Genomic DNA, 72,089 nt, shown 5'->3' on the forward strand with positions numbered 1-72,089 from the left:
GAGTTTAATTATGCGTTGTCTCCAGTCAGGTTTGATGTTGCCTGCTGTGGATTTTTTTTTTAAGGGTGTGTGTGTTTGTGCGCATGCATGTGTTTGGGATTCGTGGGTGTTTTATTTGTGTTTGTGTGTGAGATTATGGGGGCCATGCCTACCTTTGCTTCTCCTTCTCTCTTCTCTGGACTCAGCAGACGTGCAGCTGTGTCTTCATACTCTAGTTGGGCTGTTCGGGAACTGCTTTCGTCGTCTGCCTCTCCAGCTGATATGTTGGGCTGCAACCTCACTTCTACTGATCTTTCATCTGCCGGAGGGGTGCTTGATGTCCTGCCATTTTTGTCATCTTCTGCTCCAGCTGTTGTGTTGGGCAGCAGCTTCTCTTGCTTTAGCTCTCTCCCCTGTCGGGAGGGTGCCCAGCGCCTAGCCTGAGTTGTTCAGGCCAATCGGGTCCCGAAGTGCTGTGCAGGAGCCATGCCTCGCTTCCGCCGTCCGCCACCTCAGCCAATATGTTGGCAGTGTTCCACCTGCTGCCCGGTTTCTTCTTCACCAGTGGGGTCTGCCTCACCTTTGTGTCGGAAGGGGTCCTCCCGCTGCCAGGTCTGTTCCTCACCGCTATGAAGCCCAACGGCCTGCCCGGTGTGTCCATGTCTGTTGTAATCCAAGGCCTCTCTGATCACGTGCTCCAGTGAATCCTTGCTGCGCTCTGACCATGCACCGCCTCTCCCGGTGTGCCGGCAACTGTCCCTCCCGCTGCCAAGTCTCTTCCTCACTGGTGGATGTTCGCTGTCCAGCCTTGGAGTTAGGGTTCATTTGTGGCCCCGAACTTGGCGCAGCCTTCTTCCTGTGGCCTTCTCTTCCACGTGTGAGCCTGGATCAAGCAGTCAGCTCATTGTCTTGGATGTTGAACCCTGGGCCCCTTTGCTTAGGCCAACCACTCCGAGGCCCCTGTCTGGCTGAGATGAGTGGTTTATGGCCTTGGGAATGGGGCCAGTTTGATCCTTTTTGCCGGTGGGTTGGAGCTAGCTTTATCTGCGTCCGACCTGGGTGGTCATCTTGAACTGGAGACCCTGGAAAAGAGAGTTAAGAAAAGACAGAGAAAAGCAGAAACTAGAAACTGTGACAGATGTGAATAATCCCCCAAATTCTATAAAAGTTGATAAAAACTGCTTGCGCAAATTTGGGTGCATGCCCAATTTGCATGCGTAATTTAAATGAATAAAAAGCTAATTAGCACTCACAACTGGCTTGTTAACAAGCAATTATTGACACTAACTATGTATAATTGGAATGTACACGTGTAAATTTTGGCGTGGGATCTGCGTCTACATTTTACACACAAGTTCAAAAAGGGGGTGCAGAAATGGGAGGTCATGGGTGGAATGGGGACTTTCCTAAAATTAATGCACATAGTTATAGAATAAGGGGGAAACACGCCTAATTTAGGCGTGAAGATTTGCACCATGTTTTAGTTGGTGCAAATGGCCATGTCTAAAGTTAGGCACGATTTCCGGGCATAAATGCTATTCTATAAACCGCACCTAACTTTTAAGAACAGCTTATAAAATAGCGCTTTTTCCAGCACCGATTCCTGGACATAAGTGCTATTCTATAAACTGCACTTAACTTTAAGCATGGCTTATAAAATAATGCTTTTATATATATAGAATTCACCCCAAAACATCCAGACAACAAAGGTAGAATAAAGAATTTTATTTTTAATTTAACAAATAAAAACTGTCAGTTTTACAGTACAAATTTACATCTGTTTTCTTTAAACTTTGCAATTTGAATAATATTATTGTATGGGGAGTTCTTTGGGGGAAAGTTCTAGTTGCATTACTGGGGTGTTACCAAACTGGAGATTTGGGGTTTATTCTCGGAGCTTTCAAGTTACCCAGTTCCAACAGGAAGATTTTAGGCTTTTCTGGCTTTCTGACAGTGATATACTGAAGCATTTATGAGCCTGTAGCATGGATTTCAATGGATAGAATCAGGGACTCTAGCTCCCACACTGCTTTGGGGTGTAAGTTCAAAGCCAGGACTGGCCATGCGTCACTCCTGGAACTAGGTAACTTGGTATGACTGATTGCAGTCTATCTTGTATGGAACCCAGATTTCACTCCCATATAGAAGAATTTGTGAACTAATACTCTCATTTATAATGGTAGTTTTCTGGGTAGATGAAACTAGATGGGATTTTTTTTTCATATAAGTCCTTTGGGACTTTTAGTGCCTTTTATAGGTTTATGCCGCGCTGGCTAACACACAGCCAATTAAGTTGATATTCAGAACTTAACCAGCCATGGGCTGCCACACAAATATAAGACTGTGTTTTATGAGGTCCATTTATGCAGTTACCCTGACTGGTTCAGTACTAAATATTGCCACTTAACTGGCCAAGTGTCGACTCCGCCCCCTGAACGCCCCCAAAATAGCTGACTTTCATTTAGGCGCTAACTGCTAATTTTCAATGGCAAGCAATAAAAAAGAAAGTGGCATGTCTTGAAGTTTCCAACCTAGCCATAGATGGAAAAGGCAGTACAAGTTATGCAAGGCCTTCAAGGTCAACATAAGTAGTTTAAGAGGGGCATAATCGAATGCGAACGCCCATCTCCATGGACGTCTATCTCCGAGAACGGGTATGTGAAGGGGCGGGACAGACCGTATTTTCGAAAAAGATGGGCGTCCATCTTTTTTTTTTGATAATACGGTTTGTGCCGGGCAAATGCATCGGATTTGTGAGGATTTGAGCTGGGCGATATCGTTTTTCAGCGATAATGGAAACCGAAGGCGCCCAGCTCAAAAACGAACAAATCCCTCGTGGGAGGGGCCAGGATTCGTAGTGCACTGGTCCCCCTCATATGCCAGGACACCAACCGGGCACCCTAGGGGGCACTTGTAACAATTTAAAAAAAAATTAAAATACCTCCCAAGTCCATAGCTCCCTTCCCTTGTGTGCTGAGCCCCCCAAATCCCCCCCCCCAAACCCACTGCCCTCAACTCTACACCATTACCATAGCACTTATAGCTGAAGGGGGGCACTTAGATGTGGGTACAGTGGGTTTTGGGGGCAGTTTGGAGCGCTCCCATTTACTAGCACAAGTGTAACAGGTAGGGGGGGATGGGTCTGGGTCCACCTGCCTGAAGTCCACTGCACCCACTAACTGCTCCAGGGACCTACATACTGCTGTGATGGAGCTGGGTATGACATTTGAGGCTGGCATACAGGCTAGAAAAAAAGTTTTTAAAGGTCTTTTTTTTTTTTGGTGGGAGTGGGTTAGTGACCACTGGGGGAGTCAGGGGAGGTCATCCCCAATTCCCTCCGATGGTCATCTGGTTATTTAGGTCACTTTTTTGGGACGTTCATGAAAAAAAAGGGTCCAAAAAAAGTGACCTAAATTCGCGCTAAAAACGCCCATTTTTTTCGATTATCGGCCGAAGGTGCCCATCTCTCCTCGGCCGATAACCACGCCCCAGTCCCGCCTTCACCACACCTCCGACACGCCCCATCAACTCTGGCCGTTTCCGCGACAGACTGCAGTTGAAGGCGCCCAAAATCGGCTTTCGATTATACCGATTTGGGCGCCTTTGCAAGATGGGCGACTATCTCCCGATTTGGGTTGAAATATGGGCGCCCATCGCTTTCGAAAATAAGCTGGTAAATCTCACCCTGTATACCACAGGGAGCCAAAGCAACGGACATAAAATTCAGAACTAGCATCTCAGGGGAATATGTTACTGTCTAATTGATACTGTATGCAATTTTCCTGCAGAGACATGTGGGAGAGCCGTGCAGGATGCTTGGAGGCTCCTGGGTGGCATCAAGGAACTTCCTTCCTTCTAGGATCCACTTTGTACCCATAGAGAGGCAGTTTCCTCCCAGTGCCACTGCAAGTTGATCCACAGCTCACACTGTGTCTGTACCACAATCACACTAGAATAGAAGATGAGGAATGAGGGTTTTGACATCTTTCAGTTTCAGACACTGAAAGCTATGGGGTAGTAGGGTTGGTATCAACAGGCTATAACTAACTGGGTCTGTTGGGCAGGTTACATAGTAACATAGTAGATGACGGCAGAAAAAGACCTGCATGGTCCATCCAGTCTGCCCAACAAGACAACTCCTGTGTGCTACTTTTGTGTATACCCTACTTTGATTTGTACCTGTGCTCGTCAGGGCACAGACCGTATAAGTCTGCCCAGCACTAGCCCCGCCTCCCAACCACCAGCCCCCGCTTCCCAACCACCGGCTCTGGCACAGACCATATAAGTCTGCCCAGCGCTATCCCTGCCTCCCAACCTCCAGTCCCGCCTCCCACCACTGGCTCTGGCACAGACCGTATAAGTCTGCCCCGTGCTATCCCTGCCTCCCAACCTCCAGCCCCGCCTCCCACTACCGGCTCTGCTATCCAATCTCGGTTAAGCTCCTGAGGATCCTTTTCTTCTGAACAGGATTCCTTTATGTTTATCCCATGCATGTTTGAATTCCGTTACCGTTTTCATCTCCACCACCTCCCACGAGATGGCATTCCAAGCATCCACCACTCTCTCCGTGAAGAAATACTTCCTGACATTTTTCTTGAGTCTGCCCCCCTTCAATCTCATTTCATGTCCTCTCGTTCTACCGCCTTCGTATCTCTGGAAAAGGTTCATTTGCGGATTAATACCTTTCAAATATTTGAACGTCTGTATCATATCACCCCTGTTTCTCCTTTCCTCCAGGGTATACATGTTCAGGTCAGCAAGTCTCTCCTCATACGTCGTTACGCAAATCCCATACCATTCTCGTAGCTTTTCTTTGCACCGCTTCGATTCTTTTTACATCCTTAGCAAGATACGGCCTCCAAAACTGAACACAATACTCCAGATGGGGCCTCACCAACGACTTATACAGGGGCATCAACACTCCCTTTCTTCTGCTGGTCACACCTCTCTCTATACAGCCCAACAACCTTCTAGATACAGCCACCGCCTTGTCACACTGTTTCGTCGCCTTCAAATCCTCAGATACTATCACCCCAAGATCCCTCTCCCCGTCCGTACCTATCAGACTCTTGCCACCTAACACATACGTCTCCCATGGATTTCTATTCCCTAAGTGCATCACTTTGCATTTCTTGGCATTGAATTTTGAACTGCCACGTTCTAAGATACTGTTTAACCAACCATATAGCAGAGTGGTGGATGCAGTTCTGGCTGCCTTCTTGGACAGAATGGATGGACCATGCAGGTCTTTATTTGCCGTCATTTACTATGTTATATATTTTGTTATCAATGATCATCTATATAAAGGTCTCAAGTAATCTGACAGTTCAACAGCTATGGAATTGATCACTATTTTCTCTATTACTAGTTTTTTTTATATGTGTATTTTGGCTTCTGTTTGGCTGACAAAAGGGCACAAATTCAGGAGCTGATCTTTTTTTTTATTTTTTATTTTAGGCGCTTTTTTCCAAAGAGAGATTATTGCCTATAATCAAAATGCAAATGCACTGAAACATATCCACTGAAACAAACAGATTTTAGTCCAAAGATATAACAAAGCAAAGGGAGGGAGGACGAAAGAGCTAAGACCGAAACAATACATTTCAACAAACAACAAATATGAAAAGGCAGTTGTTAACCTACTGTAAAAAGAAAATATAATGTTAAAGCCTAGGTCCAAGCAACGACTTGATGCAGTGCATAGATTTGAACTCAGTTCCTAAACCCAGGACCTTTGATCTACATGTCAAAAAACCATATTTTCCTCTTCTGCATGGAGGTAGTTTTAAGCTGGAGCCATTAAAAGAAGAATATGAATTTTAAAACTAGGGTCTGGTTCCAGTGAAAAGTAATCATAAATTACAGTAATTGCTGATTCCACCAAAAATTGCTTTAATATGCTTCTCCTAGTTATGGCAGTTGCAGAACAAGCTTCTTCTAGCAGCTGCTGGTTGGGAGGAAATGAAGCTTGCCGGAGGAATTTCCAAACAATCCATTTATTTCTCAAAATGTTCTGAGAGCGACTCAGGTAAGGGAAGTTAACAGCTCTCATATTCCTCACACAGTGAGCCTAGGGTGCCTCTTCCTTTTTACTAAGGCCAAATTCACAGTTTGCAGACCAGGAGATTATAATGCCAATCCTTCCACACTTTTCTATAGAATTTCAACAGATGCTACCACTGTGAAAGTTTTGATTGTCCAAATAAGAAGTTGGATTTTTTTTTAAACACACTAGTATTTTATTTATTTATAGCATTTATATCCCACAATTTCCCACCCACAGGCAGGCTCAATGTGGCTTACAACAGTCTGTAAAAACATACATCAAGTCAGCAAACAAATGATCAATTTCTTAGAAGTGTAAGAGAGAAAGGGTAAAAGCAAAGAAGGGAAAAAGCGAAAGAGTAGTGGTGATCAATATGACGCTTTGACAGACACAGTTCAGAAGTAAGAGATGCTAGGCGGGATTTGAGTGTAAGGAATACTTGTCTTATATCTGTAGACGGGAGCACAGGCAGCTGGGAGCATTCTGCAACTGGTGAAAGGCTGTGGGAAGGAGTGCAGGCACCTGGGAAAGCAATTTCATTGATCAGAGGCCGTGGGAGGCATCTAGGAGTGCACTTCGATTAGCCAAAGAATATGGGAGGGAGCATGGGAAACTGAGACAACTAATGTTCAGATGCTGAAGGAGGGAGCACAGACAGCTAGGAGCAAGAAGGCTTTATGACAGGAGATGACATGAGCCTATCTAGCCCATTCTGTGGGCAGAGCTTGCCACCATACTGAGTGACCCCCAAACATTCGCAGACGCTATTGAAAATAATAGCAAACCTGAGAGGTTAATATTGTTTTAGTAAACCTCCTTGGTTTTGCATTCTTTCTGTTAGGAGGGGATTGGGGGGGGGGGCATGTAAGGGGAGTTAGGAGGGCTGGGGAGTTTTTGAGGGGTCTGTGAAAAGGAGGCAGGGGGTTTATATTCAAAATGGTTTTTGTCAGTGCTCCAGAGCTTGCCTTGTTGTTTACAATGCTGTATTGTGGATTTCAGTGCTGTGCTATATGCCTTTATTTTTGCTTAAGGTGACAAAATATTTCTACTTAAAAACAATAGCAAACGCTCATGACTGCTTATGTATGGATTTTTAAAAAAACATTTGACAGCTTCCCATATGCTCTTCTAGCACAAACTACTTCTGAGTTGCCGCAGGAAAGTAAGGGCGAGTTTTCGTTGAGCTGCCCGATCCTTTCCATAGCAGTGACTCAAGAAGTCAGGAGCAGTGAATATTGTGCCCATCAGTGTTGGATCCACGGAAGAAACTGGCCTGTGCTAAATTATGCAAAATTATGGAATTGTGCCAGAGCACAATCATCCGCCCACCTGCTGTTGTAGGAAGATATAAGATGCTCGCCTACTGCCCGCAAGGAGGTTAAATAGACAACATTCAGAGTTTTTATTAAACCTTCATGGCTGCCTGGTACAAAACCTACAAAGTGGTATCATTTTGCTTTTTCCTCTTCCTGTGTACCCTGGTAGTCCTCCACTTCTGACTGTTGCCTTATAGCATTACAACTCTAACTGATGAAAGGTAATTCCATTCTGACGGTTCTTCTGTGTATATCCATATGCTCAACAAGCCGACATGTTTCTATAACTGAGACTGAATAAAAATGCACTGAAAACTATGCGAGCATGTGAGGGAAGAGCGGTAAGGAAAGATTTAAGGATGCAACTGACAATTTGTTTAGGATTCACCAATTTGGTGGCTGCGCGGGGAAGACAGCTTCAACTTTTTGATGTCATGTGGTCTCCTGCCATAAAACCTACTTGACCCAGGAGGTGGTTTCATTGGTCATAGTCTGTGGGTGGAGCACAGGGAGTTGGGTGCACTGAGGGGATATGGAAGGTAGTACAGGCAACCAAGAACACTCTCTCATTGATCAGGAACTGTGGGAGCGAGCATAAAAAAGGTGGAGTGCTATTCCTGTGATGAGGGGATGAGGGAGAGAGCACAGGCAATTGAAGGAGCTTCAATTGTTTGAAAAGGCCCCTTTTTTTCTCAAACATTGATGTAATGAAAATCAGACCTCTAATATTCAAAATGTTTAGTTTTGCTAAACTTAGGCTTTCTCCTGGCTTCAAAGTTCAAGGAAAGGTCTCCCTTCTGTAGTTTAAAGCCATGATTTTATTGCTCTTCCAATTTGACCTAAAGATAGGACAGTGGGTTTATTTGAATTTGTTTTGACTTAACTCACACCTTTTTATTGGTAGCTTAAGGCAAACTACATTCATGTAAAGTAGGTCCAGGGTTTCATGCTCCAGAGGATTTACAATCTAGGATTATATACCTAGGATGAAGTGACTTGCTCTGTGACACAAACGTTTGCTAAAGTGAGTCTCCTCATTCTAAACAGTGAAAATATCAAGAAACAAAATATGTGACATCCAGAAAGAAATGCAGCAAAGCATAAGATTCAAAAATGAAGTAAAGGGTTGGCTTATTATGCATAGAAAGAACATCACTAGTGGTTATGCAGATACTTAAAGCTCATTGTACTTGTAGCTAATTGGTGTCCTGATTGGCAGGGAGGTCAAAGTTTGGAGAGACTCGGAGAATTGAAGGTTTCCGTTAATGTACTGAACCAGTACTCTACTAAGCTTTAGTTGCATCTTGGTATGCAACTTGTCCATGGTACACGTGGAGGGGCATAATTGAACGGGGCACGCAAGTTTTCATGAGGCCATCCTCGCAGGACGGCCCCGTAAAGGGGCGGGGCAGCCCGTATTATCGAAACAAGATGGGCATCCATCTTTTGTTTCGATAATACGGTCGGGGACGCCCAAATCATGAAATTTAGGTCGACCTTAGAGATGGCCGTCCTTAGGTCGTTTTTGAGATGGTCGTCCCTGGTTTTCGGCGATAATGGAAACCGAGGACGCCCATCTCAAAAACGACCAAGCCATTTGGTCATGGGAGGAGCCAGCATTCGTAGTGCACTGGTCCCCCTCATATGCCAGGACACCAACCAGGCACCCTAGGGGGCACTGCAGTGGACTTCAGAAAAAGGTCCCAGGTGCATAGCTCCCTTACCTTGGGTGCTGAGCCCCCCAAACCCACAACTGTACACCACTACCATAGCCTTAGGGATGAAGGGGGGCACCTACATGTGGGTACAGTGGGTTTCTGGTGGGTTTTGGAGGGCTCACACTTACCACCACAAGTGTAACAGGTAGGGGGGGATGGGCCTGGGTCCGCCTGCCTGAAGTACACTGCACCCACTACAACTGCACCAGGTACCTGCATACTGCTGCGATGGACCTGAATATGGCATTTGAGGCTGGCAAAAAGTATTTTTAAAGATTTTTTTTGAGGGTGGGAGGGGGTTAGTGACCACTGGGAGAGTAAGGGGAGGTCATCCTCGATTCCCTCAGGTGGTCATCTGGTCAGTTCGGGCACCTTTTTGATGCTTGGTCGTGAAAAATTGGACCAAGTAAATTCGCCCAAGTGTTCTTCATGGATGCCCTTCTTTTTTCAATTATCGGCCAAGGATGCCCATCTCCTAAGCATGCCCCAGTCCCGCCTTTGCTACACTGCCGACACGCCCCCGTGAACTTTGGTCATCCCTGTGATGGAAAGCAGTTGAGGGTGCCCAAAATTGGCTTTCGATTATGCCGATTTGGGCGACCTTGTGAGAAGGACGCCCATCTCCCAATTTGTGTCAAAAGATGGGCGCCCTTCTCTTTTGAAAATTCACCTGCTACCCTGCTCCCTTCACCACCACTACTGACAAGAGATGGTAGGTTGGGAGCAATTTTTGCTCTCCTTCATATTTGCACCTTATGCAGCCACACCATTCACGCAGCCCTTGATGTGGTACTGCTCTGAACCATCATGCTATGGGCAGTGAAGGGGCATGCTTCTCCTAGTCAGTTCCTGCATAATTGTACCTGCAGAAGCTATGGTACATACTTATGGCACTTGCAGCGGAGACTGAGAGCTACTTCAATGAAACCTCATAAACTCATAAGCTGGCTGAGATCCTGAAAGTTAATTGTATTGCTCTATGTTCTGCTTTGGTGAGATTCTAATGGTTGGAAGTCTGAGCTGGGAGTTTATGCCAACCTTAATCTTGGGTCCAGAAAAGAACTGCTGGAATTGTGGAAGACATCTGGACACCTTTCTGCAGGATCTTTGTTATTCCCCCTCCCCCAGATCAGTGACATAGCCAGACCCAGTATGGGTTCAGAATTAACTTAGATGGGCCCTGCCACATCCCCTCCCTCAGAGATATTAAAAGGAATTATAGGTTTTTTTCTCTCCTCCTCTGTGGCATTCCAGCATCTGCCCACCCGTTGCTGAACCCCGTACCTTACAGGCGCCCCTGGCACCTGAAGTGATTGATTATTACTGCCTGCGCTAGCCCCACAGGCTTCCATCGGCTGGGACCCACCAGACAGGAAACAGGAAATAGAAAATGACATAGCAAGGGTGGGACCCGGCTGATGGAAGCCTGCAGGCCGGCACAGACAGTGATAATGAATCACTGCAGGCATGGGAGCCAACTTTTCAAAATTATTGGGGGTGCTAAGCCCAGTGGAAATAACCCCTCCCTGGACATATACAAGGAATTTTCTCAATATTGGGGGTGCTGAAGCACCCACACAGCCAGCTCCTATGACTTCAGGCACCGGGGATGCCTGTAAGGTACACCAGGAAGGGACGGGGTTCAGCAATGGGCAGGTAGATACTGGGATGCCGCAGAGAAGGAGAGATGTTGATGTGGGGTGGCGCCACTAGGTGAGCCTGAGTCAAGAGCGGGTGGGCCTGTGCCCACTCAGGTACCCCAGTGTTGTGGTGGTGTGTGGGACTGAGGACTATGACTGGGGTGGGGGAGGGTGTGGAGTTGCTAAACAGAAAGTGTGACCTTTTATTGCTGTGACTGCTTTTTCTAACGTGAAATATAGCTGCCATAGCGGTTTTTTACTCTCTCCATTTTCCCTTCCTGTAATATCACAGAGCCTACTTGGTCTCTGCCTACCGCCTCAGCTCTCAGCTCCCCCAGTCAACATTCTTTGTCCCAGCTCCACGAGAAATCTATTCCGTTTATCCACCAAACGGTAAAGAAATAGTTTCTTGTGTTACTCTAATGGGCTCATTTTCAAAACAGAAAAACCTCTAAAAAGTGGCATAAACCAGCATTTGGATGTTTTCATCACAAAAATGTCCAAATCAGTATTTTTGAAACATATTTCTAGACGTTTTTCTATTAAGTCCATCAGAAGTGCATCCAAATCTCAAGGGGGTGTGTCAGGGGTGTATTCAGGCCGGGATTTGGGCATTCCTAAGACTTATTCAGCCATAATGGAACAAAACAAAACCATCCAGGACTAAAACTAAGACATTTTGAGCTAGGTCTGTTTTTATTACGAATAAGGCACAAAAAGGTGCCCCAAATAACCACTGGACGGAATCAAGGATGACCTCCTCTTACTCCCCAGTGGTCACTAACCCCCTCCCACCCCCAAAAATTGTGATTAAGAACATTACTTGCCAGCCTCTATGCCAGTGTCAGATGTCATACTCAGGTCCATTACAGCAGCATGGAGGTCCCTGGAGTAGTTTAGTAGTAGGTGCAGTGCACTTCAGACAGGTGGACCTAGGCTCCTACCTCCCCCTACCTGTTACACTTGTGGAGGAAACTGTGAGCCCTCCAAAACTCACCAGAAACCCACTGTACCCACATATAGGTGCCCCTTTCACCCATAAGGGCTATGGTAGTGGTATACAGTTGGGGGTAGTGGGTTTTGGGGGCTCAGCACACAAGGTAAGGGAGCAATGGTCAGACATGTACCTGGGAGCAGTTTATGAAGTCCACTGCAGTGCTCCCTAGGGTGCCCTATTGCTGTCCTGGGATGTCAGGGGGACCAGTCTACTAAAAATGCTGGCTCCTCCTACATCTCAATGGCTCGATTTTGTGCGTTTTGCTCGTGGACGTTATCTTTTTCTTTTCGAAAATAGACCAAAAAACAAACCGTCCAAATCACAAATCCTTGTTCAAAACAGTATTTTCGAAAAACAAAAAAAATAGATGTTTTTCTTTTTTTGAAAATGATCTTCTTTCCTATTGAGATCTCGGATGTTTTTTGAAAAACGTCCAAAGTAGGACTTAGAAGTCATATCGAAAATGCCCCTCCACGTCTACCCCTTTCCTACCTCACATTCTGATGCCATGTTCTAGTATTTCTTTTCCTCCGAAAAACCACTTGACTCTTGTGCATTATTTATATCTGTGGTCTCTCTCTCTCAAGATCTGTCCGTCTTTCATCAAGTATTCTACAATGCAATTGAGCAAATTCCCAGTCAATGCAGACCTGCCTGGAAGGTGAGTTATGGCATTTATCAATGAGTTCCTGTGCATGCACCCTTTTTTCCTCCCACACACAGACAAGTCTGCCAAAGTTTCCCTTTTGTAAATTCTCCAGATCCTTTGATTTAGAAAAGAGAAGAAAACAGTCTGCATTTTAATGTGTACTTTATTGATATTTTTTTCACAGACCTCTTGTCCATTTATCATGAACGTACAAAGAGGCAGCAAAAGCAGCACTACATTGTGAAAGCATATGGGCTGCAGGGTTGGGCTACCACATAGTTTGCTTCCAGGCCCCATGACGGCTTAGCAGAAATAAAACCTAAAAGTATAGCATGTGCTATCATAGCTTGTTTCTGTCATTCTATGATAAGCATAGGACCAGCCTCTGTCTTTTTTTATTAAGAAAAACCTTAAACGGGAGGGAGACCAGCATGATGGTGTGGAAGAGAGGACAGGAGAAGCTTGGTGGGGGGGGGGGGAGGGTTGATAACTGTTGTGGAAGCCAGTGATTAACAGATTACCAGCAGTTATATTGGTGGCTTAAAAGTGGAGTGGAGGAGTAGCCTAGTGGTTAGTGCAGCAGACCTTGATCCTGGGGTACTGGGTTCAATTCCCACTGCAGCTCCTTGGGACTGTGGGCAAGTCACTTAACCCTCCATTGCCCCAGGTACAAAATAAGTACCTGTATATATGTAAACTGCTTTGAATGTAGTTGCAAAATACCACAGAAAGGCAGTATATCAAGTCCCATTTCCATTTCCCTTATCAGCTTCCAGCCTCAATTAATAAAAACTAACCAAGCCAATCAAATATTGTCCAGTTGGTGTTTGGCAAGCCTTGCAAAACAGGAACTGAAAGGAAAATGGAGAAATAAACAGAACGACAAATAAAGCTGGATTGACAGCTGTTTAATACCCAGTCCCAGTGTAATCACAGCTTTACAAGGGCAAACTTCTTGCATGCTGTCATATTTTTATTCTAACATTACTCACAGCTACTGATTGAGGGCTAGTGCTAAGCAAAAAATCAGTTGGGTTTTTTTTTTTTTTAATTTAAGGATGCTCATGAATACACAAATTTATACCACAACACATTGCTGGGTACATAAATAATATGGCATTGTTCATAATGATCAAATAGCCAAAAGAAGCACCAGGAGCCTTCAAAATCGGAACGCAGTTCCTTTAATCGTATTGACTTGAACATTACTACTACTACTAACTAGCATTTCTAAAGCGCTACTAGGGTTACGCAGCGCTGTACAATTTAAACATAGAAGGACAGTCCCTGCTCAAAGAGCTTACAATCTAAAAGACAAGTGAACAATCTAGAGGACGAGTGAACAGATAATCTGATAGGGTGGATAGATTGGGGGACGAGTGAGCAGTTAATCTGATAGGGTGGATAGATTGGGCCATTTCATATTTCTAGAGCGGTTAGGTGCCGAAGGCAGCATTGAAAAGGTGAGTTTTAAGCAGAGATTTGAAGATGGGTAGGGAGGGGGCATGGCGTATGGGTGAGGGAAGATTGTTCCAGGCATAGGGTGAGGCAAGGCAGAATGAGCGGAGCCTGGAGTTGGCAGTAGTGGAGAAGGGTACTGAGAGAAGGGCTTTGTCCTGTGAGCGGAGGTTGCGGGCGGGAACATAGGGGGAGATGAGGGTGGAGAGGTAGTGAGGAGCCGCAGACTGAGTGCATTTGTAGGTAAGGAGGAGGAGCTTGAATTGTATGCGATATCTGATCGGAAGCCAATGAAGTGATTTGAGGAGAGGGGTGATATGAGTATATCGGTTTTGGCGGAATATAAGACGTGCAGCAGCATGCTGAATGGATTGAAGGGGGGATAGGTGGCCGAGTGGGAGGCCGGTGAGGAGTAAGTTGCAGTAATCAAGGCGAGAGGTAATGAGAGCGTGGACAACTACCCTAGCTATGCCACTGTATACAGCAAGGAGAAAAATACATACAGACACATATTGTATATTTTCCCTTACTGCAACAGAAGTCTAACTAAAAAAAGACAAACAAACAATGCTGAACACGACATGAGAGACGAGACAAAATGAAAAATTCTGGCCTGCCTCTCCTTAGTGCACAGTTCCCAAAATTGCCCCAGATACAAGGTAGCTTTTGAAAATTGACTGTCAGAGAAAACAGAGCTACTCAGAAATGAGACTAGGTATTTCTTTTGATGGGAAGCATGACCTGAGTACTTTGATTTTGTTTGACTGCTAGAATTTTGCAATATGGCATCTGTGCCTGCTCTAGCAAAAGGATGGCATTAAATGGGAGCTGCATCATTCAGTCATGTGGGCCACTTTCATCCAGCCCATATGATAATAAAATCTAGACTATCATAGTTGGAGGCAAAAGGCCATAGCACGGATGATGCTGGTGATAGCCAGCTATTTTGCAGCAAGGCCTTGGGAACATAGACAGCTGGATGTTTTAGCAACAGACTCAGATTTGGGACCAGTTTTGAATATTTCTTCTTACAAAGAAGATGTAGGGTACAGTGCAGGTAAAGAATGGCAGTAGAGACTCTTCATCCTTGGGCCTTGTCTGGAATGTGGGAAGAAATGCCTTCCAGGCCCTACCTTCAGGGGATGGACGGATCCTTTTTGCTTCTGATTGACAATAGTCACTCAAAAAGGCAACATCCAATCATGTAGCTGTCCAAAAAACAAAGGGCTATTTAATGAGCTGTTCTTCAAGACGGACACAAAATCAATGACTATTAGTAGTAATGTAATGCAGAATGAATCATTGGACTCCTTCTTTCCCTGTTCTCTATCAGACCATCATTTCACTTCCAACTTCCTCTCTTTCTCCAAGTTACGCCTTGAGTTTCCCCTTCTCTCTTATTTGAGTTTGTTAAACCTTTCAGCATTCAAAATGCTTGTTCTGCCAACTCTGAGTTCACTGAAAGCTGAGAATGCGTTCCGCAGAAGCCAGCAGTGACAACTCCCGTGAGTTACAAGGAATTATGAAAGGCCTCTCTGTGCACAGTCAGTGTGTGTGAGGGTGCCTCTAGAGATGGGAGCTGGGACTGCACCAGTAGCAGGAAAGGTCCCCTGTTCTCTGGAACTAAAATAAACACCCCCAGGCTGATTGCCAAGGTGAAGGACAAAGGTACCCAGCAGAGACAGAAAGATGTTCCATACTGTAGTTTTCCATACTGTAATACTGAGGTACAAAGAGGGTGAGTAGGTGGGAATTAAAGTTTAAACTGAGGCTCCCTGTGCCTTTTAGCTGTGTTTTATACTGATACTAGAGCAACTATAAAAAAGCTGCCTTAAATGCTAGCCTATGGAACTGTTCCAAAACAGGAGAAAACCAAAGCTTCCACAGACAAATACAGCCTTCATCAGCCAAGTACCACAGATGGATTTACTTGGCTGTGCTAGTGTTTTGCACCAGGTTTTCCTGGTTTATTTTTTTTACCTTTGCTTGGCAAGAGGTGTTTATGGCCATACTTTTTTTCTGACGATATTTTGTTCTCTGAAGGCTCAGTAGTGCGCTCCTGATTAAGGCTTCAAAGCCGAAACACAGCTCATGTTGAGTTTAATCAGCTGGGACTTGTATTTGCTGGATGAAGAATAAACAGACTTTGGTTTACATCATCCTGATGCTTGGTGCTTTTCCACTCCTGTGTAGAGTTGTATTTGCCTGTGGAAGTTGGAAATTATAGATTGGTGATCCTGACATTGGGGCAGGGCAAAAGGGTAAAGACTAAAAGAAACAAAATTACAGAGCATATATACATGAGTGTGGATTAATGAGACAAAGCCAACATGGATTTAGTGAAAGGACATCTTGCCTCATCAATCTACTACATTTCTTCGAAGGGGTGAATAAACATGTGGATAAAGTTGAGCCGGTTGATATTGTGTAACTGGATTTTCAAAAGGCATTTGACAAAGTACCTCATGAAAGACTCCTGAGGAAATTAGAGAGTCATAGGATAGGAGGTAGTGTCATATTGTGGATTAAAAACTGGTTAAAAGATAGAAAACAGAGAGTAGGGTTAAATGGTCTGTATTGTCAATGGAGAAGGGTAGCTAGTGGGGTTCCGCAGGGGTCTGTGCTGGGTCCATTGCTTTTTAACATATTTATAAATGATCTAGAGTTGGGAGTAACTAGTGAGGTAATTAAATTTGCTGATGACAAAGCCTTTCAAAGTTGTTAAATCGCAATAGGATTGTGAAAAATTGAAAGAGGACCTTACAATACTGGGAGATTGGGCATCCAGATTTCAGATGACTTTTAATGTGAGCAAGTGGGAAACAGGAACCTAAACTATAGCTATGTGATGCAAGGTTCCACATTAGGAGTCACTGACCAGGACAAGGATCTAGGTGCTTTGAAACTCTCTGCTCAATGTGCAGTGGTGGCTAAGAAAGCAAATGGAATGTTAGCTATTATTAGGAAAGGAATGGAAAGCAAAAGTGAGAATGTTATAATGCCTTTGTGTTGATCCATGGTGCGACTGCACCTTGAATACTGTGTGCAATTCTGGTCACTGCATCTCAAAAAAGATGTGGAGGGGCAGTTTTGATATTTAAGTCTGACTTTGGACATTTTGCAGAAAACATCCAAAATCCGCGTAGGAAAGAAGGTAATTTTTTAAAAAGAAAAACGTCTATCTTTTTTTTTTTTTTTTTCGAAAATACTGTTTCAAACAAGGATTTTTGCTTTGGATGTTTTGTTTTCTGGTCCATTTTTGAAAAAAAAAAACAACCCCAAACAAATAAGTGCAAAACATAGAGATTCATGCCATTGGAATGTAGGAAGAGCCAGCATTTTTAGTAGACTGGTCCCCCAGACATCCCAGGAGATCAATGGGGCATCCTAGAGGGCATTTCTGTGCACGTCATAAAAATACTCCCAGGTACACATCTCACCTTTGCTCCCTTATCTTGACCCCTGAGCCCTCCAAAACCTACCCAAAACATACTGTCCCCCACTACTATAGCCCTTATGGCACCTATATGTGGGTACAGTAGGGTTTTGGTGACAGTGGGAGGGGGTCACAGTTTCCAGCACGTGTGACAGGTAGAGCGAGATAGGGACCTAAGTCCCCCAATCCATAGTGCACTGCACTGACCAGGGATCTGCATGATATTCTAATAGACCTGACTTTAACATCTGAGGTTGTCATAGAGGCTGGAAAGTCATATTTGTATTCACATTTTTTGGTGGTGGAAGGTGGTCATCTGGTCCTTTAGGTTACCTTTTTGTGCCTTATTCCTTTTAAAAACAGGTGTAGACCAAAACATTTGTTTTAGTCCTGGACAGTTTTGTTCCATTAAAGCTGTAAAATGTCCAAGTGTTATGCTCGCCCTAATCCCACCTTTGAAACACCCCGACACGCTCCCCTTGTGAATTGGAGATAAATTGCATAGGAAAACGTCTGCAAAATAGGTTTTGAAAATACTGATTTGCACGTTTTTGTAGGAAAACGTCCAAATGCTGCTTTATGCCACTTTTTAGATGTTTTTCTTTTTCAAAAATGAGTCCCATATTGGAATTAGGAAAGGCATAGAGAAGGGGGGGGGGGGGGGTCACGTGATGGCTGCAACCTGAGCAGATGCCTAATGGCTGCTTCTCCACGAATTCACTGCTCGCTGAGCTAAGACTAATCTCTGAAGACTTACCTGTTTGACAAAGCCTACCACGAGACCCCATAACTAACTATAACACAACACCTATCCAACTTTATTTAGAATGTATCTCTCTACTACTGCTTGACCAAATCCTCTTGTCTTCCTTGACTTCTTTGTAACACCAATTGTATTCTTCATCCTGGTATGGCGATGCCATAACAGGTCTTTGTAAGCCACAATGAGCCTGCAAATAGGTGGGAAAATGTGGGATACAAGTGCAATAAATAAATAAATAAGACTAAGTGTAACTGCAGGACAGGTTGTGGCGCCCGGGAAGGGCGGTGATTTGGTTATGCCTGCTAAGACTCCATGGCCTGCCAAAGAACGCAGAAACAGTCACGCAGCCAAGATGGTGTCTGAGCATGGTGTGACAGGGGAGGCTCGAGAGCCGCCAGTGATTGCGCTGCAGGAGGCAGCGATTAAGGAAATCACATTGAATATGGCAGACATTCTTGATGATAAGCTATCAAAATTACATGTTACAATGGATGAGCTCAAGGAAGGCATAGCCACGCAGAACGCACGCATTTAGCAAGCGGAGGATAGAATATCGCATCAGGAAGATCTCACAAATGCCATGACCTCCCAGGTAGCGGAGAAGCGTTGCAAGAACTTGGAGAAGAGAATGGACGATCAGTAGAATAGGAGCCGCCGCAATAACATCAGGCTTGTTGGGCTACTTCAAAGAGTGAAGGAAGAAGAGCCAGTGACGTACCAAGGTGGGAGCGGTCCGCCCCGGGTGCACGCCTCTGGGAGTGGGGTGCCGCGCGCCTGTCGGCTCCGCTCGTTCCCTGCTCCCTCTGCCCCGGAACAGGTTACTTCCTGTTCCGGGGCAGAGGGAGCAGGGAACGAGCGAAGCCGACAGATGCGCGGCACCCCCTCCCCCCAGCAGGTAAAAATGCACCCGGGGGGGTGTCCTTTTGCTGGGGGGCGGAGGTGTCCGTCCTTTCGCCGGGGGGAAGTGTCTTTTCGCCGGGGATGGGGGGGTCGTGCTGCACCCGTGGGGGCACACTGCACCCAGGGGGGTGCATCGGCGATCCGCCCTGGGTGTCAGCCACCCTAGGAACGCCACTGAGAAGAGCTATGGGACTTGGTAGAGTCATGGCTTCCTTGGGAGTTGGGCCTGGAAGTAGAGGGGCAGCGGCTATGGATTAAACGAGTGCACCGCGTGGGAGTGCTCCGGGGTCAAAACACCAGACCACGTCCTGTAGTTGCCCATGTCCTTAATTATGCTGAAAAATCCCAACTCATGGTTAAATTTCATCAACGAAAAGAGGTGATTTATAAGGGATCTAAAGTACTGATGTTTCAAGACTTTTCACCACATGTATCTGACCTGCGTAGGCGTTTATCACCATACTGTTCTCAGCTATTTAACAAAGGGATTCAATTTTCTTTACAGTATCCTGTGTGAGTACAGGTGGTGCACAACAGTAATATATTGTTTATGGAGACGACGGAGGATCTTAAAGCTTTTTTGGAGCAGCTGTCTTAAAGGACACGGTGGACTCTGAGTAGATTTCTTTGGTTCAGCTGTCCTTGCTTCTGACCTGGTGATGCTAACCTTGTAGGTTCCGGAGAGAGGTTGCTTGGTGACCAATATGTTTTTTTTCTGCTTTAGACTGCAAGCTGCTCCCGAATGGATACTGTACAGATTGGTGTGGGTTTTTTTTTTCTTTTTCGCTGGTGCATGTTTGTTTTGATTCTTTAGACTCTGTTGTGTCATGTTTACATGCACGGGGGGGGGGGGGGGGGGGGGGGGGGGGAGGAGGTATATTTCAGGCTGTTTATAGAGGTAGTATTCTCAGCAATCTGCAAGAGGACTTCATCATGGATGTCTCGTTGTTGTTCCAAAGCTGCAAGGTGCTCCCAGTTTGTGGGTTTCTGAGCAGCATTGTTTTTGAGACTGCCCCGAGGGGATTTTGATTATTGCTTTCTACCTGTTTCTTTGTTGGAGGTGTCACCTCCTATACTAAGGCAGTGTAATAATACTCTGGTGTAATTAGACTCTGGAATTCGTTGCCGGAGAACGTGGTACGGGCGGTTAGCTTGACGGAGTTTAAAAAGGGGTTAGATAGATTCCTAAAGGACAAGTCCATAGACCGCTATTAAATGGACTTGGAAAAATTCCGCATTTTTAGGTATAACTTGTCTGGAATGTTTTTACGTTTGGGGAGCGTGCCAGGTGCCCTTGACCTGGATTGGCCACTGTCGGTGACAGGATGCTGGGCTAGATGGACCTTTGGTCTTTCCCAGTATGGCACTACTTATGTACTTATGTACTTATATTACTATTTTGAGTCCTTGCTGAGGTGAGGAAAGGCAAGGGGTGGAGGGAGCACAACGTGAGGGGAAGTTGTAACACTTTGTGTGTTCTTGGGGGGGGGGGCTGTTGGGTAATTGTTGGGTGGTTCAAAGGAGTATGTTTGTTGTGGGAGTCCGAAGGAGGGGGTGGATGTTGTTGTATGTGGAGTATGTGTGGGTTTCTCTTTTTGCAAATTTGTTTGGGATGGGGGGGGGAAGGGATAGAGGGGGTGGAGTAAAGAATAGGATTAGGAGTGGGGTGGGATTCCTGGACACTTGGGAATTATCTGGGGATTTTTCTTTTTCTCTCAGTAATTTACTGACAACATGGGAGAAGGGAGCTGGGGGCGGCAAAACTGGGACATTGCCTCCCGGACCGGACCGATTTCTTTTTCATTAGGCCAGGCAGTACAAACACTTGGTTCATGACATATGATTAATCTGAGATTTGGCTCCTTAAACGTAGATGGCATCCATTCCCCCATCAAACGTACAAAAATCCTCTCATACTGCTTCAAGATGAAGGTGGATGTCATGTTCGTACAAGAGACCCACCTCTCGCAGACGGAGCACTTAAAGTTGAAACGCAACTGGGTGGGTGAGCTAGCTTACTCCTCCTTTAATAGCAGACAAAAGGGGGTAGCTATTCTGTTTCATAAAAAGCATCAGGTCATGATGCATAAACTAGTTCAAGATCCGGAGGGCCGGTTTGTTTTATGGGTGGGGGAGGTGGCGGGAAGGAAACTTGCTTTATGCTCAGTCTACGCTCCCAATGTGTACTCCCACTCTTTCTTTTCCTGCTGCTAGCACAACTTGTGTCTCTAAGTGGTGCAGCACGACACCCCCCCCCCGGCGCAATGACACCCTCCTCCCCGGCGCATCAAGCTACACCCCCCCCCCCCGGCGCAATGACACCCTCCTCCCCGGCGCATCAAGCTACACCCCCCCCCCCCCGGCGCAATGACACCCTCCTCCCCGGCGCATCAAGCTAAACCTCCCCCCCCCGGGTGCATTCTTGGCTGCTGGAGGGTGCAGAGAGCTCCGCTAGCTCCCTGCTCCCTCTGCCCCGGAACAGGAAGTAACCTGTTCTGGGGCAGAGGGAGCAGGGAACCAGCGGAGCCGACAGAAGCGCGGCTGCTCTCTGCACCCCTCCAGCAGCGTACACCTGGGGTGGACCACCCCCACCGCCCCGCCCTTGGTACGCCACTGACTTCAATATAACTGCAGATCCTCTTATAGACTGGTGTCTGGCAAAATCTAGAGCTACTGCCTGGGAGGATAGGGGGGTGAATTTTCTTTTGCGTGAACTGGGTCTTTTGGATATATGGTCCAGCGATCTCACCATTTGTGTCGTCTATCTCTAGAGTTGACACAAATGATGGGATTTCAGCGGGCCCAACCGTATAATCGAAACTGAAGATGGATGGCCATCTTGTTTCGATTTTACGGTTCGCTCCGCCTGTTCGCGGAGCCGTCTCCGGAGATGGACGTTTTTACACATGGGTGTTCGCATTCGATTATTCCCCTCATTGAGTCATCATAAATGACCTAACACCAAAACTCTATTAGAACCAGATGAAACCGTATTCTCTTGCATCAATCAATTTGTCACCAATGAATCATTAACGCATTACCCCCTTATCTCTTATGCCTGTAATGAACTGTTTATCCAATGTACTTTATAATTTACTTTAACATTTATGAACTTTAATGTTATACTACTTTGTATTTTTCATTCCGGAAATGGCGATCGCCATTACAGTATAATGTAAGCCACATTGAGCCTGCAAAAAGGTGGGATAATGTGGGATAGAAATGCAACAAATAAATAAAAAACCATGACTATACCCAGTTGCATGCGCAGCTCGATTATATACTTTTGGACCCCTATCTTAGGTGGTGGCTGCTGACATCACAGATGGGGCGGTCTTGGATCACTATTTGGTTTGGGTGGATATTCGTTGGCATCAGGGGGAGAGGTTGAGGATGTGACATATGAACCCTACTTTATATTTAGATTCACACTTTCGAAAGTTTTTACTCCAGGCATGGGATCATTGCTGCCTAGATAATAACCCTGATTCAGTTGACCCCATTACATACTGGAAGGTGGGCAAGGCGGTATTAATGGGGAAAATTCTGGCCTATACTATGAAAACCCGCAGAGAAAGAAAGCACCAATTGTTGGTCCTGACCGACCAGTTGCAACAGCTTTGGGGTAAGCACATTCTTACCAGAGATAAGGCGGTGAGGCAGGAATACAAGGCTGTACATCAGAAAATCAATGACCTCTTAAATGCTAGGGCAGCTCAAGATATTCATATGCATAAGTATAACCTTTACAGATGGGGAAACAAGGCAGGAAAACTGCTGGCCACATTGGTGAGGCATAGATGGGCGAAGCAGGTAATAGCTAGAATACAAACGCAGGAGGGCAGGGTGGCAACAGCAATGGAGGATGTTCAGAATGCCTTTGTGAGATTCTACAAGACACGTTATAATAAAGAGGAGACTGATTGGGGACAGAGAGACTCATTTTTTAGGGACCTTAATTTGCCACAATTGTCGCAGGCTCAGCGGCACGCCTTAAATGCCACCGTTGAGGTGTCGGAGATATGCCAGGCTATACAGCGCCTCAAGCTGGCGAAAGCGCCCAGCCCTGATGATTTAGGCCCTGAGTTTTATAAAATCTTAGGCGGGAAAATTGGGCCTCCCTTTCAGGAGCTCTGCCATCATTTGTGTGTTACTGGGGAGGGGGGAGGGGGGAGGGAGGCTGGCACATGTTCAAACTGTAGTGCTTCCCAAGCCGGGGAGATATGCAGAGCTGCTTGGCTCATACCGCCCGATTTTGCTCCTCAATCAGGATATTCAACTCTTCACTAACATCCTAGCTTAGAGATTGGGGAAAATATTACCTTAGTTGATACACACAGATCAAGCTGGCTTTGTGCCAGGTCGATATGCCTCTTCTAACATATTGCGTGCATTATCGGCTCTACAAATGCTAAGGGTTATCCCAGGAGATGCTATAATAACAAGCCTTGATACAGAGAAAGCCTTTGATAAAATTTTTTGGGATTATTTATTTTGGGTGCTCCCTCAATTTGGCATTATGGGGGAATTTTGGGGGAGGTCCGGTCTCTATATAGCCGGCCAACAGCACAAATTTTGATAAACGGGGCTTTGACCCCGGAATTTACTCTGGAACGAGGCACAAGACAGGGCTGCCCTTTATCTCCTATGCTATTTGTATTATCATTGGAGCCTCTTGCTATAAAAATCAAACACTCTAAGGAGCTTGGGGGGCTTAAAGTTAGATCTCAGGAGTTTAGAATCAATCTGTTTGCTGATGATATGCTTATATATCTAGATTGGGCGACAGAGTCTGTCCCTAATTGGTGTCCCTTATTATGCAATTTGGATCCTTTTCGGGGTTAAAGATTAATTTGAAAAATCTGAGGCCTTGCCTGTCTCCTCTCCGTGTGGGTGTCGGCAGCTGTCTACTTTTTCCCCTTGCATGGTCATTGGGAACTTTAAAATACTTGGGAGTATATCTCTATAGAGACTTGGAAGTGGTATATCGCAAGTATATTCAGGATAAATTGGGGCATATTAAATCTCTATGCCATCGCTGGAGAGATTTGCCAATTTCGTTGTTAGGCAGAGTAGCATTAGTCAAAATGGTTCTGCTCCCCAAGATCTTGTACTCCTTACAGATGTTGCCTATATGCCTATATAGGTTCCTTTATCTGGGCGGGTCGCAGGGCACGAGTTGGTTAGATGGATTCATGAACTACATACTCTCCACCCTCCTCTCCCCGTATGTTCCCACCCGTAACCTCCGCTCTCAGAACAAATCACTCCTATCTGTACCCTTCTCCACCACCGCTAACTCCAGACTCCGCCCCTTCTGCCTCGCATCACCTTATGCCTGGAACAGACTTCCCGAGCCCATATGCCATGCGCCCTCCCTGCCCATTTTCAAGTCCTTACTCAAAGCCCATCTCTTCTCCCTTGCTTTTGGCGCCTAACCACCTTCCCCATTCATGATACCTACACTGACTACATAGTTTGTCACCTTTAGATTGTAAGCTGTCTTGAGTAGGGACTGTCCTTCCCCATGTTTAAACTTGTACAGCGCTGCGTAACCCTGGCAGCGCTATAGAAATGCTTAGTAGTAGTAGTGGTTTGCAAATATGCGCCATGATATACATGGGAGGATTGCTCACACCCCTACTCAGCTCTTAACCCATTACAACTGCCTGAGGTGAGGGGGAGGAGGCTGCATTATCTACTCCGTCCACTGCGCCGGGCATGGATGTGGTGGAGATGCCGTGTCATGGGGGGGGGGGGGGGGCTATGGTCCTTTCCTCTTCTTGGCAGCGGTAAACAACCCTTGCTTTCCTGCAGGGCAAGCTGCGACACGATTTCGGGCCTGGGCAAGGGGAGGATGTAGGTATGTGGGTCATTTCATAGCCCCAGAGGGGGATGTTTTTCCCATCAACTGAGCAAGCGAAAGAGCAATGGCGGTTGTCTCGCTCAGACTTTTTTCTCCTTTCTGCAGCTGAGACGCTATTGTGCATCTCTGACTTCTTCTAGTGGGCGAGGCCTAGTTTTTACCCTCTTGGATAAGCTTTTATGTCAGTCGCCTGCCCAGGCAAACAAACGATCTGCCACTTTCGCAGAGAAGGGGCTGCGCTGCTGCTTTAGAGATTAAATGCAGGGGATCGGACGACAGACAGAAGGAGCTGAGGGTAGGCAGGTGGAGATGGGACTGCGGTGCCAGCAGCCTGGGAGGAGAGGGCGAGAGACTCCGGCGCTGCGCCCTCCTTTGTGGCCCGGGCCCAGGGAATTTTGCCCCCCCCCCCCCCCTCTCAGCGGCCCTACTCTTTTCCATTCTAAAATGGAGAATGAACATTTATCTTTTAGGTCTGGCTTAGTCCCACACAAAAGACATTCAGACAAAGGGGGGGGGGCCGTTTTCAACATGGGCTGCCTTTTAGGCCTGTTATTTTATTGTTAACTCCTGTTAGTAGTAATTAGGTCTGTTTGAATAAAATGATACCTGTGCTAAAATAGAATGAGTTAGTGATAAAATAACACATCTTAACAGTAGCCCACATTGATAACTATGCCCCTAAATGTCCTTCCATTTTAGACATTTATATCCTGGGTTTGTACATTTATGCAATATCAATATAAACATCAAAATGCCAGATGACATCTAAAACATGAATGGTATTTCTAAAATAAGCAGCGTAGTAAATTTCTCGTTTTATATGTTCTAATCTGTTCTCTAATATTTTAAAGATTTAATAAGATATGTGATATATCAAATATATTTGGAAGAACACTCCTCAAGAAACTGAACATTCAAATTTGTGAGATTCCTGTGCTTATCCATATTGGCTCAAAACTATAACATATAGCGAGGAAATCTTCCTAATCAAGTCTATTACAATCTAGAAAAATAGGAGATTTTAAATAATAAGTATCTGAAAGTCTGACTCAAAAAAACAGAGGAAAAGGCCTCGAGAAGCCCCCAGCAAGTCATAGACCTCGGGGGCTGGGCTTCTTCATCTTCAGCCGAAAAAACCTCTGTGCAAAACCTACTGTATAATACTGTTTAATATGTCCGTGCGAGAAGCTTTATGTGGGACAGACTACACGCTCGCTTCACATCCGATTGACATAAGAGCACTATAAATACCAATAAGATTACATCTCCTCTTGCTTGCCACTGTAATGCCCTTGGTCATTCTTTTGAACAATTAAAATGTTTTGTGTTACAGCAAGTAAAAATTTCTACTAATCTGATTGGGGGAGACAGGAGGCGTTTGCTGTTGCAGAATGAGCAACGTTGGATTTTTTTGTCTCAATTCACTGTCTCCGGCGGGATTGAATGGTAGAATTGAGTGGTGTCATTTTTTTTAAAGTGTTCTGATTTTGATAAAACATAATTAATTAGTTTCTGAAGTGTTAGTCTTTTATAACCAATCATAGTGCGAATGGAGACACACCTTCAGATCCCACCTTCCTTATTGGCCACACTTTAGTACAGCGTCTGACGTAGCCGCTTTTAAAAAAGTGGCCATTTTGAATCCTTATCTTTGTCTCTCTAAGAATCCAGCATTGCGGAAGTGAGATCGTATTACCTATCGCTAAAGGAGGAGAAGTATTGGATTGATATGGTAGCAGTATTATTATTATATTTTTTTGTATTTTAGACCAAAAGCACGGACCACTGTACCCTGAAGCAGGTCATCGAAACGACGGCCATCGTAGGTCATGGTCAGAGTGTTAAATTGATCTGTTTGCTGTTCAACTGCTCCGTATGCTGTATTGATCTTCACGCTGGAACATCAGATTAAGTTAAGTTATAATTTATCTGATGTGTAATTTGATGCATTGAAGTGATATATAAGCAGGGTTGCCAGGTGGAAAAATTTTTTCCCACCCAATCCAGCCTAAAAACAGCCCAAAACCCGCCCAAACTCAAACCCCACCCCTGACACCCCCACCCCCGCCCCCGCCGTCATCAACCCCGCCCCCGCTGTCATCAACCCCGCCTCCCCATCACCGGCCCCGCCTCCCCCATCATCGGCCCCGCCCAGAACGTCACTAACCCCGCCCAAAATGTCACTAACTCCGCCCCCCGCGGCCGAAAAAACCGCCCGAAAAACCGCGGAAAAGAAAAAAAAAGAAGCCCAAAAAACCGCGACCCGCCGCGGGCAAAAATTTCCCACGGCGGGTCGCGGAAAACCGCCCACCTGGCAACACTGTATATAAGGGGTGAAAAATAAAAGATAAAAAATGAGATAATAAAGAATTAAAGAATAAAGAACAGAAAATAACGCTTTGTAAAACCAGAGATAGATTTTGCACAGAGGTTTTTTCGGCCGATGATGAAGAAGCCCAGCCCCTGAGGTCTATGACTTGCTGGGGGCTTCTCGAGGCCTTTTCCTCTGTTTTTTTGAGTCAGACTTTCAGATACTTATTATTTAAAATCTCTTATCCATATTGGATCAGAGCAGTTCATGACATCCTAAGCAAGCTGTTTTCAAGTTCTAGGAAAAATCTCAGTCCAAAAGAATCCAGAAGAAGGTGTGTACTAGTGTAGTGCTAGTTCAGCAGGGGTTTCTTGTAATTCTAACTAGTATAATCCGGGTGAAATTTCCAAACAATGAATCAGGTTTTTTTTTCAAAATCTACACAAAAGAAGAATCTCACAGATAAGAGGTCTCTTTAAATGTTTGTAGCCATGCTTTTTGTTCAGAAAGAAGAGATCCTCAAACAGAGCAAACAAGTCCTGCTCATATATGCAAATTAACTTATGTAAACAAACTCCCATAAGTCCTCCTGTGGTTTCTCTTTAATTTCTTTATCTCAAACAAATCATACCCAACTTATTCCCCAAATTGTTTCATTCTCTGAGTTCAATAGTCAAAATGGACCATATGGTGCAATAGTCTTTGACTAGCTCTACCAGTTTCCTTTCCTCTCCCAAGTCTTCAGACTGACCAGATTTAAACCAGCATTTCTACAATTGGCTAGCTCAGTCTGTCACAGCCCCACCCATAGGATAGCTTCTTATTCAAAGTAAGTTTGCTATCCTCCACTCCCGTAGCTGTGAAAAAAGTTCAAGTGGGTTTGCTTAAGATAATTCCAACTCCTTATGCAGTGGTCTGCCAATGTTCCTCCAGCACCTCTATTTTCTCCCCTCCTATGGGGTTCCTGGTAATCCCCAGCTGTTTCCAGTTCCAGGGATCAAGTTCAACCTCCTCTTCAGCCACAGTATCTTTACAGTCTGGTAGTGAAACAGTTCCACCCTGCCTAGTGGCGGAAGGCAGTTTTATATGGCTGCAAGAAATGTAGGGCTTCTCCTTCTCTAAGGTGATTGGTTACATTTTAAAACAGGGTGTGGCCTATGTAATAACTTGGAACCTCCCCATCCCTGGTTATGCAAGAGTTTTTTCCCTTTATGCTGTTTTTTTGACCCATTGGGAAGTTTCCTTGCTTCTACTCTTACTTCCTCATCACAGCTGTCAGGTATTTGTGACCTGGATTGGCCACTGTTGGAAGCAGGATACTGGGCTAGATGGACCATTGGTCTGACTCCGTATGGCTATTCTTATGTTGTTATGTTAATCCACAATCCAGACTGCTGAGCCTTCTAGTATAGAGTGCTGGGGTGCCGGGGGTGGGTGGCACCACCCCCACCCCATGCTCAGATCCAACATCACTCTAGCTTTGCCCCGCTCCCTGCCTGTGCCTAGGTCTGGCATTGCTCCAGCTCCCTCCCCCCCCCCTCCCCACGGTCTGCCACATGCTTCAATAGGTCATGGCAGAGAGAACGCTGAAAGCTGCCTCTGGTTAGCAGAGCCCTTCTTCTGCCACATCCCACCTCTCTGATGCAATTCTGTGGGCAAGATGTGGCAAAGAAAAGGCTCGGAGAGGCAGCATTTTAGTTCTCTCTCTGCCACAACTCACTGCAGCATGCGGAGGACCAGGGGAGGGAGGGAGCTGTAGCAATGACAGAGCCAAGCTCGAGGGGGGAGGGGAGGGGGCAGGAAGGGAGAGATGCTGAACAGGCCAGTGGGATGGGGCAGAGGATAGAAATGTTGGACTTCAAAGGGGGGAAGCAGAGGGAAAAGAGAGATAAAGAGACCTGGAGCAAAAGGGAGAGATGCTTTACTTGGGCTGTGAAAGTGGAAGGATGAGAAAGAGAAACCTGAAACAAAGGGGAAGGGGGAGAGATAGGATAGATGCAGGACTGGGGGGGGGGGTAGATAAGAGCTAGAGAGGGACAAATGCTGGACCAACAGAGGGAGGGAGAGAGTGATGCCAGACCATGGATGTGGTGGTGGTGGTGGGGGGGGAGGTCAGGGGTGGGGGAGGTGCAGGAGGAAGGAAAGAGAAAAGAAAAAAAGCTGGATATGGATATGGATAGGAACACAGAAGAGATGCTAGAGATGGAGGGAACAAAGGGACAGGGACATAGGGGACAATACTGGACACAAGAGGATGCGAGGAATACAGATACTGACCATGGGGGGGACAGGGAAAGGGACACAGAGGGGAAACTCTGGACAGGGCAGATAGGGACACACAGAAAAGATAAATGCTGAACATAGAGAGAGAAGAAATGTTAAATGGACAGGAGACCCTGAAGAGAGTTAAGAAAAAACAGAGAAAAGCAGAAGAGAGACACTAGGACCAAAGCAATGCTCAGACAAAGGTAGAAAAAGAAAGTATTTTTTCTGAATGTATTAATTGTAATATGTCAGTTTCGGGAAATGTGTATCCTCCACACTGCCACTCCCATCCCCTGGTCTCCACTACCTTGGGAGTGATGTGCCCTATGAGACATGATGTGCAGATGGTAGTTTGTGGCCCCCGGGTTTCAGACAGCCAAAGTTTCTGGACCTCGACTCAAAACATTTGAGTAGCCTTGGTCCAGTGTGACATCCACCATTGTTAATCTCCTCCTCTTTGGGGGCTGACAGATGGTCCTTTGCCCATATTATAATTAATAGTGCTTCTCATGTTTTGGGAATGCATTAATAAAAAATTAGCAGGGCAACCCAGGAAATATTTGCAGCCTTTCTCAGGCTGCTGTGGCTCCCATGCAGGACTGACATAAAACAGCTGGTCTCATGGCTGTGTGGAGCTTCATTCACTAGGCCACAGGCTAAGTCTAATCCTCTGTTTCTTATGTTCATATATTATTGCTGGCACCAATATCTGCTTCTTCCCGCCTCTGTTTTTCACTGATACATTGCCTTTCACCATAAATCTGCTCAATTAGAGCTTCCTACGAGAACCCAGCGACCCTTTCTGTGATGTATGGGGCCCTGGAATTAATTTAAAGTCCTTGGCAACCATTTCCATTGTACTAAAAATAGTTTAATGCATCTTCCAAACACAGCTTTTTTTTTCTCCTTGCATTATTTTAATCTTGTGGCAGATGAGAAGGGCCTGCATTTTTTTAAATTAGTAGACAGTGAAAGGGAAGATCTGGTGAATACGAAGGGACTGACTGATACATGCCTGTTCCTCTGCTCCATCTCCCTCCCCCTCCTTGTCCAGTAGCAACCTGGTGCACCATGGAGGTGATGTCATCCAGGGAGAGACAGCAGCTGCCTAGACACTGAGGGCTTCAGGCCCAGACCAGAATTCCCTCTCCAGTCCAATCTTTGGCCCAGCAAGGGAGTCTGCACCACCTGGGCATATCCTATAGAGATGAGCAGGATTAACAAGGTGTATGTGTGTGTTGAGGAAGCCAAAAGCTATAGGTGATAATTAGTGGGATCGGATATTAAGGGGTCCTTTTACTAAGCCGCGTAAGCGTCTACATGCGCCCAACGCATGCCAAAATGGAGTTACCGCCCGACTACCGTGTGACTGTTGCGATAATTTCATTTTTGGCGTGCATCTGAAAAATATTTTTTATTTTCAGGCGCGCATAACGGATGCGCGCCAAGTGGCATTTGGTGTGCGTAGGTCATTACCACCCAGTTACCACGTGAGTCTTTACCACTAGGTTAATGGCTGGCGGTAAGGTCTCAGACCCAAAATGGGTGCGTGGCAATTTTCATTTGCCGCAGTCCATTTTCGGCAGAAATTTTAAAAAGGCCCTTTTTGCAAGCTCGCTAAAAAATGGATAGGTGCGCGCCCAAAACCCACTACCGCAAGCCATTTTTCAGCGTGCCTTTGTAAAAGGACCCCTAAAAGAACTATTTCTTATTAAATTATTTTTCAGTACTTTTTTCAGGAGTAACCTAAGGTGAGTATACTAGCCATTTTCATGTCCTGAGAGGATGGAGGGTGAAGTTGCTTGCCCATGGCTGCAAGGAATATCCAAGATTCAAACCCTGGTCTTGCTGGTTTACAGCCTGCGCTAGTCTAACCACTAGGTAATTACTCCACTTTGTTTACATCTCTTTCAGGCTTATTTTTGAGAGAGAAGGGTGCCCATCTTTTGACACAAATCGGGAGATGGGCATCCTTCTTCCAGAGTCGCCCAAATCAGCATAATTGAAAACCTATTTTGGGCGTCCCCAACTGATTTCCATCGCGGGGATGACCAAAGTTCACGGGGGCGTGTCGGCACCATAGTGAAGGCGGGACTGGGGAGTGATTAAGAGATGGGCGTCCTCAGCCGATAAAAAAAGAAGGGTGTCCCTGACGAGCACTTGGCTGGCTTTACTTGGTCCATTTGTTTTCACGACCAAGCCTCAAAAAAGTGCCCGAACTGACCAGATGACCACCGGAGGGAATCGGGGATGACCTCCCCTGACTCCCCCAGTGGTCACTAACCCCCTCCCACCCTCAAAAAAACAACTTTAAAAACTTTTTTTGCCAGCCTCTATGCGAACTTCAAATGTCATACTCAGGTCCATCGCAGCAGTATGCAGGTCCCTGGAGCAGTTTTAGTGGGTGCAGTACACCTCAGGCAGGCAGACCTAGGCCCATCCCCCCCTACCTGTTACACTTGTGGTGGTAAATGTTGAGCCCTCCAAAACCCACCACAAACCCACTGTACCCACATCTAGGTGCCCCCCTTCACCCGTAAGGGCTATGGTAGTGGTGTACAGTTGTGGGTAGTGGGTTGTGGGGGGCTCAGCACACAAAGTAAGGGAGCTATGCACTTTGGGACCAATTTGTGAAGTCCACTGCAGTGCCCCCTAGGATGCATGGTTGGTGTCCTGGCATGTGAATGGGACCAGTGAACTACGAATGCTGGCTCCTCCCATGACCAAATGACTTGGATCTGATCGTTTCTGAGATGGGCATCCTCGGTTTCCATTATGGGTGAAAACCGGGGATGACCAACTCTAAGTTCACCCATCTCGATATTTAGGTCGACCATCTCTAAAGTCGACCTAAATGTTGAGATTTGGGCGTCCCCGACTGTATTATCAAAATGAAAGATGACCGCCCATCTTGTTTCAATAATACGGGTTTCCCTGCCCCTTCGCGGCGCCGTCCTTACAGATGGGCACCCTTAGAGATGGTCGTCCCCGTTCGATTATGCCCCTCCACGTAACTCAATTCATTCTTTGATTTACCCAGTGCTTTTATGTAGGAAAAAAGGTATCGGTACTCCTTCAGGGGCAGGGGTCACCATCTATGGCCCCACCCATATTGTAGCCACACCCACAGTAGCCACACCCCTTATACCAGCCGTGGCGCATATAAGCGGTATCATTGAAAATACTATACCAGTATAGGCGAAAAAAATAACTTGTGATTTTTTTCATTATAAATAATTTCTATAAACCTTTACAGCTCTAGTATACCCAGTGCAAAATAAGACAGCAGATATAAATTCTCAAATTGGACATCTTCCAAACACTAAAATGAAAATAAAATGATTTTTTCTACCTTTGTTGTCTGGTGACTTTGTTTTTCTGATCATGTTGGTCCCAGTCTCTGATTCTGCTGCTCTCTATCTGTTCCCTTAACTCCGTTTCCAGGGCTTCCTTTCCATTTGTTTCTTTACTTTTCTCCTTTCTTCTTCATTTCTTGCCCTACATCCATTGGTAAAAGCTGGGGAGGAGGTATAGAGTGGATCCAGATTTTGCCTATTTTATTCATCCATGTGCAGTTTTTCTCCTCTTTCCCCTTTCCTTCATCTTGTCAGTATGCATCGCCTTCCTCTTTCCATCCACGCTCAGCATTTTTCTCTCTCCCTCCATCCATGTCCAGCATGTCTCCTCTGTCCTCCCCTCCATCCATGTTCATCTCACTTCCTCTCTCTTCCCTCCCCTCCATCCATGTCCAGCATTTCAACTCTCTCCCCTCTCCTCCATCCATGTCCAGCATTTCTCCTCTCTCCTCCCCTCCATCCATGTTCATCTCACTTCCTCTCTCTTCCCTCCCCTCCATCCATGCCCAGAATTTCTCCTCTCTCCCCTAAATCCATGTGCATCTCCTCCTCTGTCTTCCTTTCCCTCCATCCATGTCCAGCATTTTTCCTCATCCCCTCCACTCCATCCATGTGCATCTTGTAAACGAGGCTCCTACTGGCTAAGTCCGTGAAGCCTCCTCACCATCAGCACCGAGCTCTCTGTTTTCCTCTTTATGGGTTTCTTCTTCTTTCTTGGGCCTGTCTTTGGGATTGGCCACCCAAGCCCCTTTTCTTCAACAGCTCCTCGGCTGTTTTAAACCCAGTCCAATTACAGCCAGGCTTCTCTCAGCACAGTTCAATGGAGCTAGGCTGTTTCAAACACAGTCCAAGTACAGCCAGGCTTCTCTCAGCACAGCTCAATAAAGTCAGGCTGTTTCTAACACAGTTCAATTACAGCCAGGCTTCTCTCAGCATAGTTCAATGGAGCTAGGCTGTTTCAAACACAGTCCCAGTACAGCCAGGCTTCTCTCAGCCCAGCTCAATAAAGTCAGGCTGTTTCTAACACAGTTCAATTACAGCCCGGCTTCTCTCAGCACAGTTCAATGGAGCTAGGCTGTTTCAAACACAGTCCAAGTACAGCCAGGCTTCTCTCAGCACAGCTCAATAAAGTCAGGCTGTTTCTAACACAGTCCAATTTCAGCCAGGCTTCTCTCAGCACAGTTCAATGGAGCTAGGCTGTTTCAAACACAGTCCAAGTACAGCCAGGCTTCTCTCAGCACAGCTCAATAAAGTCAGGCTGTTTCTAACACAGTTCAATTACAGCCAGGCTTCTCTCAGCACAGTTCAATGGAGCTAGGCTGTGCGCGGGCTCAAAGCCTTGGGTCCCACCCTCTAGGTCAGTCTCTATTCTCCTGACCTCCTCCCGCTTTGACCCAGGCCTCTCCGCTATACCTCCAGTGCTGGCTGAGCCATAGCCAAGAGCTCCATAGGTTCCTCTAAGACCAGCTCAGCCTCCTCTTGCTCCATCGCCTCTGGTTCCTCCTCTCTTTTTCCTTCAGTAGCCCAGTCCATTTTCTCCTCCCCCCACCCCTTTTCCAGCTGATTACACTTTTCTTCATTAACTCTGCTAGGCTGCTTTTCCTTCTCCTGCCACCGGTTCCACCACCTCCTCCACCAGGTGGGAGAATCAGCTTTTCCTTTTCCCTGGCGGCCCTCTTCTGGAGCTCCTTGGTACTGCACCCTACTTCTCCTCCCCCGGAGCTCTCCTGTGGCCTTCTGGGAGTTGTAGTTTCCCATCTTTATGTCCCTTTTGGGCAAAACCTGAGCATCCCTAGGGTCTTTCCCCCTACCCTCCGGCTCTCTTTTCTCCGGTGGGTAGCTGGGGTCCCTCTTCCTTTCGACATATTCCTTACATATCTTCCTTTCGGCATATTCCTTACATACCCCCTCCCTTAAGCTTTGACTCCCCAATTCTTCCCCCTTTTCTTCCTTATCCTCGCCTACCCGGGATAGGGCATCCACATTTCCCAAACATCTCCCCGGACGATGCTCCACTGTGTATTGGAAGGGTTGTAGTGCTAAATACCACCGCATTAGCCTTCCATTGTTATTTTTCATTAAATTTAGCCACTTCAGTGGGGCATGGTCCGTTACTAGCTTAAATTGCCTCCCTTCGAGATAGACCGTACACTCTTGTATTGCCCACCTAATAGCTAAACACTCCTTCTCTATGGTGGAGTAATGGTTCTCATGAGGTAGGAGTTTATGGCTTAGATACAGCACGGGATGTTCTGCCCCTTCATGTTCCTGAGACAGCACTGCCCCTAGCCCCCTCCCCGACGCATCCGTTTGTAGGATAAAGGGTTTTTCGAAATCCACGGCCTTCAACACCGGTTCATGGCACAGGGCCTGCTGCATCTGCTCTAACGCTCGCAACTCCGCCTCCCCCCACCTCAGCTGGTCCGGGCTCTTACCCCTCAACATGTCCGTTAAGGGAGTAGCCATTACCGAAAAGTGCGGGATGAATCTCCTGTAATACCCCACCATACCCAGGAACCTACGCAATTGTTTTTTCCGATGGGGTCGGGGAAAGTCTTGGATGCTTTTAACTTTATTCAGTAAGGGTCGCACCTCCCCCCGGCCTACATTATACCCCAAATACTTCACCCTATACTGGGCAAAGTAACATTTCTTCGGGTTAAGGGTAAGTCCAGCCTCCCTAAACGATTGCAGCACTACCCCTACCTGTTTCAAATGATTGTTCCAGTCCTCACTGTGTACTACCACATCATCCATATAGGCCGCGGCATATGTCTGATGTGGTCTGAGGACTTGGTCCAGCAATCGTTGGCAGCTCGCCGCCGCCGAATTTAGGCCAAAGGGCAGCCTTTTGAATTGGTACAAGCCTATAGGGGTACTAAAAGCGGTCTTTGCTTGGGCTCCGGGGGAAAGGGGAATCTGCCAGTACCCTTTTGTTAAATCTAAAGTGGTAAGATACTGGGCTGACCCCAACCTGTCTACCAACTCTTCAATATACGGCATAGGATAGGCATCAGCTTGAGAGATAGTATTAAGCTGCCGGAAATCAATACAAAATCTCCACTCCCCTTCAGGTTTTGGTACTAACACCACCGGGCTGGACCAGGGACTATGGGATTCCTCAATTACCCCAAAGTCCAACATTTCCTGCACTTGTTTAATGACTTCCCTCCTTTTCATTGGTAAGAGTCTATAGGGCCTTTGCCTTACTATCTTACCCCGTTCAGTTACAATGTCATGCTCTACTAGGTGGGTACTCCCCGGGCATGCTGTCAAAACATCTTTAAAGCGCTCTAAGAGCCTTCCTATCTCTTTTTGTTGCCCCTGGGGTAACCGGGGGTTAACTCCGGGCTCGCAGGGTTTGAAAATCTCTCTTATTTGAGGCCCTAACTCCTCTCCTTCCTTTTCGTCCCCCCGCGTTTGAAATCCTACCCTCGCTACCCAAGGTTTCATAAGATTAACGTGAAACGTCTGGACCCGACCCCTCTCATTAGCCACCTCATACGTGAGGGGACCGAGCCTCCTCTTCACCACCCAGGGTCCTTTCCATCTAGAGGCGAACCTATGGGGATCTTCCGAGATTAAGATGAGGACCCTATCCCCGGCGGCAAACTCCCTGTCCCGCGTCCCTCTATCGTAATATCCCTTTTGTTGTTCTTGGCTCTGTTCTAGACGGTCCTGGGCATACTCCTGCATCCTGCCCAATCTGCCCCTTAGATCCTGCAAATATTCGCCCACGGACTGCTCGCTGGTTTCCGGAGGTACCCAGTGTTCCTGTACAATATCTAATATACCCCTGGGTCTTCTGCCAAACATTAACTCATAGGGTGAAACTCCTAAGGAGTCTTGCACCTTCTCCCGGAATGCTTAGAGCACCAAGGGTAAAAGTTGGTCCCACCCGGTCCTATCCTCCCCCAAGGCTTTTTTTAGCATCCCCTTTAAGGTCCTGTTAAAGCGTTCCACCATCCCATTGGTTTGGGGATGGTAAGCTGCCGTACGTACATGTTTTATCCCAAAGGCCTCCCATACTTGTCTTAAGGTATGGGACATAAAGTTGGAACCCCGGTCTGTCAAAACTTCTTGGGGAAAACCTACCTCACAAAAAATTTTTATGAGTTCCCAGGCAATACCCTTGGCCGAAGTGTTCCTTAAGGGCAGGGCCCATGGATACCTGGTGGCCATGTCCATAACTACTAACACATAGAGATACCCTCTCTGTGACCTTGTTACTGGCCCCACAATATCCATGGCTATTCTCCTCACCGGTTGTTCTACCCGTGGCAGCGGCTTTAATGGGGCTTTAGGAGGGAATCTGTCTGATACCTTCTGACATCTGGGGCAGGACTTGCAATATTTTTCCACCTCCCCATATATGCCCGGCCAATAAAACCTCGCCAATATTTGGGTCAGGGTGGCCTGGGAGCCCTTATGTCCGCTCAGAGGATGGTCGTGGGCCAGCCTTACCACCAGCGGACGAAAAGCTCGGGGTACCACCAGCTGTTTCCCTCCGCCCGCGTGCTCCCAATTTGGCACCCTTCTATATAGGATGTTCCCTTCTATCAGGAACCCCGGAGCTACCTGGCCTTCTCCCTGGCGCGCCCTTTCCCAGGCATACTCTAAGGTAGGGTCCGTGGCCTGCTCCCTATGAAATTGGGGAAACTGCTCCCTCAATTCTTCCGGGGCCACCGGCAGGTAACTCTCCCTCTGAGCCCGCTGAAGAGCCTCCCTTCTACCCTTCTGCTCCTTTTTTTTCACGGCTTTCCTTTTTTTTTCCCGGCCCGGTTCGCCCAATACCTCTCCCTGAAAAGGAAAAATCCCCCCTATTCTCTCTGTTTCTTCGTCTACCTCGCGGTGAGCCTGGGCCCGGGTAGTGACCAACACTTTTCTCTCCCCCATACACTCTATAAATGATGGCCAATCCCTCCCTAAAATCATCTCATGCGGCAATCTGGGTAGAACGGCCATGGCCAGCTCTAGCTCTCCGGTGGGCCCCTGTAAGTTGACCCGCTGGAGTGCATAACGGGTCCTGGCCCCATGAATACATTGGATAGACACCCCTCCATCATAGGTCTCCCTGCCCGGGGCCCTCCTCTTTCTTATCTGTTGCCACAGCCTCCGGGAGATCATGGATTGGTCGGCCCCAGAGTCTAACATGGCGGTGATGGGTACTCCCTCCACCTTAACTTGAGTTAGGTACCTGGGCCTAACTCCTTTTTCTACCTGAGAGATCCACCCCTCCCGCCACTGGCAATCCTTTTTGAAATGGCCTACCTTACAACACTTAAAACACCCCTTGCTCCCAAAAGGAATAGCCTTTCTACTCGGGCCGGCTTCCACCTCGGTCTTTTTACTCCCTGCGGGGGTCTCCGGCTTAATTAGGGAAACTTTCGGGCCCCCTTTTTCTAACGCCCGAGTCCTGCCTCCCTCCCGCTCTGGTCCCCCCCACTGCTGGGCTTCCAGGTAACATTCCAAACCCGATGTCACCCCCTCTACGGTCTTACATCCCCTCTTTATTAATTCGGCCCTAATTTCGTCGGGCAGACCCTGGAGGAATTGCTCCACTACTAATTCTTGCAGTACCTTGTGCAGGTTGTGTCGCTCGGGCTCCAACCATTTTTTCACTAAATCCATTAGCTTATTTGCTACCGCTTTAGGGGGGGTCCCCTTTTCCCATTTGGTGGCTCTAAACTTACGTCTGTAAGCTTGTGTACTGAGTCCATATCTGTCCTTGATAGCTTCTTTCAACCTTCCATAGTTGGCAGCCTCTTCAGGAGACAAATCCCTAAAGGCTGCCAAAGCCTCCCCGGATAGAGAAGGCACCAATCTCATGGCCCACTGCTCTTGTGGCCACCCAGCCGCCCCAGCCACCCTCTCAAATGCTGTCAAAAAATCGTCCACATTATCTTGCTCGGACAACTTCCCCCAGTTAAGTGAATTCATGGAGACATGTCCTACCGCACCGCTTCCTCCGGGCCCGTGTCCATTTGCTCCGGTTTCCCCCTCACGGGGAACATTAGCTCCTCTCTGGAAAAAGTCTTGTAGCATGTTGAGTACTGGTTGCTGCTGATCCCAGGCCGCCATCAGAGAGTCCTCGACTATCTTGGCCGTCAGCTCCTGCTGTTTTTGGAACTGGAGAGTCATCCACCCGAAGATCTCCTTGGGGTCCATCACGGCACTGGCGCTGCCACCTGGGGGAGGGACAAAACAACAGAGAACCACCTCCAAGTGCGATTACCTCACTTAAGTTGGACTCTTTCTCTGATCCCTCTAACACCTTCCCCCCCTCCCCCAGTTGGGCCCACTTACCGGAACCCAAGATGGGTCTGCGCCTTTCTCAGCGTTGGCCCTCTCGTGGGGCTTCTCGTCCAGTCGGGTCACAGCCTCCTCTAGCGACAGGTCCTGCAGCAAGATCCCACCACTGCCACCACTTGTAAACGAGGCTCCTACTGGCTAAGTCCGTGAAGCCTCCTCACCATCAGCACCGAGCTCTCTGTTTTCCTCTTTATGGGTTTCTTCTTCTTTCTTGGGCCTGTCTTTGTGATTGGCCACCCAAGCCCCTTTTCTTCAACAGCTCCTCGGCTGTTTTAAACCCAGTCCAATTACAGCCAGGCTTCTCTCAGCACAGTTCAATGGAGCTAGGCTGTTTCAAACACAGTCCAAGTACAGCCAGGCTTCTCTCAGCACAGCTCAATAAAGTCAGGCTGTTTCTAACACAGTCCAATTTCAGCCAGGCTTCTCTCAGCACAGTTCAATGGAGCTAGGCTGTTTCAAACACAGTCCAAGTACAGCCAGGCTTCTCTCAGCACAGCTCAATAAAGTCAGGCTGTTTCTAACACAGTTCAATTACAGCCAGGCTTCTCTCAGCATAGTTCAATGGAGCTAGGCTGTTTCAAACACAGTCCCAGTACAGCCAGGCTTCTCTCAGCCCAGCTCAATAAAGTCAGGCTGTTTCTAACACAGTCCAATTACAGCCAGGCTTCTCTCAGCACAGTTCAATGGAGCTAGGCTGTTTCAAACACAGTCCCAGTACAGCCAGGCTTCTCTCAGCACAGCTCAATAAAGTCAGGCTGTTTCTAACACAGTCCAATTTCAGCCAGGCTTCTCTCAGCACAGTTCAATGGAGCTAGGCTGTTTCAAACACAGTCCAAGTACAGCCAGGCTTCTCTCAGCACAGCTCAATAAAGTCAGGCTGTTTCTAACACAGTTCAATTACAGCCAGGCTTCTCTCAGCACAGTTCAATGGAGCTAGGCTGTGCGTGGGCTCAAAGCCTTGGGTCCCACCCTCTAGGTCAGTCTCTATTCTCCTGACCTCCTCCCGCTTTGACCCAGGCCTCTCCCCTATACCTCCAGTGCTGGCTGAGCCATAGCCAAGAGCTCCATGGGTTCCTCTAAGACCAGCTCAGCCTCCTCTTGCTCCATCGCCTCTGGTTCCTCCTCTCTTTTTCCTTCAGTAGCCCAGTCCATTTTCTCCTCCCCCCACCCCTTTTCCAGCTGATTACACTTTTCTTCATTAACTCTGCTAGGCTGCTTTTCCTTCTCCTGCCACCGGTTCCACCACCTCCTCCACCAGGTGGGAGAATCAGCTTTTCCTTTTCCCTGGCGGCCCTCTTCTGGAGCTCCTTGGTACTGCACCCTACTTCTCCTCCCCCGGAGCTCTCCTGTGGCCTTCTGGGAGTTGTAGTTTCCCATCTTTATGTCCCTTTTGGGCAAAACCTGAGCATCCCTAGGGTCTTCCCCCCTACCCTCCGGCTCTCTTTTCTCCGGTGGGTAGCTGGGGTCCCTCTTCCTTTCGGCATATTCCTTACATATCTTCCTTTCGGCATATTCCTTACAATCTATGTCCTCTGTCTTCACTCCCCTCCATCCATGTCCAGTATTTCTCCTCTCTCCCTTCCCCTCCAACCATGTGCATCTCCTTCCTCTGTCTTTCCTACCCTCCAACATTTCTCCTCTCTTCCCTGCCCTCCACTCCATCCATGTCCAGCATTTCTCCTGTCCTTCCCTCCATCCATCCATCCATGTCCAGCAACCCTGCTCTCTCACCTGCCCTCCCTTCCCATCCATGTCCAGATTCTCCTCTGCCCTCCCCTCCCATCTGTATCCAGATTCTTTTGGATTTGTATTGGGTAAATGAAACTCTTTATTAATACTTCAAATGGAGAGTGTATAGGTCATTATTGCTTCAATCTACAAAATGATTAAGATATATACACGCTGACTGAGTCAGATTAGGAGATATGCACACTAATCAAACCATCTAACTAAAAGAAAGCTATAAAACATATATAGATAGATAGATAGATAGATAGATAGATAGATAGATAGATAGATAGATAGATAGATAGATAGATAGATATCAGGAATCTCAGGCCCTTATCTCATCAGCCGGGAGGTCCATTGCAGCGAAAGCTCAGAGTCTCCTTATGACCAGGAACAGACCCTCTGCACGGCACGTCTGCCCACAGATGAACCCCGACCTTGCTGTGACAAGCCCTCCCTTTTTATTAGGCTCTTAGCTCATGTCCAGAGCTAAGGAAAATTACAGAATGCTTCTCTGCTTAGGTCTGTGGGAACATGGTCACATGCTTTCCCAAGTCCAGGTGGCCAAGCTGGGCCTGGGAAATAAGTGCCATCCTCTCCCTTCACATACCAAATTAGTTAGAGCTGTGTCTTATCTTCTGCATTCCAACTTATTTTTGTATTTACAAGAAAAGTTACTTTCGGTCAAAGACAGAGTTGAAAAACAATCTTTAAAATTCACTTCCATACACCCTCCCATCTATGTCAGCGATTTCTCCTTTCTCCCCTGCCCTCCATGTCCAGCAATTCTCCTTTTCCCCCTATCCTTCCCTCCATTTCCAGTAACTCGCCCCAGCCTCCACCTGCCCCCCTTTTAAGCCCTCATTGAGTTCCAACACCCCAGCCTCACCTGCCCGCCCTTAGCTCCCTGACAGCCCTGCTCTCCGTTCCGCCCGCCCCGCAACACGTTTAAATCTTTTATTTTATTTATTTTTTTACCTGAAGGCGCAGTGCTGGCATAAGTGAAAGGACCAGGCTCGGCTCGCCTCATCCTGCCTTCCCTTCTTTCCCTCTCAGTGTCCCACCCTCGTAGAAACAGGAAACTACATCAGAGGAAGGCGAGACACTGAGAGGGAATGAAGGGAAGGCAGGAGGAGGCGAGCTGAGCCTGGTCCTTTCACTAACGCCGGCGCTGTGATTTCAGGTGAAATAAATAAATAAAAGATTTAAACGTGTCGTGGGGCGGGCGGAACGGAAAGCAGGGCTGGGGAGGTGAGCTGGCCCTAGGAAAAAAGGTGCCGGTAGACAAAAAAATAAATAAAGTAAGCAAATCAATCAATTAATGTGAATGGGAAGGAAGAGAGGAGGGTAGGTGGAGGCGAGTGGTTACGAGTCAAAAGCAATGTTAAAGAGGTGGGCTTTCAGTCTAGATTTAAAGGTGGCCAAGGATGGGGCAAGACGTAGGGGCTCAGGAAGTTTATTCCAGGCGTAGGGTGCAGCGAGACAGAAGGCGCGAAGTCTGGAGTTGGCAGTAGTGGAGAAGGGAACAGATAAGAAGGATTTATCCATGGAGCGGAGTGCACGGGAAGGGGTGTAGGGAAGGACGAGTGTGGAGAGATACTGGGGAGCAGCAGAGTGAGTACATTTATAGGTTAGTAGAAGAAGTTTGAACAGGATGCGAAAACGGATAGGGAGCCAGTGAAGGGTCTTGAGGAGAGGGGTAGTATGAGTAAAGCGACCCTGGCGGAAGACGAGACGGGAAGCAGAGTTTTGAACTGACTGGAGAGGGGAGAGGTGACTAAGTGGGAGGCCAGCAAGAAGCAGATTGCAGTAGTCTAAACGAGAGGTGACAAGGGTGTGGATGAGGGTTTTGGTAGAGTGCTCGGAAAGAAAGGGGCGGATTTTACGGATGTTGTAAAGAAAGAAACGACAGGTCTTGGCAGTCTGCTGGATATGAGCAGAGAAGGAGAGAGAAGAGTCAAAGATGACCCCAAGGTTTCGAGCTGAGGAGACAGGGAGAATGAGAGAGCCATCAACAGAAATAGAAAACGGGGGGAGCGGGGAGGTGGGTTTGGGGGGGGGGGAAATGAGAAGCTCAGTTTGGTCATATTTAATTTCAGGTGGCGTTGAGACATCCAGACAGCAATGTCAGACAAGCACGCTGAAACTTTGGTTTGGATGCAAGGTGAGATATCAGGGGTAGAAAGGTAGATTTGGGAGTCATCAGCATAGAGATGGTAGGAAAAGCCATGGGATGAGATTAATGAACCAAGGGAAGAAGTGTAGATAGAAAAGAGGAGGGGACCAAGAACAGAACCCTGAGGTACGCCGACAGGGAGAGGGATAGAAGTAGAAGAGGATCCACCAGAGTGAACACTAAAGGTGCGGAGGGAGAGGTAGTAAGAGAACCCGGAAAGGACAGAGCCCTGGAATCCAAGTGAGGAGAAGTATGCTGTGATCGACAGTGTCAAAAGCAGCGGAAAGATCAAGAAGAATGAGGATGGAATATTGACCTCTGGATTTAGCCAGTAATAGGTATTTATCTGTTCCTAGAGGGCTCACAATAACATATAAATGAATTAAGGTAGGATTTGGACCTGGTTCCTGTTTAAAGTCCACTGCACTGACTACTAGGTTGCTCCTCTGCTCTGCCAGGACATCTGTGTGACCATTTTTGTACAAATGATGGCAAACAGACATTTTTGTGCCTGTTTTTTTGGTGTTCGTATTTTGGACATTTCATTTTGGAAAATGGCTGTTTATTTTGGATGTTTTCAGCACAAGAATGTCCATGTCACGTATTCTCAAACAGGAAATCCCAATGTTTTTCCTGTTTGAAAATGGCTGTGAGATTGATGATTTTTGTAGATGGTATGAGGTCTATAACTCACTGCCAGAGGATGTGGTATCACCAGAGCAGACATCCATACACACATTGCAAAATTTAAAAAACAACTTCTACAGAGTACATCCCAAAAATGTTTATTTTCTCATTTCCATCTTCCAAAATCCCAGACAGCAGATGTACAGATCAACAGGACCCAAAGCAGTCCAAAACAAGTAAAGTCAGAAACACCACCCTTAGGATTGATCTTTGGGTTTAAAAAAACAAAACCATGTGCATGTAAGAACTGGATAAACAAATTAAAACAAAGTTTAAAGCAAATGCCCTTAATATGTAATACTTGGTAGCAATAATGAAACAGTGATGGAATATTCACATAGCAAGCAGCCTGAGCCAACAGATTTATTTTCCAATGAACATAATTATCTTTGTATAAACTTGGAGGCTAATAGTGTGCTGAACTGGACAATGTTGGCACATTTAGACTAACTCTGGACTTCTGCATTATTCAATATCTGTCTTTTAAATAGTAGTAATAAAAATATCAAGTGTATTGTTGCTTTGGCAGCGTGAACAAAGATTGATTTATCAATTTAAAACAACAATGCCTAGGGGACTGAATAAGAACGTTGAATGGAAGGCATTTTATTAGCAGCCCCTTTAAATAAAAGAACGAAAGTGATTGGGAGACGTCTTTGAAGGCGTCCTATAAAAAACCGCGGCCATCTTGTGCATTTGAAACATCGGAATAAAAATTAAAATAAAAAGTTCCTGAAGCAGCGATTGAGGTCGCGAAACAAGACGTGCTTGTCGGAAAATATAACATAGAAAGGAAGAAGGAACAGAGTTGATATATCAAGGAGAGATTTAAAGAAAATTACGGCGTCACGAAGAGATCCTCATATCAGAGAAAAGACTATCAGAAACTTCACGGGCCCAGAGCATGCACCAGCCGGCTGGAGAAGAATAAACTGAATTCAGTTAAGTGCAATTTTAAAGGGACGGAAGTAAAAGATGAATAATTATAGAAAATAGAAAATGAAAGTATCAAGATAAGGGGTCTCCGTGTAAACATTGGAGTTATGATATTTTTATGTAAGATGCGAAAGTATGTGTTGATTAAGACCAGCCAATATAATCATTAGCAGTTGCTTGTTGGTAAAACATAAATTTAATCTTTTGAAAAAATTATGACCTATGATAGGAATTAACCCCACAGAATCCCTGGAATCCTTTACATAAAGGTTCTATTTCACCAATGTGGTGTTAGACCAGGGGTGGAGGTATTGAGGTCTATTTGATACAGAAATCTACTGCAATATTGGAGGTCTGGGTCATTACATACGTTTAACCTTGGAACAAGATAGATATAGAACATAGGAAGTCAAGGTACCTAATTAAGGAAAAATAGAGATATAATATACCACTGCAATCTGCAAAAAAAGGAGCAAGTTTCCACATGCCATCTTTTTCTTTTGATCTAGGCACAGAAAAAAAAAAGATTTTAAATGCTCCCAGGTTTCATCCTAATTCATGTTTGATGTGGGATATAAATGTCATAAATAAGTAAATAAATAAATAGATAGTAACTCTAAATGTTGAGCACTGATCCTCATAACATGATGTCTGTTTTAGTGGCCCTATACCAGGAGAAAAAAATCTCTACATGAATTTAACACTTGCTAGGGTGTCCCTACAAACAGCCCCTCCAAATGACACACTGATTACGATTTATAACAAATTACTACTCTATGAAAAGTTATTCCGTTATTATACTTCCTCTGTGTACATCCGTATGCTGTACAAGCCGGCATGTTAGAAAATATAAGTGGGATTAAATAAAAATGTTACCAATAAAGAACGACAGCGTGGATGCAGCAGCTCATAGGTTTGTTTGCTTTGTTTTGAGTGTACTAGGATGATGGCTGAGTGGGGAAGGGTAAACAGAGGTTAACCTAATTGGCTTCAACTTTTTGATGTCACCCCATCTCCTGTTTTCAGCCAACCTGCTTGCTTGGAACATATGGAAAGAGGCCATTTGAACGTCAGAATGAGGCTTGAATTTCCCAGAGAAGCAGCTGGAAGATCAGACTGAGGCTTGGAACACTCAATAGTGAACAGTGTTGCCAGGTGGGCGGTTTTACCGCCCAGTTGGGCAGGTTTTCGCCAGCAGTGGCGGGAAAATTTCGCCAGCAGCGGCGGGAAAATTTCGCCGGCCGCGGGATGCGGTTTTTTGGGTGGTTTTCCTGTCGCCGCTGTGCGAGTTCGGCGTTTTTTTCTGGGGCTTCTATTGGTCCAATTCGGTCCAATAGAAGCTTTTTCGGGGCTTCTATTGGTCCAATTTGGTCCAGTAGAAGCTTTTCCGGGGCTTCTATTGGTCCAAATTGGACCAATAGAAGCCTTTCAGGGGTGGGATTGATGTCAGGGATGACGTGGGAGGCGGAGTTAGTGGCGCGGGGGGCGGGGTTCGGTGATGCGGGAGACGGAGATTGGCTATGGGCGGTTTTTGGGCGGGTTTACGGTTCATTTTAGGCTGGGAAAATTTTTGCCAGCTGGCAACTGTGAATACCATCCAAAAAACATGGGAGGCGGTTGGGGTTGGGAGGAAACAGAGATCTGCAAGCAAGTAAATAATAGCATTGGCCCTGCAGGTACGGGTGGGGATGTGTAGGAGTGGAACACTGTACTACTGGACCAACAGAACAACCTCAAGCTTTGTGCATACTGATGGACTTTACCTTGTGCATACTACCTCTGTTTCTGCCTTTTTGGCATACTCCATACTTGAATGTATTGGACATTTAAGCTCTCCTGTACTGTGCCTTAACTACAACTTGTCAGCTTGTGCTGCTTGCTGCCTATTAGTATAAGACGGGATGCAGGTGTATTAGGTAAACAGCTTGTAACAGTAGTAAGCAAGGCTTGCACAGAAACCAGCTTGCACGTAGGTGCCACATGACTAGATGGCCTTGGAGGGTGTCGTCACCCCCCAACCTGCATCTCTGAGCCTAACGAACCTTATCTCCTTTGCTAGAAAGGAGCATTGTGTGTACAGCAAGATACTAAGTTTCGTTTCCCTTGCCAGTATCATTTCAGTATTATGACGTGTGTATGTACTGTGAACTACAAATATGTACTGTAAGAACTACAAATGTTTACTGCGCATGTCCACTGTGATGTATAAGGGGCCTAATGCGCAGGCCCAGCAGGGAAGTATAAATGTAAGTGTCAGATGATTTGTGACACACAGTATCCTGAGAGAACTCAGTGCTGTTCATTGCTAGCAATAAAGTTGCATTGCTTTGGAACCAATTTGGCCTTTTGTCTCCTGATTCACTAGCCTGTTTCAGATGGAATGGATCTTAGTAGGTACGGGTTAGATTCCATTGGGAATGGGTGAAATTTCTGTCCCCATGTAACTCTCTAGTTGAAAACCACTGGCTTAGTGGTTAGAGAAGCAGGCTGTGAAACAGGGAAATCTTAATCCTAATAGGGGATATATATATAATAGGAGGTACCTAAAACATTAACAACAAACAGTACTCCTGTTCTATAAATTACAAAATCTTGATTAGTTAAAACAAACCAGTGCATTAAAGTGTCAGATGATTTGTGACACACAGTATCCTGAGAGAACTCAGTGCTGTTCATTGCTAGCAATAAAGTTGCATTGCTTTGGAACCAATTTGGCCGTTTGTCTCCTGATTCACTAGCCTGTTTCATTGGCGAGCCAGCCAGCAGTGATTTACAAAAGGGAAAATCGGATTATATTCTTTCCCCTCCCCCATTGCAGTCGGGCCGGGTCATCGATCCCCTCCCGAGAAGGTGGTGAGTGGCCACCGCTGATTTCAGCGTCCATCTCCCAGAGGAGGGCCGATCAATTCCGGCTGACTGGAAAGGGGGCTGTGTGGTTCCGGCAAGGCACCTTTTCCGACTCCGGAGAGAAGCGCACCGACGGCGCGGCCTGCGACCCCGGCGGACAGGCGAGTATACTCAACGTAGTGACCGGCCCAGTAAGGACCGAAGAAGAGGCATGATCACCCTCTTTTAGCCAGTGACTAATACGGACTAGGTCCCGAAACTCACTAGGCTTGGCGAAGAAACCGAACGGGAGGGTTTCTTGTGGCGTATGAAAGTGTGTGAGTGGGCTTGCATTTCCGGACCGGGCGACCGCGTTCCGGTCAGGCCGAGTGTTGACCCTTCCGTGTCTGGTGGAACGAGACCCCTTACTCCTCCACCATCCTTTTCCCCCTTTGTCTGTCTCCTATCCTTTGGCACTCAGGTTAGGATGGGCGGGGGTGGATCCACACCTCTAGATTTAATGACGGAACACTTTAGCGAAGTGTTCGACCAAGATAAATGTAGTAGGGCCGGGATGATACAGCTATGTCAATTTATGTGGCCTGGGCTGGGGATTGCTGAATGGCCTCCGGAAGGGTCATTTGAGTATGAGAAGGTGGCGGCAGTGATGGATATCGTTATAGTTGAGGGAAACCCAGGCTGTCCCGAGGACATACCGTATATAGAAGCGTGGTTGAATGTAGTCCGGAACCCGCCGGACTGGGCCCAACATAAGGTAGAAAAGGCCGCCCTCATGGTGGTAAAACAGAGAAAGGGGCGGAAAACTAAACTTAAAGCCCTGAAAGCCCTGCAGACCCATGCCTTCGCTCTCCAAACCCCGGCAACCGTTGCCGTTCCGAAGGCCGCAGGGAACGCCCCCACAAGGCCGACCGCCCCTAGCATCGAAGCCACAGAGACCACGCCCCGTGCTACCACCGCTAAGACAGAGACCACGCCCCGTGCTACCAACACACTTCCCAGAATGAGACCCCTGAAGGAAACCCGAGGGAAAGTTCAGGATTTGCCCGAAAAGGTGCGTTCGAAGGCCCCGATACTTGCTACGACGGAGGTCTACGAAGATGATATTGCGCCCCCTCCCTACGCCCCCATATACCCCGACCTTACGGGCATGGCGGAGGGCCAGAATAACGCCGAGGCCTCCGAGTCAGAGTCGGACGCTGAAGACGCTTCCCGACCAGGCTCGCCCGAGTCAACAGGCCCCGCAACCTCGAGGAAGAGCCAGCGGGTCGTGAAGAAAATCACTCAGTTTCCCCAATCGAGTCCGCGCAACACCCTCCCTTCCAGCCGAAGGGCGGGAATTACTGACCTATACCCGGTCCGGCAATCTACCACCTATACCCCTAACCCGGCAGCAGACGGGGGCCAGCCTATCGAGTCGACCGTCTACAGCCACGTTCCCTTCTCCAGTGCCGATTTATATAACTGGAAATTACATGGGCCTTCGTACGACCAGAAACCTGAACAGCTGATAGAACTAGTGGAGGAGTGGCCTAGTTGTTAGGGTGGTGGCCTTTGGTCCTGGGGAACTGAGGAACTGAGTTCAATTCCCGGCACAGGCAGCTCCTTGTGACTCTGGGCAAGTCACTTAACCCTCCATTGCCTGCCGCATTGAGCCTGCCATGAGTGGGAAAGCGCGGGGTACAAATGTAACTAAAAAAAAAAAAAAAAAAAAAAAAAAAAACTGGTGGAAGGCATCATATACAGTTATAATCCGACATGGGGTGACCTTAGACAATTGAGTGCCCACATTCTGACCACTGAAGAACGCCGCCTCTTACAACAGAATATGAAGCAAGCTGTCCGGGACGCGAACCCGGGCCATGCCAACTTACAGAACCTCTTAGAGGCGGAAGCACCTACTGCTGCCCCTGCGTGGGACTACCGAACCGCTGAAGGCCAAGCCATCATCCGCCGGTACCAGCAGGCGTACCTGGCGGCCCTTAAGAAGGGAAAACAGAAGGTTACCAATATGGGAAAAATCCACAATGTAGTCCAACAGAAGGACGAAAGTCCAGGGGATTTCCTTGAATGACTCATGGAAGCATTTAGAAGACAAAGTCCAATAAATCCCGAAGACTCCAAGAACCTCCCTACAGTGGTCATGAGTTTTGTCAGTCAGTCAGCACCGGATATACGAAGAAAGCTCCAGAGAACTGAGGGGTTTGAAGGGATGAGTATCAGCCAACTGAAAGCTATAGCTGATCGCGTATTTGGATACCGTGACCAAGAAGAGAAGACTGAAGCCCGGAAGGAGTCGACCAGACGGATGCGTGAGAAGGCAGATGTGTTGGCCACGGTACTGGAAGAACGCCTGGGGTCCAGACCGCGGGGCAGAGGCCGGGGCCGGAGAGGAAGAGGAACACGGTCCCCCATAGGACGTAACCAGTGCGCTAACTGCCGAGAAGAAGGGCACTGGTGGGCTGACTGCCCGGAGAAGCCACGAGACCAGAAGAGAGAGGAGGAGGACGACAACCGCCCAAGAGGCCCCAGACGGGGACGGGGCCGCGGTCGGGGACGTGGCGAGCAACAGGAATGGCAGATGGCCCTTGACGCCACCCGGGACCATACTGCATGAAGGGACCGGGAGGGCAGAGTCCCCACTGACCCTCTGGTGGAGATCTGGGTGGGGACGCAATTAATGAAGGCCCTACTAGACACTGGGGCTCAGCGATCTGTTATCACCACTGCCATAGCCCCGGCAACGAAAGAAACCATACCGATTGTGGGGGCCTCCGGGAAGTCACTCACTGCTCCCCTCCTCAAGGAACGCCAAGTCCAGATCGGAGGGACGACGGTGTCTCACCAGTTCATACATGTCCCCGAATGCCCAGTCCCCTTGATTGGCCGAGACCTACTGTGCAAACTCCAAGCCACCTTGAAGTTTAAGACCACGGGTGAAGTAGAAGCTCATTTTGAAGACCGACCGGTGACGCTCATCTGCCCTGTGCAGGAAGAATGGAGACTACACGCCCCCCTCATTGCAGGCCCTGATGACTGCCGTTATTGCCAGGACACCCCTTTCGCACGGCAGAGGAGAGCCCTGATGGCTGGGGTGCCCAACGTATGGGCAGAAGTGAACCCCGGCGGACTGGCCGTCAACGCCATCCCCATCTGGATTGAACTTAAACCAAATGCTCAAGTCGTCAACCAAGGGCAATACCACATCCCCTATGCAGCCCGGCATAGTATGCAAACTCATCTACAGAAACTCCTTCAACAAGGGGTCCTCAAACCGATCAGATCTGCGTGGAACACCCCACTGCTGCCCGTTAAGAAGCCAGGAACATCAGAGTACAGACCCGTCCAGGACCTGAGGAAAGTCAACAACCAGGTAGCCGACATAGTTGCCCTTGTACCGAACCCCTACTCTATCCTAGCCCAAGTGCCAGCCCAGACCAAGTGGTATAGTGTCATTGATCTGAAGGACGCCTTCTTTTCCATCCCTCTTGCTGTCGATAGCCAGAAGTTGTTCGCCTTCACGTGGGAAGACTTACAGACTGGAAGTAAGCAGCAGTTTACATGGACCTGGCTTCCACAGGGATTCAAGAACTCACCTACCCTCTTTGGTGACCAACTTGCCCAGGATTTGAGGATGTATCAGGACGAGTATGGACCGGTCGTTCAATACGTGGACAACCTGTTGGTGGCCCGTGAAACGTACACGGACTGTGCAGAAGCCACCCTTTACCTCTTGAAAACCCTGGAAGCCCAGGGGTACCGAGCCAACCGGAAAAAGGCCCAGATATGTGAGATCGAAGTCGAGTACCTGGGTTTTCGCCTCCGAGAAGGAACCCGGAGGCTCGGTACCCCCCGAACCCAAGCCATCCGCAACCAACCCACTCCTGCAAATAAGAAGGAATTGCGGGCATTACTAGGAGCAGCTGGGTACTGCCGGATCTGGATCATCAACTTCGCTGTTCTGACCCAAGACTTGTACGCCAAACTGAAAGGACCTGAACTCGAGGGCCAAAACCTCCAGTGGGAGAAACACGAACTGAAAGCCCTTCAGGACCTCAAGGAGGCCCTTGTGGCCCCACCAGCGCTCGGACTGCCAGATGTGACCAAGCCGTTCCACTTGTTCATCGACGAAAAGAAGGGATTGGCACTTGGAGTCCTCACCCAACTGGTCGGTACCTGGCAACGTCCTGTAGCCTATCTCTCCAAGGGCATGGACAACATGGCACGAGGATGGCCGGGGTGTCTCCGAGGCATTGCGGCGGCTTGTCTGCTGATACACGAGGCCAATAAACTGACGTTTGGCCAAACCCTCTTTGTGACTACACCCCATACCATCCGTGGCCTACTCGAGAGCCATGGACCCAGATGGATGACTAACTCCCGATTGGTTAAATATCAAGCCCTCCTGTGCGAAAACCCGGAGGTGCGGATCCTGGACACAACCAACCTTAATCCTGCTACCCTCCTTCCGGCCCCTGAACCACCACTCCACGACTGTGAAGAGGTAATGGCCACTGTACATTCTAGCAGGCCTGACCTCAAGGACCAACCCTGGCAAGGGGGCATCACCCTGTTCACCGATGGAAGCAGCCAAGTAATAGAGGGAATTCGAAGAGCTGGCTATGCTGTCGTGTCTGAGGACCATGTGATCGAGGCTATGGCTCTGCCGCCCGGAACGTCAGCCCAGAAAGCGGAACTGGTCGCCCTCACCAGAGCCCTCCTGTGGGCTGAAGGAAAAGTTGTCAACATCTACACCGATTCCAAATACGCCTTCCTCACCCTCCAGGTGCACGGAGCCTTGTACAAAGAGAGAGGTTATCTAACCGCTGAAGGGAAGGGACTCGCAAACGCCACTGAGATCTGCCAGCTACTCGAGTCAGTATGGAAGCCAAAGAAAGTAGCTGTGATGCATTGCAGGGCCCATACCGGCCGGACGGACCCTATCGCCCGGGGAAATCAACGGGCGGATGATGCCGCAAAAAGGGCAAGTCGTCTCCCTTATCTTTCTCATTCCTCTGACCCTGTACTAGTCGTTCACCTCCCCACAGAGACCCCCACCTATGCCCCACAAGAGGCGGAATGGGCCCGGCAAGAGGGCCTGGAGTCACGCAATGGTTGGTGGGTACTACAGGATGGGCGCATATGGATACCCGAAGCTTTGGCCTGGACGGTGGCCAGGGAGGCCCACAACCGCACCCATCTGGGCAAGGACGCTCTGGGACGCCTGCTCGAGAAGACCTACTACATCAATAAATTGTCACTCTGGACCAAAATGCCTCCGCCCAATGCGCAACTTGTGCCCGGAATAACCCGAGGACGGGGCCCGGTCCCACGCCAGGACATGTCCTCCGAGGCACTAGTCCGTTCCACGGCTGCCAGATTGACTTTACGCATATGCCCCCAGCCAGGGGCTACAAAGCCATCCTCGTCGCTGTGTGTACCTACACCGGATGGATTGAGGCCCAGCCCACCAGAACGGAAATGGCGAAGGAAGTCACATCCTTATTGATCCATCACCTCCTGCCAAGATACGGCCTCCCCAGACAGATAAATTCAGACAACGGTCCCGCATTTGCCAGCGAAGTGACGCAACAACTCAGTACAAGGCTGGGCCTCAATTGGAAGTTACATTGTGCGTGGAGACCCCAGAGCAGTGGAATAGTGGAGAGAGCTAACCGATCCCTGAAGAACCAGCTAGCCAAGCTATGCCAAGAAGCCAAAGCCAAATGGCCCGACCTACTCCCACTTGCCTTGCTGAATCTCAGGTGCACCCCCAAGGCTACAGGCCTTACTCCTTACGAGATGATGTACGCTAGACCACCACCCCTACCTTCCTTTCCCGACTCCTTGCAGATACAGGGCGAGAGCTCCTTAGTAAAACAGATGAAGGCCCTACGCGAGGTAGTGCAGGACATCCAACAGTACACTGAGAGTGTAGGTCCCCTGGTCCTCACTAATCCTACACACCAGTTTAGGGTGGGGGATGAAGTCTGGGTAAAGGAGTGGGATGAATCTGACTGTCTAAAGCCCAAGTGGAAAGGGCCCTCCCTTGTTCTCCTAACCACCCCAACCGCTGTTAAAATTGCAGGAAGTCCCGTGTGGATACATTGGACCAGGTTGAAACCCGCTGCACCTACCGGCGGCACGCCTAAAGTTTGGACTGCCCGTCAACACCCTGACGCTCCACTACGGCTGACCCTAACGAGGAAGTGAACCAGGTCCATGCCTACCCAGCAACAGAAGCTCAGCTATTGGACCCACTGCGTCTTTGGCTCCCTGTTTATTGGAGCCGTCATTCTAAGTCTCATAATCTTCCTACTGCAGAGATTGGGATACCTCCCCCCATACATATGATGTTGAAGCTACTCTTCATACTTCTCCTCTGCCCATCTTCGAACCAGCCTATCACTCTGAGTCAGAACTGTACTGAGTGCTTGCGCTCAGTACGCAATCGCATAGAGGGGGGATATCACCTGGTCACCACCCTCATCCATCAGTCACAACCTCCGGAAGGCGATTGCCGACCCCTCCCGGTTTGTGCCATTACGACTCCGACTGGACTCCAACAGTTTTACCGGTGCATCCAGAACAATCTCACTATCTGCCACAGCCCAGTCAAGCCCAGATATTACAATGTCACCCTCAGTGTGGGGCTCCCCCAGTATGTCGGGTCTATGGGAGTCCAGGGAGATGGCATCCTGTATTACGTTAATTCCACCCGCATTATTGCCGGTGGTACTCAAACTGTAGCCACCCTTACCTTTGACGTTTGCGTTGCTATAGACAGACACCCCTGGTCCCACAAGTGCGGAAATCTAGCCTGGCGCAAGGCCTACGCAAATGATCACAAGTATGTTTGCCCCCTTACTTTAGACGGAAGATATGGATCTCCTTGGTCGTGGCTACCTTGTGCAGCAGACACCTGGACCTCGGGATGGGAATGAGTGTGTGCCTACACCGGAGGTGGATACCCCGGATGCCCCAGTCTAGGTGAAATTCGCAGAGGCTCTGACAACACCGTGCTCCTTGAATGGCCGCTAAGGGGACCTGGGACCCCCTGGAGACAAACTTGGGGTTTTGGCATCGACGGGGCCGGAGCAGACCCTATAACCTTCATCACCATCAGCCAGAGCCTTGAGGAGAAGGCACCCACCCACTATCAGACCACTGTTGTCGGGTACCAGGACGTATTCGACGAAATTGCTCGCGCTGAGGAGGCAGCGACTAAGTTCCCCATTTCTCCCGAAGCTCGGAACATGTTCCTCAACCTGGCCGAAAACATTGCCCTCTCCCTAGGAATTGCCAACTGTTTCGTCTGTGGAGGCACCGACATGGGTGAGCAATGGCCCTGGGAAGCCAAGGAGATTCACCAGCACATGTGGGATGCCCTCAACGCCACCAACATTACCTTGCCCCGGCGTCCGAGGCCTTACGAATGGGCCCTGAGGACCAACATCATAGGTACCCTCTGCGCTAGCCGGGCTCCCTCGAAGCGCTATTCCGTCCCAGTGGGAGATTCCGCTTGCACGGGGGTCCTCCAGTTTAATGGAAGCCGAACCACCTGGTGGCAAACGGACAACCTGCCCGCCCCGGTGCCCATTTGGACCGAACCCACACTGAATACAACCTGGACATACGGGGGAAACGCCTCCCTTAAATGGATAGCCCCGGAGGGCTACTACTACATTTGTGGTCGCAGAGCCTATGAGCAGCTCCCAGCCCGCTGGTATGGTACCTGTCTTTTGGGCACCGTCCGTCCTAGTTTCTTCCTCCTGCCCCTGCGCGTAGGCGAGACGTTAGGTATACCTCTGTATATGGAGAAGGGGCCTGGCAACATGGGCAGACGAAAACGGTCCCCTCGAGACTTCAAACCCAAGGTCCAGATAGGAGACTGGAAGGACAACGAGTGGCCTCCAGAACGTATCATTCACTACTATGGACCGGCCACATGGGCTGAAGATGGCACATATGGGTATCGTACTCCTATCTACATGCTGAATCGCATTATCCGTCTGCAGGCAGTGCTCGAAATACTCACTAACGACTCGGCCCTTGCCCTTAACATCCTGGCATGCCAAAACACCAAATTGATTACCGCGGTTTACCAGAATCGCCTGACTCTTGACTACCTCTTGGCCCAGGAGGGAGGGGTGTGCGGCAAATTTAATCTCAGCAACTGCTGCCTACAAATTGATGACCAGAGTCACGTCATCAGAGAGATTACTGATCGGATGGTGAAATTGGCTCACGTCCCCGTCCAAACTTGGAATAGCGCCTGGGATTGGACATCCTCTTTAACCAACTGGCTCCCGACCTCTGGGAGTCTCAAGAGCCTCCTCGTTATGGGTGGCCTGTTTTTGTTGTCCTGCCTATTAATACCTTTGTCTCTCCCCTTTATTTTCAGGTGTCTCCGCTCCACCATGGAGAGCATCGCTGATCGCCGAGCAGCCGCCCAACTCATGGCTCTCCAGATGTATTCCCCCATCCCCCAATCTGATGTAGACGAAACAGAATTTTCTGGATGAAGCAAAATTTTGTTCTTTCGAGCACTTCACGAGCCAATGCCCTTGTGACAGCACAAGCCCGGCTACAAAGGGGGGGGGGGATTCCACTAGGGACCCTCCGTCTCAACCCCGGCGAAGCAACCAGCGGCTGCGCAAGAGCTTAGGGCTCCCTTTTTGCCTCCCCGCTAATGCTTCTTGTTTCTCTTTCCTTTCAGGCGTATGGAGATGATACTCTCCACCAGAATGGATGTTCAAGTATCAAAAGGGGGGAATTGTAGGAGTGGAACACTGTACTACTGGACCAACAGAACAACCTCAAGCTTTGTGCATACTGATGGACTTTACCTTGTGCATACTACCTCTGTTTCTGCCTTTTTTGGCATACTCCATACTTGAATGTATTGGACATTTAAGCTCTCCTGTACTGTGCCTTAACTACAACTTGTCAGCTTGTGCTGCTTGCTGCCTATTAGTATAAGACGGGATGCAGGTGTATTAGGTAAACAGCTTGTAACAGTAGTAAGCAAGGCTTGCACAGAAACCAGCTTGCACGTAGGTGCCACATGACTAGATGGCCTTGGAGGGTGTCGTCACCCCCCAACCTGCATCTCTGAGCCTAACGAACCTTATCTCCTTTGCTAGAAAGGAGCATTGTGTGTACAGCAAGATACTAAGTTTCGTTTCCCTTGCCAGTATCATTTCAGTATTATGACGTGTGTATGTACTGTGAACTACAAATATGTACTGTAAGAACTACAAATGTTTACTGCGCATGTCCACTGTGATGTATAAGGGGCCTAATGCGCAGGCCCAGCAGGGAAGTATAAATGTAAGTGTCAGATGATTTGTGACACACAGTATCCTGAGAGAACTCAGTGCTGTTCATTGCTAGCAATAAAGTTGCATTGCTTTGGAACCAATTTGGCCTTTTGTCTCCTGATTCACTAGCCTGTTTCAGATGGAATGGATCTTAGTAGGTACGGGTTAGATTCCATTGGGAATGGGTGAAATTTCTGTCCCCATGTAACTCTCTAGTTGAAAACCACTGGCTTAGTGGTTAGAGAAGCAGGCTGTGAAACAGGGAAATCTTAATCCTAATAGGGGATATATATATAATAGGAGGTACCTAAAACATTAACAACAAACAGTACTCCTGTTCTATAAATTACAAAATCTTGATTAGTTAAAACAAACCAGTGCATTAAAAGCATTACCAAATAATATCCCTGCAACTCACTCACACTGCCATCCACACCAGCCTTATACCCTGATCACATATGTAAATCCCACACATAACATTGAACAAAAACCCTAAATTGCAGTTTCTTCAGCCTCTGTGTATCACCAGAGCACAATCTCAAAAAGATCAGTCAGTGAGCCCTAAAAAAACCCACAAGGGCACACAAAACCCAGTTCTTAATAATCACAGCAGATATTGAACGTTACTGATCTTGTATCCAACAAGTTCTCAAGTGAAGAAAAAAACTCCACTGCAATATAAAGCCACTGTTCTTATCCCTGTGATAAAAAAAACCACAGGGAAACACTAAGCAAAGCTGGGATTCCCTGCCTGGATGTTAGTCCTGTTGGTGATTAGGGGTCGTTCCCCCTGAGGAAGAGCTACGAAATGCGGTCTCGCATTGGGGAACTTTGGAGTATACCAACTATGTGGGTTTAATTTACCTATCCCTGGAAGCCTCCCACTGACCTGAAGCATTCTTTGGCTGCCTTTAATTTAAAGGTTTGACTGTGTGCAGGAGGATCACAGAAGATTTGTGTGACTCTGCAATTCCCAGTGTTCCCTGTGGTTTGGGGAAACATCAGCAACAGCACAGAGGGACAGCAAACACTTAAATCCATTATTGATGCTGGGGGATGGGAAGGACTGATGGAGATCACACTTCCAGTTTTGTGGGTGCGGTTAACCTAGAATGGGCCTTGATTGTTCTTTCAGGTTTCTCTGCCCCAAAGGCATCCCGCTGCAGCCTAATGGCTAGTGCAGAGGTTTGAGATCCTGAGGAACTGGGTTAAATTTCCACTGCAGCTGCTTGTGACTCTGGATAAGTCACTTAACCCTTCATTGCCCCAGGTACAAATGACCTTAGATTGTGAGCCCATTAGAGATAGAAAAGTACCTGCAAAAAACAGTATATGTAAACCACTTTGACTGTATCTACAGAAACTATCTACCTGTAATCCTATAGTCTATCTCGGAACTCTATGTATTGTCTTTTGTGGTTCTTTATACGATGGAGGAAAAAGCCTCAACAGCCTCCTAAAACATTAGCTCTAAGGCTAAAACCTTAGTCTGTTGAGGCTTTTTCTTTTCGCCTTCGGCACCTAACCACTACACCTCTATTCAGGAAATCTTGACTGCCCCAACTTGACATTTCGTCCTTTAGATTGTAAGCTCCTTCGAGCAGGGACTGTCCTTCTTTGTTAAACTGTACAGCGCTGCGTAACCTAGTAGCGCTCTAGAAATGTTAAGTAGTAGTAGTAGTAATGGAGGAGTAGCAGCCTAGTGGTTAGTGCAGTGGAACATGGAATGTTGCTATTACTTGAGATTCTACATGGAATGTTGCTACTATTTGACATTCTACATGGAATGTTGCTATTCCACTAGCAACATTCCATATTTAGATTGTAAGCTCCTTTGAGCAGGGACTGTCCTTCTTTGTTTAAACTGTACAGCGCTGCGTAACCCTAGTAGCACTCTAGAAATGTTAAGTAGTAGTATAGACTATAGGATTACAGGTAGATAGTACTAAGTAAGTTGATCCTAGGAGACGCTAAAAGTAGTGTGAATAGGTGTATCTACAGAAAGGTAGTTTATCAAGTGTGAAATAAACATAAACATTTAAAATTGAAACATAACTGCCTAGTAGCTAATCGCTCCTTAACTTTTTTAGATTGTAGATCATGTGTCATTTGCAAGAGACAAACATTTCTTCCTGACATCTCTGCAGTTCATTTATTTGCATTTAGCTCACACCTTTTTAATTAGTAGCACAAGATAGTTTCAGTCCCTGGAGGGCTTATATTCAAGTATGTACTTGAAGCAATCAAGGATAAAGGTAGTTACTCAAGATCACGAGGAGCAGCAGTAAGATTTGAACTAGGATCCTTGCTTCTCAGCCAGGTGCTCAAACTACTAGGCTACTCCGCCAATATTTACACACAAAGATCTTGAACAGAACAAGATCCAAAATCAATCCCTACATCGCTCCACTTATCACCTTCTTCACTTCAGACTGAACACCAAGTTGCCACCACCTGTGTATCACTCAAACAGTTTCTAATGCACTCTGCCATCATGGGACAGCTTGAGGCCCACTCCCAGGCTGTCACAACACCACTCTGCCCTCCCACTGATACACCTCACTCCACACACCTAGCAAGCCTTGACCATTCAGCCCACAGTTAAATTCCATCTGGAATACACTAACGTGGCAAAACTTAGAAACACCCCACACACACACACAAAATACAACACAACACACAGTGTTCTACCCCACCTCCCCCCACCCCCAGAACCGAAATAAATCTCCAGTACCTAGCAACACAAAGACAAAATGAATGTCACCAAATATCTACTAAGCATATCCATTCTTACTCTACTATCCACCTTAGTAGCCCTCACACAGGGTGACAGCAACATAATACCAATACTCCTCAGCTCTAATCACTCTACTAGACATAGCACCATCCATTAAGGTCGACCTCACTCTTAACAGATGGAAAACCACAAACCCCAAAACAGCAGAAGAGACACATCCTACAACAACCCAAACACAATAACCTGCCAAAAAGGAAACTAACCAAACCCAAAACCCTACCAAACATCAATTAGTGAAAATCCCCAGAATCGTGTTACCCAATGACAATTATCTTCCAGTACCAGTAGGTTACATCAACACTAGAACAGCAGTCAACAAAGCTAAAACAATCAAAGACTGGATACTAGACAAAGACCTAGGACTGATCTTCCTAACCAAAACGTGATTCATGATTAAAGACGACCCCATAATCCCTAGACCTATGTCCTCCTGGATACAAATTTTGAATTGGATCAGAACTGGGAAGAAAGAATGGGGCATAGCACTCATCTACAGATCCTTCTTAACACTGGAACTCACTACAGAATCCATAATACCACAACTGGAAATTGCCTCAGTTAGAATAAGTGACAAAGCTTTACATAACAACCTAAGCTGCGTACTTTTCTGCAAGCCTCCGGGAAACTGGAAAATGGCCCAAACACACTTCATGGACTTTATCTCCAACACTTGCACAAACCAACTCCAACATACTGATAATAGGAGAAATAAACCTACACTTAGAAATGAAAATATTGAAAGCACAAAGGACTGTGTAGAATTCCTGCACCTCTGGAACTTCCAATGGTCACTAGAACCCTCTATGTATACCAAAGGACACGATTTAGACCTAATAGCACACAGATTCTCATCCAACCAGGACTTTACCATACAAAAACCCAAAACTGGAGAGAAATTTCTTGGTCCGACCACTTCAACTACACACAACCATGAACCATTCATAACTCATGAAGAAAAGTTGACGCAACTAAAATTCTGGGCCTCCATCTACGAATATCACTGGTCACCTCAAACAAAATCAGCGGATTTAATAACAGATTAGGACAAAAGATGTCAAATGTTATATTGTGTGATACTAAAGGTGTGAGAGTGGGTTGTTTTCTATTTGATAGTCTTGTACTCATTCAAGAAGTTAAAGGGTTTATGTTTGTTGTGTAGTAGTCTTTGGGAAGAGGCAGCTTTTTTAACCGCTTCTGGAAGCTGGGGTAGTTGGACTCTAATCTAATGCCAGAGGGAGAGAGTTCCAGAGAAGATACCTGATACAGGGAAGAGTGAGTGAAGATCTTTGAAATCAATTCCCTTATGGAAACGTGGGGACTAAGATCAATTGTTTTTCAGCCTGTTTGAGGTGAACAATGCAGATATATGAGATATTAATCAACAGTCAGAGGTAGCACCTTGAAGGATCTGGTAGATTAGGCAAGCAACTTTAAACTTGATTCTTTTGGCCAAGGGTAACCAATGTAGTTTGACAAGGTATGTTGACATGCTAGTATATCTGTTCAGTTTGAAATTAATCTTGCGTTGTGTTCTGCATGATCTGTAGTTTATTTTGATATTGGGTTTTTTTTTATTATTTTTATTTTTTATTTATGAATTTTACTTTTACATTTATGCAATAGACATAAATTATGCAATATAGAAAACTAGTTAAAAAAGGCCCGTTTCTGGAGCCAATGAAACGGGCGCTAGCAAGGCTTTCCTGTGGCTCCCCCCCCCCACCCATCGTCGATGTGGGTGAATTGCTCCGCCTCCGCCATCAACATCATAATGTTTGACGCGAGGGTGGTGAATTGCTCCGCCTCCGCCGTAAACGTCATAACGTTTGACGTGAGGGCGGGGCCCAGAGACTGTGATTTTCGAGGATTCAGAGCTTCGACAATACGAACCTTGGCTTCAGTGACGTCAGCAGCCAATAGAACGTTCTGAGGGTGAGTTTTATCTATATAGATATATCACTAGTAAATTAAATCATAATACATAGAAATAAGATCAATTAATTTAGTCCACAATTATATGATCCAAGCAACAAGGAAATATTATATTTAATACTTAATTAAAGTGAATATAATAATAATCAAATGAGTAGAACGAACACAAGTTAGTGCAGCCGAAAAAAATAGCGTTAGCGATTAAGGATATGCAAACTTATTCTTTACTGGAAATAAATTCTAACACTTCCCTGGATCAAAGAAAATATATTTGAGGAGCTCAAAGAGATATTACATCTACACGGAATTTAAGAAGAAAAGTCCCCCCCCCTAAACGAAGGACTCTCGCCTTTAACATCATAAACTCTTTTCTTCTTTTCTGAGTATCTCTTGAAAAATCAGGAAAAATCTGTATTTTAGATCCAAGAAAGAGGGTATTAATTATGGCGAAATAAAGTCTAAATACATATTTTGATCCAGTTCCAGAGCAAACGATACTAAAAATGTTGTTCTTTCATTTATAACTTCCATAAAACTTTCAAGAAATTCTGTTAAATTCAAATCAGGCTGGGGAATATCAGGCGTTCTTCTTATTCCAGTACGGTGATATATTGAACTTTTGTTATTGGCGGAAAACCTTCATGAAGTATACCCAAAACCTCGTCCAAAGTATTTTTTTTTAACATTCTTAATGCAGGAATAATGGGGTGATTTGAGGAAAATTCAGAAAACGTAAGTTATTCCTCCTTGTCTGTTTCTCCAGGTATTCAATCTTACGCTTTGGAAGTTATTGTCTTTATTATTGCTAAGTAGAAATTTTAAAGATTTTACCTCATTATCTAAGACCTCCATCTTAGTATTCTGCTCTTCGACCTACCAGACAATTGGTTTTGAACTTGTATCATTCCCGCATTTCAGCCCGCAAAGAACCTGAGAATTGATGTAGAGTTGTTAATAGTCCTTGAATCAATTCCCCTTAATACTTCCATGTAATATCAGCTGGTCCGTTATTTCTCCAGTTCCCACGGAGGGTTCCCTCTGTTCCCTCACAGGTAAGAGAGTTTGTAGCACCAAACCTGTCTGCGATGTTACTCCTACAGGCGACGATGTGGCAACGGGGTCTCCACCTACAGCCGCTGGGATTCCACCACATCCGGGTGTCTCAACATGCCGTTACACCGCTGCCTCTGTGTTTCCTCCGGGTCTTGGAGGCGCTGTTGTCTGGGCATCACTCCCTCAACGCTATGGTCCAATACCTCCTCGGAACCTCTCAAAGTGTTAACCCGAGTTCCTGGTGCTCATATTCCCATTTCCTCCAAGGTCATCTGGCACATGGGAGGTGGATTCACCCGGCTTGTGGAGATAAGCACACTGGGCTTCCCTTTCCTCTTCCCCATCACAGGTCCGAGGTAACTACCATTCACCAGATCCTTGATACGATTCAGGAGCTGCTGCAGCGCACATCTACTCAAGGCGCCATCTTGGATCTTGATATTGGTTTTTAATGCGAAAGAATAGGATGTTACAGTAATCCAGATGTGGTAGGATCAGCATTTGGACTGAAAGCGCAAAGGCTTTTTGATCAAAGAATGACCTGACTAGACATAGTTGTCTCATCTTAAACATCGTTTTCTTCCATAGTAGGTTGATGTGGGATGAGAAACATAAGAATAAGTCTAGGATGACCCCAAGTACTTTAGCTTCTGATTCAGCTGAGAAGGTTCTGTCATTGGGTAGGGTTACTGAGATTGGGACCTCACTTCCTGGATTCCGAAACCATAAGATCTTCGTCTTTTGCGCGTTCAGTTTAATTTTGTTTTCCGAAGCCCAGGTTTGAATAGTATTTATCCCAGTTAATATGGACTGGGCTGGATTTGTATGTGAGGATGTCAGTGGTAGGAGGAGCATAATGTCATCGGCGTATGATAGTGGTAGCTCTCCAACTCCAAGGTGTATTGAGCTGAGGGAAGACATGAAGAAGAACATGATGGGAGATAGTGGGGATCCTTGAGGGACACCATATTTTGGGGTCCTGTGACTGGAAAGAAGCTTGTCATGTTTTACAGAGTAGCAACGATTGGAGAGTAATTTGTTGAACCATTTGAGGACCGATCCTATTCCTATCTGATTTAGTCTTTCAAGTAGTATTCCATGATCCACTGCATTGAACGCAGCCGAGATGTCGAAGTGAAGTAGTAGGATCAGGTACCCTTTGCATAGATATTGCTTGACATATGTTGTTAGAACTAGGAGAAGGGTTTCAGTGCTGTGTGCAGTTCTGAATCCGAATTATGAATGGTGTAGATGGAGAATGTGTCTAGATATTTGGTAAGTTGTTGCTAACGTAGGATTCTATCATTTTTGTAAAGAGGGGAATGCTCGCCACTGGGCGGTAATTTGCTATCGAGGTTGTATCTAACCCTGGGCCCTTCAATAGTGATGTGAATAATTTTGCCCATGTCTACAGGAAGGGAGCCTAGTTCAAGTAGTTTATTAAGTCAGTCAGTTAGCCATTGAATCACTTCTGGTGGTGTGGTTTGAAACAGGAATTCTGAGCAGATTGCAGTGTGAGTGAGAGCATTTTAGTAACAATACTTTTGCTTCCTCATATGATAGTGGTAGAAAAGCATCCCATATTTGATTGTTTTAATTCCCTGATTTGGGTCTGGTCCTGGACAGGTTCCTGACTTTGAGATTTTTAAGGTTTCCTATGTTGGGATGCTTTTATCTAAGTCTAGTCTGATTTGATCAATCTTGTTCTCAAAAAAGTCTGCTAATTTTGTGCAGTGGGGCTAGCTTGAAGCGATTTGTCAAAATGGATGGTGGCGATTCGACTTCTGACTAGGATGAATAGTTTTTTATAGTCAAAGTTGTCCTGACCAACTAGACAACTGTAATATTTTCATTAGGAGTCAGCTATTTTTAGTTTGTAATGTTGAAAGGCAAGTTTCCATTTGGATCTATCGACTGTTGTTTTGCTTTTTTCCATTGCTTTTCAAGATTCTAGATGTCTCTTTGTTTTAGCTGTGATAGGTCTTCTGAGAACCAAGGGGATTTTTGAATTGTCTTGACCTTTTTGGTAGTCACGGGGCAAATTTTATCAAGCACTGATTTAATTGTAGTGTCCCAGATGGATTTTATTGATTCTTGCATGGGGATTTCAGGGGTGAGGAAGTCTTTTAACTCGGTCCAGAAGCTGGATTTGTTGATTTTCCACCCTGGAGATTATCAGCTGAAAAGGCTGGTGCTTAGGATGAGTCATCAGTTGGATGTTAATAGTGAAGTCTAGTGGGAAGTGGTCAGACCATTTGAATGAGTTAATCAAGTTGTTGGGGTATGAAGTAAGGAAATCTAGTGGGTGGCCTTGCTCATGAGTTGGGCCCTCCATAAGCATGGTGAGTTCACTTATCTCCAAGAATGATCTAAAGTTTATAACATTGGTATACGTTTCATTCTCTAGGTGTATGTTTAGGTCTCCTAGGACTATTTTTCTAGGGAATTGGGAAATGGTGGATGAGATGACCTCCAATATAGTGGGTTCAACTTTGCTCCAGGTCCCTGGTGGACGGTAAATGCGGAGTAGTGCAACATGGTTGGCTTCTTTGGACTCATCATGGAGTTTGCATAGCATATATTCCAGTTCTGGGAATACCCTTGAGCTGACTAAAGATACGCATAGAAAGCTCTTGTAAACAAGGGCCAGTTCCCCTCCTTTTTTTCCTAATCTTGAAGGATGTCATATCCTGGTGGGTATAAGTGAGGTAGAATCGGGTATTAGCTTCCATAAGCATGTCTCAGAAATGAATAAAAAGCCTAGGTCAGAAGATTCCAGGAGATCCCTTATTAGTAAGGCCTTATTTATCACAGATCTAGCATTAACACAAATTCCTGGTACCGGTGTTGGGTGGTTCAGTTGTTCTAAGTAATTGGTTTGTTTGGGCAGGTTCAGCAGAGACCGGGATTTAGGATGTACAGGAGACTTCAGAGCGTTTTGCCGAGAGTTGGGTTTGGTGTGTGGACTATAGTCTCGCATGTGATTGACCCAGTGACTCGGTTGTTTATGGGTTTTTGATTTTCTAGGTAAATTGACTACAACAGAGATTGGACTATGGCCTGGGTTATCAAATAGGGTGCCCATCATCAAACCCAAGAGGGCTAGGCAGAGTATTAAAGGCTACCTCATGGTGGAGAGAACGGGAAGAGGAGAGGAAAAAAAACAACAACAGGGCTAGGTTCAGTCAGTGTGCGCCAACAGTTCCCTATCAGGGCGCAGACCCCCACCAACCTTCAATCTAATTGGGGATCCTCTGCTGGACCGGGCCCAGGTATCGCTTTGGGCCTTGAGCCTAGTGGGGATGGTCTGCTGGGCTGGACGGGGCTAGATTTTGCCCTTTGTTCCTTGCGGGAAGTATCAGCAGGGCCAGTGCTGGTCTGTAGGCGTTCAGGTGTGTGTCCAGGTTCGGGTCTGGCCCGGCCTGCTCTGGGCCAGGTACAGGCCGAGGCTGGCGTTGTTCGGTCAGCACTTGGGTGTGCATGGGGGTCTGGTTGTGCAAGCTACAGCCAAGACCGCAAAGTTGGCTGTGTCCTTCAGTCCCCTCTGGATGTTTGCTCAGGTTGAAGACCTGAATATGTATACTCACTGCATGTCTGGCATTCGGGACGGTATGTGCTCCGTAATGGTCCTTCTCCCTTAAGTCCGCTGTGGGATCCGGCGCTGATGCAAGCAGGGTGGAGGGGGTGGCTAGAGCGGATCGTCCTGGACCACTGGCGCACCTTCCTTTGTGCCCTCATCCGGGCCTCTTGTCTCTCAGCATTCAGATCAACGGGTGGGCTCTGGGGGGGGGGGGGGGGCGGTGACTGTGGTGCCTGGGATGCTTTGGGGCTTGTCGGACAGGAGCCCAGCTATTGTCCTGGGCTCTGAATTGGTCCCGCGTGGTCCTGCCTCGGCATGGAGCAGCCTCGTAGGGGGCCGGAAGAGCGGTTGATTCCTCCCAGGAGCCGGGGCACGAGGGACTGTTTCCAATCTCCGCCTTCCCCCTGTTTCTCCTCCGCTAAATGGCAGCACACTGGCCAAGGGAGCAGGCATACAAGGTGGGTGATCGGAGCCTAGTCATGGGCGTCCTGTTTTGTCAGCCATCTTGGTATTGAGTGGTTCTCTCCCAAGACTGTGCAGGGCTGCAGGCATGCAGAACTCAGCTTCCCCCAAGGTCCTCCTTGCAAGATCCTTTTCCAAATCAGTGGAAAGTCAACATGAATTTTATTAATGAGATTGTTAATTTTATTAACAATCAATGCATTGATTGTTATCGGCACCTGTATGTGGGAATATTGGCTGTTTTTTAATCTAGCGTTTGAAAGGATAGATTTGTGGTCCCCTATATATTTATTACAACTTATTGATACATATTCACTTATTGACAATGAGGATCTTTGAATAGCCCCTGACACAACCCTATTGGGTGAAACATGGCCTGTGTCGGGCTCTTTTATGATCTCATTAATAAAATTCATGTTGACTTTCCACTGATCTGCTCTGTTGTTTTTCATCTTTGAGTTTGCAGATCATCTACCTTGTTGTTTTCTAAGATCCTTTTCCAATCAAGGGTTGAACCCCTTCATATGTGCTGATGATGTTTCCATCTTCATCCCCGTCATAAAAGATACATCCAAAATTATTTCCAAAATCACAGACAGCATAAATCTCATGGAACTCTGGGTAGCAACTTTCAAACTGAAACTAAATAAGGTAAAAACTCACTACCTGATACTTCACCATACAATACCGATCACTTTACATCCATCAATGCTATGGGAACAACTATCCTCATAGCAGATGACCTGAAGATCCTAGGAATCACCATAGATCTGGCACTATTTTTCAACAAACAGGTCACAAACACTACAAAGAAAATGTTTCAGACAATGTGGAAACTCAAACGCATAAAAAACTATTTTCCACGCGATGTCTTTCGCTCCTGTCCAAACCATGGTCCTTGCACATGCAGACTACTGTAACGGAATCTATGCAGGATGCAAGGAACAGACCTTAAAGAAGTTACAAACTGCACAAAATATGGCAGCAAGACTTATATATGGTAAAAATCAATTCGAAAGCACAAGACCTCTACTCCAAAATCTACACTGGCTACCCATTAAATCACACATATTTATTTATTTATGCCTTCTTGTATCCCAGCATTATCCAAAAACAAGGAATTTGGTTTTGTCTCTGTTTAGTTTGAGTTTGAAGGGTGATGCCCAGTTTTCCATGAGCTCTAGGCGTGTTTGAACTTTGTCCTGTATGTCTGTGATACTTTTGTTGAACAGTATGTAGATGGTGATGTCGTCTGCACATATGAATGGGTTGAAGCCCATTTGTTTCAGTTTTTGTCTGAGTGGTGCCATTATATTGAACAGTATTGGTGATATTGGTGATCCCTGTGATACTCCACATTCAGAGGTCCAAGAGGCTGACATTTGGTTACTCATCTTTGCAATATAGGATCTGGTCTTTAGGAAACCATTGAACCATGCTGCCACTGCTTCGCTGATTCCCATGTTGTCGAGCAGGGTTGTTATTATTATTATTATTATTTATTACATTTGTACCCCACATTTTCCCACCTATTTGCAGGCTCAATGTGGCTTACAGAGTGTTATTGTGACATCATGAGAGGATCCTAGATACATTCAGTGGTAAGATGAAGATATTTGAAGATAGAGAAGGGGTGTTAAATAGGGTGGTGTAGGAGGTGTATTTAGCTGTTTGGGTGGGTTGTGTGGTGATTTTTGTCTTTAAGGGTTCTTTTTGTAGGCTTTATTGAACAGATGTGTCTTCAAAGATTTGTGTGTGATCTACTAGGTTGAATGCACTTGACATATCGAATTGTAGTAGTAGTAAATTTTGTCCTTGCAGATTAGGTTTCTGAACCTTGTTATTAGGGTGGTTATGACCATCTCTGTACTGTGTTGTGGTCTGAAACCTGATTGGGATTTGTGAAGGATTGAGAATTGTGTCAAGTATTCCATTAGTTGCTGTGCTACCAGGCCTTCCATCGTTTTGGTCAGTAGTGGTATTGAGGCTACTGGTCTGTAGTTTTGGATGTTGCTGATCTTGCTGGTTGTGTTTTTGGGGTTTGGTGTGAGTACAATGTTGAGAACATGTATTGATGTCTTTGATGGACCTCTCCGGTGGGTCTTTCATCATATAGTTAGGGCAATTGTCTAGTAGGCAGTGGGCATTTGTGTATTTTATCAATCGTGTCTTTATTGTGTTTCATTCGGGATACTTGAAGAAAGACCATATTCTCTCTGCTACAGCATGGGTGTTGTTTGTTTTGCATTCTTATAGGAATTCCTGTGATGGAGTTTTGTGATTTTTGCAAGATTTGACCTTATGTTTGCTATTTTGTGTTTTAACATGCTGTACAAGCTCATCTGCAGTTGGTGCTAGTATCTTGGGTGTGCAATAGTTTGTTCATGAGTTTGAACATTTTTTTTGTGTTGGTCTGTGCTGGGTTCGCATATTGCTGTAGTGTTCTATTTTGACTTTCTCTATGCTGTTTTTGTATGTTCTTATCACTTTTCTCCATTTGGATTTGTTTGTGTCTGTTTTGTTCTTGGCCCCTGTTCTTTCAAGTTTCCTGCACAGTTTTTCATTTGTAGTAGCTTGTCATTAAACCATGGACGTGGTGGTTTTTATTCCTTGTTTTCGTTTTGAGTGGTGCTATTTTATTTAGAGTGTTTTCGCTTGCCTTGCCCTAGTTTCTCATGGAGTGTATGTCCTCGGGTGATGTGTTTCTGTATTCATTCATCGCTGTTGTCCAGAATGTGTGGTTGTTCACCTTCCCTCTGGTTATAAGTGTGTATGGTGTTCTTGGTTCTCTATTTTTACCATTTTCTTTCCATTATAATGTGAATGTGAATTTTCTGTGATCTGACCATTGTACCTCTTTCCATTTGAGGTTTTCAATTGTGTGATTGTTATTTGCTGAGAGTCTGTGAGCTAGTAGGTCTAATAGGTAGCCTTTTGTGTGCGATGTGGTGCCTTGTGCCATTTTAAAGTTCCAATGGTTTACTCCCGAACCAGTGAGTGACTACTTGCCTTCAAGACCTTAACATTGTGGATGAAGCTTAAACTTTTTGGGGATAATTTTCAAACAGTGTGCTGAAATAAAGAGATTGTGGATGCCTTTCAAAGTGATCTGCTCAGACAAATGATGATGGAATCCACAAGAGAAAGGGTGATGTTAGATTTTGTGCTTACAAATGGGGACTTAGGGGGTGATATTCAGACCACGAGAGTTAGCCGTGCTAACTCTTGTGGTCAACGGTGATGCTGGATATTCATTGGGTATCCCACCCAAGTCTTCACCGAGGAAGATTTGGGTGGGATACTGGTGTCGGAAATGGTATTTCAAGCGGACGAGTCGGAGAAACTTACTGACTTCACGGTAAACCTGGAGGACGTAATGGGGCAGTTCGGCAAACTGAAGAGTAGCAAATCTCCTGGACCAGATGGTATTCATCCTAGAGTACTGATAGAACTGAAAAATGAGCTTGCGGAGCTACTGCTAGTGATATGCAACTTATCCTTAAAATCGAGCGTGGTACCGGAAGATTGGAGGGTGGCCAATAACGCCCATTTTTAAAAAGGCTCCAGGGGGATCCAGGAAATTATAGACCGGTGAGTCTGACGTCAGTGCCGGGGAAAATGGTAGAGGCTATTATTAAAAACAAAATTACAGAGCACATCCGAGGACATGGATTACTGAGACCGAGTCAGCACGGCTTTTGTGTGGGGAAATCTTGCCTGACCAATTTACTTCAATTCTTTGAAGGAGTAAAAACATGTGGACAAAGGGGAGCCGGTTGATATTGTGTATCTGGATTTTCAAAAGGCGTTTGACAAGGTACCTCATGAAAGGCTGCAGAGGAAATTGGAGGGTCATGGGATAGGAGGAAATGTCCTATTGTGGATTAAAAACTGGTTGAAGGATAGGAAACAGAGAGTGGGGTTAAATGGGCAGTATTCACAATGGAGAAGGGTAGTTAGTGGGGTTCCTCAGGGGTCTGTGCTAGGACCGCTGCTTTTTATATATTTATAAATGATTTACAGATGGGAGTAACTAGCGAGGTAATTAAATTTGCTGATGACACTAAGTTATTCAAAGTCGTTAACTCGCGACAGGATTGTGAAAAATTACAAGAGGACCTTACGAGACTGGGAGACTGGGCGGATAAATGGCAGATGGCGTTTAATGTGAGCAAGTGCAAGGTGATGCATGTGGGGAAAAAGAACCCGAATTATAGCTACGTCATGCAAGGTTCCATGTTAGGAGTTACGGACCAAGAAAGGGATCTGGGTGTCGTCGTCGATAACACACTGAAACCTTCTGCTCAGTGTGCTGCTGCGGCTAGGAAAGCGAATAGAATGTTGGGTATTATTAGGAAAGGTATGGAAAACAGGTGTGAGGATGTTATAATGCCGTTGTATCGCTCCATGGTGCAACCGCACCTTGAGTATTGTGTTCAATTCTGGTCGCCGCATCTCAAGAAAGATATAGTAGAATTGGAAAAGGTGCAGAGAAGGGCGACTAAAATGATAGCGGGGATGGGACGACTTCCCTATGAAGAAAGACTAAGGAGGCTAGGGCTATTCAGCTTGGAGAAGAGACGGCTGAGGGGAGACATGATAGAGGTATAAAATAATGAGTGGAGTGGAACAGGTGGATGTGAAGCGTCTGTTCACGCTTTCCAAAAATACTAGGACTAGGGGGCATGCGATGAAACTACAGTGTAAATTTAAAACAAATGGAGAAAATTTTTCTTCATCCAACGTGTAATTAAACTCTGGAATTCATTGCCGGAAAATGTGGTGAAGGTGGTTAGCTTAGCAGAGTTTAAAAAGGGGTTGGACGGTTTCCTAAAGGACAAGTCCATAAACCGCTACTAAACGGACTTGGAAAAATCCAAAATCCCAGGAATAACATGTATAGAATGTTTGTACGTTTGGGAAAATTGCCAGGTGCCCTTGGCCTGGATTGGCCGCTGTCATGGACAAGATGCTGGGCGATGGACCCTTGGTCTTTTCCCAGTATGGCATTACTTATGTACTTATGTACTTATATTGCCGGGCCATTTTCAGTGATCAGCATTGAATATCCGCTTTATTTTTTACCACTATGAACACAGCTGGCCATCTTGATATTAAGCACTGGCCAGCTAAGTTCATTAGCAGCCAAAGATAGGCCTGCTATTTGGGTGGCTCGATTTGCCCACAAAACTTAGTTGGTCAGCCTCTGAATATCGGCACTGATCGGTATGTCGCATGACATAGCCGGTGACCGGGATAGCCACTAAATGATAATATTCAGCTGAGATAGCCAGCTATTTCGTGCTGAATATTATCATTTAGCCGGCTTAAGGTTATTTATTTTTTTATTTATTTGTTACATTCGTACCCCACATTTTCCCACCTATTTACAGGCTCAAAGTGGCTTACATAGTACCGTAACGGTGTTTGCCGGTTCCGGTTTGAACAAATACAAGGTGATATTGTGGTAGAGTAAGGTTCATTTATGGTAGATTCATGGGGGAACTTAGAGAGAAGAGGGGGAGATAGGATATGTCCATTACAGTCTTTAGTTCGTTA

This window comes from Microcaecilia unicolor, chromosome 12 (genome assembly GCF_901765095.1).
Source record: "Microcaecilia unicolor chromosome 12, aMicUni1.1, whole genome shotgun sequence".
Classification (NCBI taxonomy): Eukaryota; Metazoa; Chordata; class Amphibia; order Gymnophiona; family Siphonopidae; genus Microcaecilia; species Microcaecilia unicolor.